Consider the following 72089-nt stretch of genomic DNA (forward strand, 5'->3'; position numbering starts at 1 on the left):
GATGTTTGATGAAGACTCCATAGTCTTCATAATGCTGAAATCTTGATTTTCAGCTTCATAGGCAGCTTTGAACTCCTCTCTCAAATGCAAATAGAGAACAATAATAGAGTGTCATTTTTTTTAAACTAAAAATAATGCTTAATCAAAGAACTCATAACCAAGAAAAACTATACATAAATAATTATCATGACCAAGAGCCCACCCAAGCTCTAATACCATGTTAACAATCCTAAAATGGGATTGATCATGGTGATAGATATAGATTAAGCAACATAATTAAGGTGGATTAAACCACACTAAAAACTCCATAAGAGAGAGAGAGAGAGATTGCACACTCAACACAAGTTCTATTGCCTTATTGCATTCACAATGAACCATACAATGATATAGGCTTTCTAGCCTTATCCCACTTTACACATCATCATCCATGTGGCACTCCCTTTTCCACTCTTTTGGTCAACACTCACACATTATACAATATTACATGTGGCATTCTTATCTTGCCACAATATCTTGCACCTCTAGGGTGCTTTCCCACATACACACAACACGACGATTACATCTCTCAATATCCCATCTTAATCGAGGTGTTCCACTGCATAAAAATCAACTTCAATGGGAATAACACTTTTATTAAAAAAAATCCTTTTATGCATCTATTTATGCATAAAATCAAATTTAATAGGAATAACGCTTTTGAAATAAAAAGAATTTCTTTATGCATCTTCCTGTGCATAAAAATCAAATTTAATAAGAATAACACTTTTATAATAAAAATTTCTTTATGCATCTATTTATGGATAAAAATTAAATTTTATAAGAATAACGCTTTTATAATAAAAAAATTCCTTTTATGCATCTTTCTATGCATAGAAATCAAATTTAATAAGAATAATACTTTTTGTAATTAAAAAATCCTTTATGCATCTTTCTATGCATAAAAATCAATTTTAATAAGAATAGCACTTTTGTAATTTAAACAAATTTCCTTTATGCATCTTTCTATGCATAAAAAGTAAATTTAATAAGAATAACACTTTTTATAATAAAAAAAATTCCTTTATGCATCTTTCTATGCATAAAAATCAAATTTAATAAGAATAACACTTTTGTAATAAAAAAATTCCTTTATGCATCTTTTTATGCATAAAAATCAATTTTAATAAGAATAACACTTTTGTAATTAACAAAATTCCTTTATGCATCTTTCTATGCATTAAAAAAAATTATTGAGAATAACACTTTTATAATAAAAAAATTTTCATTATGCATCTTTCTATGCATAAAAATCAATCTTAATAAGAATAACACTTTTATAATAAAAACATTTCCATTATGCATCTTTCTATGCATAAAAAGCAAATTTAATAATTAATATCAGTGATATCCATGCATATTCATAGGTGAATATGTACATGGAGTAATTATAATATTTCTTTTTAGATGGAAAAATGGTGGGAATCTCTTTTGGAATAACATAAAATCAAACTTTCTTTTCCACAAAATTCTGGAAAATTTTACCATAACCTCCTTTGTATGGCTGACCATTTCTCATTTTTATCATTCTTTATTTAACTTAAATTAACCCAAATTAGATTTATAGAACTCTAATCTACCCAATTTTCTAAATTTAAGAGAGTAAAAAATAAGAAGAGTTTAATTAATCCCTTAGTTAATCTTTCTAGGATTGATAAAGGTTGGAATGTCAAGAAGAGAAGGAGGTGGCCTTTTTATCAAAGGCATAGCATTTGAGTTTAATTCAAACATTTACAAAAAATAAAATTTAAGAAAACCATAGATTTTTCATTAAACAAGTAAGAAAAGTAGCTTACATGGAGCTTGTAAGCTCTCCTTTGGCTTGAGGGATTGAGGGTTTCTACTCTTGTTTGAAGCAAGAGTGGCCACCAATTCACTTTGGAGAGGATTAGGCCAAAAACAATTGAATTATTAAAAAATTTAATGTAGATGGCTCAGGGCAGGAGTGGAGTAACAGTGCATAAACACCATTAAGCTTTTACAAAGGGGGAGGCTGCTATTTATAGGAAAAAGTGAGCCTCTAACCAAGCAAACTAATTCTAGAATTTTCCAGATGAGTTTGGTCAAAGTTTGACCATTTTTGGGTCAGTTCAGCTTACTTTTTGGATCTAGTTTTGAAACAAGAGAGAGGAGAGATAAAAATATCTCATTTTATTGATTAAAAATTTGGGGTAATGATGAGAAAAAGGTGCCTAATTCATGAGGGGAGATCCCCACTCTCAGGTGTCAAAATTCAGTTTTTTAATTGTTTTCTTTGGTCCTTAGTCCACTCTTCATCTTATGTGAGCATTTACTCATTTTTGGGGGGTTTTTCTTTTATTCTTCAATTTATCTCCTCCTTACATTTGGATTAATCTTATTGGTCCATAGGAACCTTAATCCAAAATTTTTAAAAAATCTTGACCCTTAGGCTAAGGTCTTTTGTGCACATTATAATTTATTTCTAATTCACCTTAGGAATTTCTTTTTAAACTTCTATTTCAAGGAAATTTATTTTAATAAGAAGGGATATTTTTCCATCCAAAGATATCTAAAAACTGAATTATCTCTCTCTAGAATATTTTCTCTCTCTAGGCCAAAACAGCAGGTAGAAACAAGATCTTTTATTATTCTGAAAAGGAGATTGATTACAAGGGAAGAAACTGGACATCTTGAGGGGCTGAGGAGGAATCTTACACAGGGAGATTCTTGTTCTATGGGAAAGAATCAACCGCTATGCGCCTCGCTTGAGGGGAAAAAAGCGATGATCTTTATGAACCAAGTGCAAGTCCCTTCCTTGATTCGGCCATGTGAACTACGGGTTTGGTCAGAATAGAAAGGATAGTTAAGGCCCTTGACCTCATTAGATAAAATTCTTGTTAGAAGATTTTCCTAGAGGAATCGCCCGTGCTTTTTGGGCGAGGAAAGGTTTTTTGGTCTCGGTTTCGGAAGAATCGCCGGACTAGTCCCTTTCCCGAACATCCGTGTGTGAGGCCCCGAGTGGGAATCTCTGCCCTGCGCAAAAGGTTGCTACTTCCACTACTAGCACTCCAGAGTTCGGTCGATGCACAGAGAGGGCAGGGGTCTCATAGCTGGGTATCAGAGCTTTGTTGAAAGCTCAAGAATAGAAGATGAACTTTGTCAAAATTTTATAATAAAATCTTAGAAAGGTACATTCATATGTTGTATTTCATTCAGATTAAGCTTCAGATGGACACCCCATACTCATATGGTATCCCCGACCTTATCCAAAACCAGGATATGACTACCAAGTTGCCTTTAAGCATATCCTCTCCTCCGCCAGGACTCGAACGAGAAGAGCGATTCTTGCTAATCATTTCCAAGAGCTGTATTTTCCAAACCCATTGCAGAGACAAGAGCATATGTGGTACTCAGCGTAATATATCCACACCTGTTGCAATTAGCAAGACAGAGGCTGAGTCAGAATGTCTCTTTAGCTATGGTTCTGTTGAGGATAGGGGTAGTTCTTGGTGTTATATTGTATCACCCCTCACCTAGAGATTTTAGAATCACTTGTCATATTTTCAGGCTTCTCAACAGTTTTATTCCGAGGAGTAGGATTGTAGCACCAATGGCAGTAAGGGCACAATTGCATCGCGGTGTCCACATTGCAGTATCGCCACTTCATGCGTATACAATTGAGGCATTGACTTTTTGGAGCCATGTTGCTCTATGTATATATTACAAACCTTATGTAAATAAAGAATGTTTTGCAAAAAATTCTAGCTTTCTAAGTGATTATGAACACCAGATATTGAGTTTAAAGGAATAAGTTCTGTTTTCTCAAGACATATGTTGTGGATCTATAGTATAACGACGATCACCTTGTTGAATGATTTAATTTTTAATTTCTTGTCTTAGAATCTCGAAACGAAGTCGAATAGAAAATTTAATGATGTATCGTTTTAGTAGAATCATGAGACGTGCAAATCGTGGTAGATAGCCAAATCCTCACATGGATGAGGATGAGCTTGACCCTGATGTTCACAAAGCTCTACACAGGTCTCAGCTAGGTTGCTTCAAGGGAAAAGGGAAACAGTTAGGTGAGGCTGTAGAAAAGTGGATCGAAGCTATGGAGGAGTCCTTCAATGTTACTAGTTACAATGAAAAAAGTAAGGTGGCTCTTGCCAGGTTGAAGATCGTAGAAACAGCCAGAGTAGCGTGGAGGAACCACATTAGGAACTCAATGGAGTCTTCTTGGGCCCTTTTATTTGGCAATTTAAGGGAGTCAAACCTTTTCTCTTAAGAAGAAACGTTTTCTAATAAGAAGCTTCAAAACGGCTACTTTATTCGAATTTGAATTTTGGGGGAAAAATGGAATTTAAAATCTAGCGGATAAAACCATATCATGTAACATATCTATGGAAAGCTCTTGATGCGTAGATCACGGATCTATAATCTCCGCTCAAATCGGAGCTTGTATGTAGAAGTTATGGAGGTCCGAAAATTGTAAAATTGCCCCCTCCCCTTTTTGGGGGAAAAAGTGCACCCTTTGACCACTCTTACACCTCTCTTACAAACCATTGGTTTTTGCTTACATGGCGGGCTCCTATTTGTCAAAAAGTTAAACGTTTCCATAACCTCATGGCAAATTAAAGGGCCCAAGAAGACTCCATTGAGTTCCTAATGCTTTGAGACAAACCTCTTAGATCCTAACACCTAGACGTGGGATGATCTCAAAGCATACCTCAGGAAGAGATTCTGTCCTCCTGGCTTCTTGGAAACAAAGATGAATGAGTTCCTGGAGCTAACCCAAGGAAGCCAAACCATGGAGGAATATCACCAGGCATTTGTTGTCCTCCTTAAATACTCTCCCACACCGCTGGATAAAGAACAGTTGATGGCAAGGTTCATTCGGGGAATGAACGAGCCTTTGGATACCCTAGTGAGGATGGCGAAGGATTTTGCCAAGGCCTTTGTTGTCAAGGTCCTTCAAAAGATTCCAAACCCCAGGAAGTACTTCCAACTTTTCACCTCCTAAGAGACAGCAAGGTCCTTGAAAGATCCCTGTCCCCTCCGCGCAACGAATTCGGGGGTGCTAGCAGCAGAAGTAGCACTTCTTACGTAGGGCAGAGCCTCTCACTCCGGGCCTCATCCATGGATATCCGGACAAGAGACTAATCTCTCTCTTCTTCCAAAACCGAACCTGAAAAAACTTCCCTTGCCCAGAAAGCACGGGCGATTCCTCCATGATATTTTTATTCTAAAGGAGTCAAGAGTCTTAAATAACCAAACTGATCCGACTGAACTCGTAAGTCACATCGTGAGATCAAGGAAAAGACTTGCACTTGGATCATAGAGACCAACGCTTTTTTTTATAATCGATAGGCACAGCCCTTGATTCTTTTCCATAGAACACTGTCCGAGATTTACTTCATCTATCGTATCATAACAAAATTAAGTCACATTTTAGGGATCCATCAGTCCAACCTCTAACCCCAATCCCATGGGTTAGCCAACCACCCAACCACTATAGTGATAGGATCCATTTAGGAATTCGGTTATGTTTTGTGCCGGGTACCAGGGAAAAGAGTTCTCAGGTCCCCTAGCCGGTGCTTCATGCAAACTTCAAGAGAGTCACACCACTTACACACCCAATATGAAATTGCCTTTTTCAAAGATTTAGCTGTCTTTAAAACAATCGTTTTATGAAACCATAGTATCACTGATCATAATCCTCCAAAATATCTGGTTGAATTCTAATTTCCAATCATTCCTTCATCGGTGTACCTATGGCATCATTGGCAACTAGAACGCTCATCACCACCTATCCACTCAGGGGCCTTTTCAATAGTTCCTATTTCATAGTCCCCAAAAATATATTCACTTATAAAAATCCAGATGGACTCTCCATTGAAGATCAGCAAGATGAACCAACAGATCCATATAAAAGAGCCATGGACTCATCTGTTGAGGACCAGCAAGGCCAAACAACCAGATCCATGCTCGAGTTCAAAAAACAACTCTATCACCTTGTTCTATTTTCTTCCTCGATGGACGTGTGGGTATCTTCGACGACCCAAAGCCCGAGTACCCTCTAGGATCCTTCACAGGTCACCTAGCGCTTCACTCATAGGCCGCTTCCTTGGTCCCTCATCCACCGTACCAGAAGCTCACCATTTAAATTGAACCGAGGCTGGTCAAGACCTCGGCCGGACCTTGCTATGCCAGACATCCTCCATTGACTCTCTGTCAGCTATTGCAACTTTATCACTTAGGTCTCCACGACCTCATTCACAAGATGGTCAAATTGCTTCCCCAACATTCTTAACATAAAACAGTCATTTAAAAACAGGTCATAAATATAGCTTCTATAACGAACTCTAGTCTTTCCACATTGTTTCACATTAATCTACATTTCTTAATCCACATCCAATCATATGTATTCCCATCGTCCTTCATCCACTCTCATCCAATCACATCATATTCCATTCTCATCCAATCACATCATATTCCATCTCATCACATCTATCCACATTTATCCTTATCACATCTATCCATATTTATCCTTATCACATCTCATCCATTCGCATCTACCCATGTCCACATCTCATCACATTACATTCATTCACATCTCATTCATTCATATCTACCCCGATCCACATCACATCACATCACATCACATCCATTTCACATCACATCTCATCCATTCACATCTATCCTGATTAACATCACATCACATCACATCTCATCCATTCACATCTATCCCGATTCACATCACATCACATCACATCACATCTCCTCCATTCACATCTATCCCTATTCACATCACATCCATTTCACAGCACATCTCATCCATTCACATCTATCCTGATTCACATCACATCCATTTCACATCACATCTCATCCATTCACATCTATCTCGATTCACATCACATCCATTCACATTCATCACATCACATCCATTCACATTCATTTATATCACATCTATCACATCACATCCACATCTATCCACATCATATCTCATTCATACACATCCCATCTCATTCATCCACATCCATCCAGTCATTCACATGCACGACTATTCACATCCATCCATTCATTCACATTCACACCTATCACTTCACATCTCATCACATTCACATCCACATCCCTTTACATCACATCACACCCACATCCCTTTACATCACATCACATGCACATCACATCCATTCACATCCACATCCCCTTTACATCACATCACATCTCATTCCACATCCGCATCCACATCCATTTACATTATATCACATCTTATTGCATCCACATCCACATCCATTTACATCACATCACATCTTATCACATCCACATCCACATCCATTTACATCACATCACATCTTATCACATCCACATCCACATCCATTTACATCACATCTTATCACATCCACATCTTATCACATCCACATCCACATCCATTTACATCACATCCTATCACATCCACAACCACATCCATTTACATCCTATCACATCCACATCCACATCCATTTACATCACATCACCTCCTATCACATCCACATCCACATCCATTTACATCATATCACATCCTTTCTCATAACCTCACATATCATTCTCATCTCATCATTCACATCCACATCCATTTACTTCACACCTCATCCACATTCATTTACATCACACCACATTCTATCACATCCCATTCAGATCTTATCACATCCATTCACATCCTATCGTATCCCATTATCCATTCACATCCATTCACGTCTCATTCACATCTTATCACATCCGTTCTCATCCTATCACATACCATTCACGTCTTATTCCCATTTAGTAGCTTTTCCTACTTCGATACCGATAATGGGACTTTTTCTAAATGTCTGCCAATTACTTGGCCTAGATAAAGGTTCTTTTTCTCGACGGCTATTTCCATATTCTTTCACAATTTCTCAAATGAATTATATTCAATATTCTTCTTTTGAATAAAAAAATTCATGGGATTTACAAAAAACAATTCTACCCATATTTTCCAATAATGCTCAAAATTCTACTTTTAATAAATACTCATAATTTGAATTATGCTAAAAATTTCTCTTTTTTCCATTTAATTTCTTGGATCTCAATTATCATGGGAATTCCTCTTTTTGTGTTTAAATGAAATCTTACATTCAAATGTCATGAGAATTCCTTTTTTATCATAAAATAAATTTATCTAAAATTCCTCTTTTCTTTAATAAAAATATCCATTAATTCAATATGCCAAGAACTCCACTTTAACTATTTAAATTATTGAATTCCAAATGTCATGGGAATTCCTCTTTTATCATTTAAATATTTCTTATGCGTAAAATACATTTATCTAAAATAAAATATCCATTAATTCCAATAATATGCTAAGAATTCCACTTTTCCCATTTAAATGACTGAATTTCAAGTGTCATGGGAATTCCTCTTTTATCATTTAATTAAAATTACCACAATTTTCTCTTTTCTTAATTATTTAATTATGCATAAACCTTAAAAATTAGTTTTCCATTGAATGTGATGAAAATCATTCTTTTAACATAGGATGACCAATCCTAGAATATGGTAGGAAGTCCTCTTTTCACGTTATGCATAAGAATGAATTATGTAGTATCAATTTCTTAAAATTTTTGCCATATTTCCGCTGTTATTACTGATAATTTTTAATATTTTTGAAAAGAATAAACTTAGTAATACAATTATGATAGTATAACTATCTTCTAAACTTAAATTCAATTTATGGATTTAAATCATAAGATTATCATAATTTTAGAAGCATAAAAATATAAAAAATAACTTTTTTAACCTCTAGCTTCACAAGCCTAGAGTTTGATTTGTGAATTGAGAATTTATCAATGAGAAGCATCATTTTAATAGAGAATTGGTCATAGGAATGACCATTCTTTTGGGGACAGAGAGATGAACATAAAAAGCATCCTAATTAAGCATAAATGTAAACTTTTCTTAATTATTCATTACAACTCTTAAGAAAAGCTTTATTTGCATTATAAACACTTAATTTAGAAACTTCTCAAGCTTGAGAGGGGTTGAGAAGTGAAAACATTGAGAATAGTAGAGAAAAATCATAAAATTACACTTTACCTCTTGTTTTTGCTTGCTTCTCTATCTTAGAAGAAGCCCCCAACCAATCAATTGGTTAGTGTGTTGAAAGGAAAGCTCCAAGGATGGTTGAAGACAGAAAGAGGTTCCACTCTCTCCAAAAGTAGAGGATTTGTAAGGGATAATAAAAAATATCATTATTTTAATATAATATTAGAATGGTATAGTTCACAGATTTTTTTACAAAAGACTAAGGATCTATTTATAGGTGAGGGAGGCCTCTAACCAAGTCCAACTAGGGTATAGTTCACAGATTTTTTTACAAAAGACTAAGGATCTATTTATAGGTGAGGGAGGCCTCTAACCAAGTCCAACTAGGTTCTAGAATTTTCCAGGTTCAGTTTGGCTAAATTTGGATAAGATTTGGACCTAGTTTGGCTCCCTTTTGATTTGGTTTAATGATCCAGGAGAGAGGAGAGATAAAAATATCACAATTTTATTGAATTAAAAACTCCACCACATGTGTGAAATAGGCACCTCCTTGAAGTCTCCCCCTCTCCTTACCAAGGTGTCAAAAATGTATCATTATACCAAAATATCTCATTTTTTTAGTAATATCTCATAGTTTTTAACTAATAAACCTTGTACTCAATCAACTCTTCATCTTATGTGGGCATTTACTCATTTCTAGGTATTTTCTTGTATTCACTGGATTTATCTCCTCCCCACACTTGGATTAATCCTATTGGCCCTCCCATAGGAACCTTAATTGGACCATAATCCAAAAATTTCTGAAAATCTAGACCCTTAGGCTAAGGTCCTTTATACACATTTTCAATTAATTCCAATTGCACATTGGAAAGTTCTTTTTGAATTTTTGTTTCAGGGGAAAGCATTTTAAACATTAGGAGGATTTTTATATCAAAAAATATCTCAATTTAGGATTACCTCTCTCTAGACATTTTCTCTCTCCATGCCAAAACAGGATCTTTCTTCTATGCCAAAACAGGGCAAAACATTTTCTCTCTCCATGCCAAAACAGGGCAAAACAGGATCTTTCTTCTATTTCAGAGAAGGAAATAATTACAAGATCAGAAGGGGAGGTTCTTACTCCTTTACACCTCAAAAGTTGGAGGGAGGAATCTTACAGTCCTAATCAAAACCAGGAGACGAGAAGTTTTAGAATGGAAGGAAGGCTTTTTCCTCAGAGCACAGTTTTTAAAACTTCGGCTCTTTCTAGGATGCAGAAAGAAGAGCTTGGAAGTGAAAACAGATGTTTTGGCTGTCAAGGTTTTGGACCCCATCTCAAGGATTTCCCAACTCCTTCTATGTCAATGGGCCAGGGAAGCCAAGGTCCTAGAATGCCAAGACTGACTCCTTCGTATATCAATCTAATCAAGATCCCTCTCACCAAAATCAGGGCAACCCTAGAAGAGTGCCAGCTCAGCAGTCTGCAACCTCAATGCAGAGTAGTCTTAGATCCCCCTCCTAGAATTGGGGAAGCCAGAGAGAGAGAGTTCCACCCTAGACACAGCAACAGCCAGAGTCGTCACAATAGCTGATGTAGTGGAGGAAGAGGATAAATTTATGTCGCCATTGAACATCAAGGGCAGAATCGTCAGCTCTCAGTCCTTCAGACTCCAGCACAGTACAAGGGTAAGCACTTTAAGCTTTTGATTGATTCAGGCAGTACACATTCTTTTATTTCCCCAAGATGCTTGCGTAAGTTAGTCCTAAATTAGAAAATAGGAAAACCTATGCAAGTAGAATTGGCTAGTGGAAAGATTCTTTTCACACACCATGAGACAAACCGTATTCAATTTAATATAGATGGGAATGTAACAGACTGCAACTTCAGAGTCTTACCCTTGGGAATCTATGACGGAATCCTTGGAATGGATTGGCTCCATAAGAATCAGGCTGACATTCACTGTCACAATGGAAACATCTCTTTCCTTGACCTTCATGGGAATCAAGTCATTCAAGGAACTAGAATTTTCGGATCCCTAGTTCTGCAGTTAGTGAAAGCTTCTAAATTGCTGAAGGGACTCAGAAAGAAGCAAGCTATTTATGTCGTTAAAATGAATCCAGTAGACAAGAAATGCAAGGCTAAGAAACCACAGTGGCTAAGTGAGTACGCTGATGTATTCCCTTAAAAGCTGACTGAGATGCCTCCGACTCGTGAAGTAGATCATGAGAAAGAGCTAACTCCTGGAGCTCAGCCGATAGCCCAGCGTGCATATAAGATGCCAGTCCCAAAAGTCATAGAACTTAAAGAGCAGTTAAGACAATTGTTAGAGCAAGGATTTGTAAGACCTAGTGTTTTGCCTTGGGGTGCGCCCATTCTCTTTTAGAAAAGAAAGATGAAACGTTAAGACTCTGTATTGATTACAGAGGATTAAATCAGTTGAAAGTTAAAAATAAATATCCTATCCCTAGGATTGATGAACTTTTGGATCGGTTAAGTGGAACCCAAATGTTCACAAAGATAGATCTCAAATCTGGATATTACCAGATGAAAAGATGCAGGGGGTAAGAGAGCTTGAGCTCTTGCAAGCACACACACACACTCACAAAACCCTAATAGAGAACACACAAGGTGAGAGGCTGAAAATCTTCTTCTTCTTCACTCAACACTCAACACACCATATACAAGAATAAGAGTACACACAATATGAAAGGTACTCAACCAAATACATACACAGGTTCTCTATAGTGTGAACCCGACTAAATGAGCTGGCGCTATAACTATGCCAGTCTCTAGAATGGCTGTCACACAGCCTGTCATCCCACTGGCCACATATCACCCAAGATCTCACCAACCATGCCAGTGGTGTAAGTGTGGGGCCTATCCCCCAGGTGGGTCATCAGTGTCCACCGCCTCACTAGACGAGCTCGATATCTCAACACTCCCCCTCGAGCTCAACTCCATCTCATGTATACCAAGCGAAGCCCTGAATTTGCGGAGCTTCTCTGTACCCAATGCTTTGGTGAAGATGTCAGCTACCTAATCCTCTGTGCTGACATAAACAAGGTCAAGGTCTCTTGCCAAGACCTTCTCTCTGACAAAGTGGTAGTGGACCTCTATGTGCTTCGTACGAGCATGAAAGACTGGGTTCCTGGCCAACTGTATACTGCTGATGTTGTCACAACAAATGACAACTTGTCTATCCACTGATAGACCCAAATCTGCAAGTAGCTTTCTCAACCAAGCTACCTCACATGCTGCCATAGCAGCTCCTCTGTACTCGGCCTCTGTACTCGATAGAGCAACCGTAGGCTGCATCTTGCTGCTCCAAGTCACAGCAGCACTCCCCAAAGAAAACATGAATCCACTAGTAGATCTTCTATCTGAGATACTACCAACCCAATCAGCATCTGTGTACCCATGTACACATATCTCTGTCCCAGTCTCATAGAATAGTCCACAATGCAAAGTAGACTTCACATACCTCAGTATGCGTCTCACTGCATCTAAATGCGGTTTCCGTGGAACCTGCATAAACTGACTCACCAACCCAACAGCATAGCTCAAATCTGGTCTAGTGATCGTCATGTAGATCAAACTTCCTACTATGCTCTTGTACATAGTAGGATCCTCCAAGATCTCTCCTGAATCTGCACTCAACTTGCCATTATGATCCAATGGCACAGAAATAGGCTTACAGCCTGTCATACCATACTTGGACAACATGTCCAAGCCATACTGTCTCTGCAATAATCCAATACCATGTGGTGACCTAATCACCTCAATGCCCAAGAAATATCTGAGCTCCCCCAGATCCTTCATCTCAAACTTCTGTCTAAGCAAGATCTTTACATCAAAGATCTCTGCATCATGGTCCCCCGTAATGATCAAGTCATCTACATAGATGACAAAACAAGCACAACTCCTTTATCACCATGTCTCACATACAGCGAGAAATCTGCATTGGCTACATGAAAGCCAATAGTGACAAGATATTCAGAAATCTTATCAGACCATGCTCTTGGTGCTTGTTTTAAGCCATACAAGGCTTTCTTCAACCTGCAAACATGCTCGGGGTGACTCACATCCTCATAACCAGGTGGCTGCAACATATACACCTCTTCTTGCAAATCCCCATGCAAGAATGCATTCTTTACATCCATCTGATGTAAAGACCATTGTTTTGATGCAGCCACTGCTATCACAACTCTCACTCTTGCCATCTTGGCAACTGGGCTGAAAGTTTCCTCATAATCAATCCCATATGTCTGCGCATATCCTTTGGCTACCAATCTAGCCTTGTACCTGTTTATGCTTTCATCACTATTATGTTTAACTTTGTACACCCACTTGCATCCAATGGCTTTCTTGCCTTCAGGCAATTGCACTAAATCCCAAGTCTCATTTCCATATAGTGCATCCATCTCCTCATCCATAGCTTTCTCCCAACACACATTTCCAACAGCCTCATCAATGCATGTGGGCTCAACAACCTGCACAACCTTTGCCATATATGCATAGTGATGTGCCACATAACCATCATATGTAAATCTCTGCACAGGGTTCTTCACTCTCCCTGATCTTCGTAGCTTTTCATTCATGGCTTCCATAGCCTTCTTTACACCAGGTGTTCTACCATAGATATGGTCTTTGTAGGACCCCATACATCTGAATGCACAACATCTAGTGCATTTCTGCTCACATATCTGTTACGTGGAAACACATGCTTTGTTTGCTTCCCAAATTGGTATGCTTCACATATTTTCTGCATACCTTCCACTTTAAATTTTGGCAGCCCTGTCACAATTCCTTTTGTCTGCATAGACTTCAATCTCTGCACATTTACATGTCCAATCCTTTTATGCCATATGTCTGTGTCTGCAACAATTCCTAAACCATTTGCAAACATCGCAACACTCATTTCAGGCATGTCTACATTCAACGTAAACATTCTGCCCACTCTGTTGCCTTTTGCAACCAACCTGCACTTGTCTTTGAAATCTTCAACATAACACCCATCAGGGTTAAACCGAACCTGCAAACCCTGCTCAATCATCTGGCCAACTGAAACCAGATTCTTTGTTATGTTCGGTACATGAAGTACATCTGCAAGGTACTTCACTTTGCCATCCTGCATAGACAATGGCATATCTCCAACGTGGGCAATTGGATGAGTAGTGTCATCCCCTATTTCCACAAAACCTGGTCTTTCCGGGTTTTTCATCTCCTTGAACCACTCCCCATGACTCGTCATGTGGCTCGAAGCGCCTGAATCCACATACCATACATTATCTTTTTGTGCTGCATCAACATTTTCAGACATGGCATTCACGACATGCTGCATAACAAACAACCTTTCATTATCCTCATTTTTTCTGCTTGAGGATGCATAGTTGTTTTGCTGCACTTTCCCATTTTGCATATCAGCCTGCTTCTTATAACATTCTGCCTACACATGTCCAGGCTTACCACAATAATAGCATTCACGTGCATCATTATATTGCCTTTGCCAATTTCCATGGCCTCTTTGACTCCCCCTGCCTCTATATTTGCCTCTTCCACCTGCGTGTTGTTGTTGTTGTTGTTGATTCTAGGATTGTTGTTGTTGGTGCTGCTGCTGGCCATAATTCTGATTACCTGTTCGGCCACCTCCTTGACCACGTCCACGGCCTCCTCTACCTCGTCCTCTTCCTGAACTCGTGTAGAAGGCCTGTTGCTCTGAACTGTTTTTGCTTTGTGAAGACTGTTGGTCTTCACCCAAGCTCTTCTCTTCGATAATCAGCATAGACACCAAATCTGTAAAGTTGGGAATGTTTTCCCGAGTCTGAATAGACGTCTTGAATGCCTTGTATTGTGGCCCGAGACCACGTAGACAGACTTCCACCTTGTCATCATCATCTACTGACACACCAATAGATGCAAGGGATTCCACAATACCCTTTATCTTCAGCGCATAGTCATTCACAGACATGCTCTTTTTCTCCACAGTATGAAGTTCATTCTTCAACTGTATCTTGTGTGCCTTGGTATTTGTTTCATAAAGCTTTACCAAGGTGTCCCACGCCTCCTTGGGGGACTTGGCATCCTGAATGTGCCCAATCATGGTGTCCTGTATACTAATGGAGAGCCAATACATAACCTTCCTGGCTCCTTGGTTCCAGTCTTTAAACTCTTTCACATCTGCAGCAGTCGGATTTATATCTGGTATCTCTGGTGCCTCTTCATGCTCACCTTCTATGTAGTCCCAATAGCCTTTTCCCATCAGGAAATTCGTCAACCTGAACCTCCAAGCATGGAAGTTATTCTTATCCAGCTTCTCAGCCACAATCTGTGTTATGCCATCATTAGACATCTTTCCAAACACACAATTTTACCAGAAACTACACTCTGGTTTTTCCTGCACAAATGCTGTATTTTCTGCAGCGGTACTATAGTACTCTCAAATGTCACAACCAGTGACTTCAATGTGCATACATACACCCAATGGCAACTGTAGACCTCTTTGCAGCACCCACAGTGTCTGCACAGTCAATCTGTCTTCCTGCAGTTCTTAAAATAGAGTTCTGCAGAGAATCGATGACTTACCCGCAGTGTTCGAAATCGCCTGCTTTCTGAAAAACGGAGGTCCAGACGCGCCCTGTTAGGGGTTAACTTTACCTAAGTTGGAATATCCGAATTCTATGTATGTGAATGATCCTTTTGGGTAGTTGCTTAGGAATTCGTGAGAAGGGAGAGATATGAAGAGATATAGTTAGTTGATCATGGGAAGGCGCATAACGGATATTCAGAATTGTAGAAGATGAGGAAGCGGAAATGTAATCCCTTACATGATTATGATGTCAATGAATTCTGATCATCTGTTCAGGATTACTGTGTGTAGTGGATTTTCTGCATGATGTTTCGTATTCCGCTTTACTGTTATGATTTTCTGCTAAAGGGAATGTCTTTGTGCTAGTGTTTGTTCTTTTATGATATTTTCCATTACCAAGTATCAGGCATTTAGTGCCCAGATACACATTGGCGATCCTGCGGTGTTCGCATACTCAGCATTGTCTTGTTCTGTTGGGTATGGGGTTGTTTTGTGCTGTGCTGTTTGTGTCTCGCCTGAATGTCAGATCGGGAGCGGCAAACTAGTCCCATTCATTTCACGAGGGCACAAGCCAGGAAGCGCAGATATGACAGGTCGGAAGCTTCTAGCAGTGGAAGCGGTGATGCTGCGGAAGGGCCACCTGTGGCGGTTACGTCGGTTTCTGCTGGCGTAATTGGGGGCCAGTTGGCGCAGACCGGCGTGGACGCGGCGGACGCTGTCGAGCATACGACACCACTTCCAGAAGGGCCGGGGCAGAATGTCGCTAGCCCGGAGCAAGCTCGGCGTCATTTGCATCAATTTGTTGGTGCCCTATTTCTGTCCAGACCGCCTGTTCGGAGTCAGAGACGGTTGCAATTTGATCCATTGAAAAATCTGCCACCAGCGAATCCACTACCAGGAGTTGTGAACATGGCTGCACCACCACCCAATCCAACGGTTAAGGCGGCCAAATTTAAGGCAAAGCCTAAGGAAGACCCAGACTGTCACGTGGCTCAATTTGAGACCCGATGGCAAGCCAGTGGGTACCCTGCCCATTTTGGAGATCCGGTGAAATTGCAGCAGTTTGCCGCAACCCTGGAGGGGGTAGCAATGAGTTGGTTTAGCCAATATGGCTTGGCCCACTTTGCAGATTTCAATGCCTTGAAGGATGCGTTTTTGGCCCGGTTCAGGAAGGAGAAAACTCCTACTGATATCGTCAAAAAGATCAAGGCCATGGAACAGAAGCATCTGTTAGTGGAGGATTATGCTCAGAAGTTTCGGGGATTGGCTGCCAGACTGCAGGGTAATGAAAGACCCTCGGATGAAATGCTTGCCAGTTACTTTGTCAAAGGATTGCGGAGGAACTTGAAGAGTGCTGTCGCGAATGTGGATATTGCCGGCGGCTTTGATAACCTCGTGACAGCTGCCTCTCGGGTGGAAAAGCGCCTGGGCATTCAGAAGGACAAACGGAAGGGCAGGAAGCAGGATGGCTCAGAGTCGGATAGTTCGACTGAGTCAGACTCGGATAGTGAGGCCGAGTCGGCATGCTCATCTGATGAATCGGAGGATGAGGGGCAAAGTGAGAAGAAAAAGGCCTCAAGGAAGGTTAAGCTGAAAAAAGATAAAGAGAAACAGGTTAGGGCGGAGAAGGAGAAAAAGCTTCTTCACAAACTTAAAGCCTTGGGGTATGCAGCTGTCTTGCCCAAGGAGAAACAGTACTGCCATATCTGTGAGAAGGACGGCCATCTTACGAGTGCCTGTTGGTACAACCCCAACTACAGAGGCAAGGTGCCACCCAATGTGGTTCAGCGAGCACCACCTCCGCAAGTTGCAGAGGCTAATCCGGTGGTTCCGACCGTTCCGCATGTTCCCTATAATCGGCCTCCAAGACCATATGCTCCAAGACCTAATTGGCAGGGGCAGCCAGGGTTTCAGAGGGGACCTCAGGGTGTGCCACTGTGTGATTACTGTTCAAAAGACGGGCATCGAATTGGTCCGGCCTGTGAATTATGGTGTAAGCATCGGGAGGAAAGAGGGAAACCTGTCATTCGATTCAATGAGGGGAATCGGGGTCAGGACCTCCCCAGGACCAGCAGCAGCAGCGCCCTCCAGCTCAAGCAAATGCCATCCTGATAGAGATGGTGGGAGATCATGCAGGGGGGGCTAGCGGGGGGGTTTCCCATCTTCAGGGTGTGCCGCAGCAGTTCCACGTGCTGAACGCTTCTAGCTCTGTTGATGCGCAGGGGGAGTGCTCCACGGGTATGCCCGTTGGGGATTGTACGGGGCAAGATTTAGTGGACACTTTGGCTGTTACCCGTGCAAAGGGTAAGGGACCTATCAGTTGGGAGGACCAGGAGGTGGTTCGTAGAAAAGTTTCCAGTCAGGTTCAGAAACTCCAGCAGAAGCAGCTCCCGGTGGAACCAATGGAGCCACTGCTAAAGGCACAGTTGTCGGAGGAACCGATTCCAGCCCAGCCACCTTGTGATCCACTTCCAGGAAAGATTGCGGTGGTCCATTCCGATCCCGTTCCTAAGGTAACTGAAACAGTACCAGGTTCTGGGGATCTATTTGATGCACTCATGCATGCGCCTATTCAAATTTCCTTGGATCAGCTGTTGAGCATGGTTCCGGCTTTCCGGGAACAGCTGTTGGGGAAGCTGCAGGAGCCAGTTCCAGCCAAGATGGTGGAGGATCAAGCCCCGTTTGTGGGAGTTTCTCAAGCTGAGTCCGCAGATGTGGATTTTCAAGTCCCAGTGATTAAGGTGGCATTCCACGGGCACAAGTTTGAAGAGGTTTTACTGGACGGGGGTTCAGGAGTCAATATTCTACCGGAGACCGTTTACCTCCGTATGAAGTTGGGGGCGTTAGCACCAGCACCTTTTCAAGTACGGATGGCAGATCAGCGGCGACTTCAACCTTTGGGGATTCTTAAGAATCAATCTATTAAGGTGGGTGGTCTGTCGTTTCTTGTGAATTTTGTGGTGCTCCGGATGCAGGATAGCGGGTCTGCTTATGCCATGTTGCTAGGCCGCCCCTGGTTTAAAATTGCCCGTGTCAAGCAGGATTGGGAGGATAATACTGTGGTGATCAGGCAGGGCAAGAAGACAACTCGCTTGTCCATGTTATCCAAAGTTCTCTTGCCGCAGGGGCAGAAGCCTTTATGTGCTCAGGGCATTCATTTGGCCAGTGATGTAGGTGAAGATGAGGAGGAGGCATATATGCAAGCAAATCCAACGGTTGTACCGGTCTTTGATGTAGATGTGGAAGCTATTGTCACCCGATATCAGAATACTGGACAACCTGTCTCGGCAGTTCCGCAGAGTGTGGAGGGGGAGGCACCATCATCGGATAGTCCGACTGAAGACAGTGTGGTGCCCGAGCAGGAGATCCAGGTGGTTCCAGGCCAGATAATGGAAGGCAATATTTTACAGAGGGCTGTGGAGGAAGCTTTAGCTGCCAAGGCTCAGCAGGTGCATACTGTAACCGAGCAGGAAGCCATTATAGCAGCTGAACAGCAATATGAACGGCGTTTGCAGAAGTCCATCAGGGTGGAGGAAGATGAATTACAGGACATGAATTTGGGTACTGCATCCGATCCTAAGATGGTTCGCGTTAGTGTGCATGTTGAAGGTCAATTTAAGGAGGACTTGCAGAAACTGTTAGTGGAGTTTCGAGATGTGTTTGCTTGGGAGTATTCTGATATGAAGGGCATTGATCCAGCTTTACATCAGCACCGCATCAATTTGAAGAGTGATGCTGTTCCTGTTATCCAACAGCGGTATCGCATGAATCCAAATTTCGCCAAGCAGGTCAAGGAGGAGCTGGATAAGCTATTACGGGTAGGGTTTATCAAGCAGGTCAATGAGGTGACTTGGCTGTCTCCCATTGTGGTCGTGCCCAAGAAGAATGGCAAGATCAGGGTGTGTGTGGACTACAGGAAGTTGAATGCTGCTACAATTACTGACCCGTTTCCGTTACCGTTCTGTGATACCCTCCTTGATGCTGTGGCTGGTCATGAGATGTATAGTTTTTTGGATGGTTTCTTAGGGTATAATCAGATAAGGATGGCACCTGAGGATGTGGATAAGACGGCCTTTATCACTGAGTGGGGAGCATTTGCTTACACGGTGATGAGCTTTGGATTAAAGAATGGCCCACCATCCTTTTCTTTTGTGGCTCAGAAGGCTTTTGAGCCATATCTGTTGGATTTTATGCGAGCCTTTCTTGATGATTTTAGTGTCTTTGGTAAAAAGGCTTTGCACTTACAGCACCTGAGGCTCTGTTTGGAGCGCTGTCGGATGTTCCGCATAGCTCTTAATCCCTTCAAATGTGCTATTGCAGTAAGGCGTGGGATTCTCTTGGGCCATGTGGTGTCCCAGGAAGGCATCTTGATTGATGCAAAGAAGATTGAGGCCATTCAGAAGGCTTCCGCACCACGTAATCTTAAGGAATTAAGCAGGTTTTTGGGGCAGGTTAAGTGGCATAGTAGGTTTTTGCGATATCTTTCCGATGTGTGTGCACCCCTTACTCATTTGACCAAGAAGGGCGTGGATTTTGTGTGGTCTCCAGTTCAGGAAAAGGCATTTCACATTCTGAAGAAGATGTTGGTGGTGGCACCGATCGTGCTACCTCCTGATTGGGGGTTACCATTTCATGTTTTTGTAGATGCTTCGGACATTGCCGTAGGGGCTGTCCTCATGCAGGAGAAGGTTAAGGGTTGGTTTCGACCAGTGTACTATGCTAGCAAGATGTTGACAAGTGCTGAAAGGAATTATGCCGTCACGGAGAGGGAAGCTTTGGGGATGGTGTATTCTCTTCACAAGTTCCGGCATTATCTGTTGAGCAATAAGCTGGTTTTCCATGTAGATCATCAGGCCTTATTGTATCTGGTCCAGAAACCACACTTGACGGGTCGGTTAGCTAGGTGGATGCTTCTACTCCAGGAGTTTGACTTTCTGATCCTACATACCCCGGGAAAGGAGCATGCTGTAGCGGATTATTTGAGTAGGTTGGAGTTTGGGGAAGTAGCTGAGGGGGTGGATGATAATTTACCTGATTCGGTTTTGTTTTCAGCTACTGTGGCGATATTGGATTCTTGGTATGATCAGATGTTGAGTTTCTTGACAGATGGCACCCTGCCAGTGGAATTTTCCACTGATCAACGGAGAAAGCTGGTACTCCGGAGTAAACCTTTTTTGGTGATTGCAGGTGCTCTGTACAAGAGGGGGATAGATCAGATTATCCGTCGCTGTGTCCCAGAATTTGAGCAATCAGCAGTTCTCCAAGAGGCTCATGGTGGCATTGCAGGTGGGCATTTTTCTGGAGACATTACAGGTAAGAAGATTCTTCAATCTAGGCTTTGGTGGCCTACCGTGCTGAAGGATGCACACAATTATGCTCGGAGTTGCTTGGTTTGTCAACAGTTGGGGCAGCCCGGAGCTTCAGACCGCATGGCGGATAATCCGATTCTGCCCTTAGATCCTTTTCAGAAGTGGGGTTTGGATTTTGTTGGGCCAATCAAGCCTAAGTCCAAGCGGACAGGTTGCCGTTATATCTTGGTGGCTACTGATTACTGTACGAAGTGGGTGGAAGCTGTTGCTTTGAAAGATAATACTGCCAACAGTGTGGCTAGGTTTCTCTATCACAACATTATGACCAGGTTTGGGTGCCCAGTGGAATTGGTTAGTGATCGGGGTACTCATTTTCTCAATGCTGTTATTGCTGAGTTGACCAAGACTCATTTGATTATGCATAAGAAGTCTACTGCCTATCATCCTCAAGCCAATGGTCAAGCAGAGAGCTCCAACAAGATCTTGGTGAAGATTCTGAAGAAGATAGTAGCAGAGAATCGGGATGACTGGGATGTGAAGCTTGATTCTGCTCTATGGTCATTCCGTACAGCTTTTAAAGTTACTACAGGTCTGACACCCTTCAAGCTGGTGTATGGTTTGGAGGCGGTGGTTCCGATGGAGTATGTAGTTCCTAGTTTGCGGGTGGCTATTGCTGATCGGTTATCACCGGAAGAATCTGTTCAGTTCCGACAGCAGATGCTGTGTCAGCTCGAAGAGGATAGGATTGTTAGTGGGTATATCACAGAGGTGATTCAGCAAAGGCGGAGGGCTTGGGTAAGTAGACAGATCAAATTCAAAGTTTTTCAGGTTGGGGATTGGGTTTTGCTGTATAATTCAAAGCTTGGTCCTCATCCGGGTAAATTAAAGCTGAGGTACATAGGGCCGTACAAAATCATGGAGGATTGTGGTCAGGGTACTTTCCGACTTGCTGATATGTTTGGGACTCTGGTTGAGAAACCGATTAATGGTTTCCGATTGAAGAAGTTTGTGGGTCAGCCACCAGTGGTCGGAGTAACCGCAGAGGTCGGAGTTTTAGCAGATGGAGGAATATCCGCACTAGTGAGCACATTAGGTGACGGTGTAAGTGGGGATGTGTTAGACAATTTGGGAATGTCCGCTAGTGTACAAGTGGAGGATCTTGATAGGAAGTCGGGCATGTGTGGTAGATTTGGCCGACTGGGTGACGTTGTGTTTTATATCACCACGTGTGGGGGTTTTGTCATGCACATTTCAATTTTGGCATGCTTGGAGGAGACCTTTTGCATGAATAACGCAGAGCGCTTAGCAAAGCTGAATTCCCTGCGTCAAGCGCTGGCTGAGATGGGGCGTTCGATGCCGCTTAAGGTGGTTCCTGTGGAGCGCTCTTCTCCCCGGCGACTGCGTCAACAACCCGCCGCCAGTAAGGAGTTTTCTGTTCGTGCGTCTGTGGAGGCTGATGAAGATTTCGAGCCTGAGGATGTGCTGTCTGCAGAGGTAGGGGGGTTGGAAGCTAATACTTTGCAGGCTTTAATGGATCCTTTCTTGGATTTTTCTGTGCATCTGGATTTGTCAGAGGCGGCGACTACTCAGTGGTTGCAGACCATTGGATTATGGGAGTTTGCATCTTTGCCGTGGGACAGATGGCGGGAGAATGTTTATGCCAAAACGCAGTTGGAGGTGATTCGTAAGAGGAATGGTTACCTCTCTGCGACTGTGGGTTTGACACCTCAATTGATAGCAGAAGTGTTTCATCTCCATTATGAAGAAACTGTGGCTGTGGCAAAGTGTTCGGATGTGGCCATGAGGAAGGAATTTGGGCTTCCACAGGGGTCTCGAGCCTATTACATGGTGAAGCATGTCGCTGAACCCCGTCGTCAGCATTTAAGATGGTACCTGGAACGCATTTGTCAGGAGGTGGAAATCACTGATAAGAGGAAGTCTCAAGTCACTTCTCGCCTGTCGGCGTTCTTAGCAGCTTTGTTTGAGCAGGTTCCTATGATTTCTGCCAGCAAATTGACTCTTTTGCCGACTCAACCAGTGCATGGTGGTCTTGAAGAACCGGGTCAGGATGACGTTGTCCCGGAAGGAGCAGTGGATTCTCCATTAGGATTTGAGCATCAGCCTGACAAGATGAATGTGTTTAAGGATTTGATGGAAGCAGGCTATACTCGTTCCGAAGCCAAGGAGGTGTTGGTCTCTCCTGATGTTCCGAAAGGGTTAGATTTGTTGCATCAGGCCACAGAGTCTGTGGGTACTGATCCATCCTTAGTTTCAGTGGGTAAGAAATTCACTTTTAGCAAGAAGAGAAAATTGGATGTGGATTCATCTGCGATCCAAGATGTGGTAAAGACGATGGATTTTACACCTGTTAAGTCAAATCAGTGGGATTCTGTTATAGTCATACATTAAGTGGAGCTTTCATTTCTGAATCTGAGCAGATATTGTTGGATCAAGTAGCAGGTTTACAGTTGGAAAAGGATGCTTTGATGATGAAATTGTTGGAGTTTGAGAAGCAAGTTCAAGCCATGTGTTTTATGGAGTTGCCTAATGAGGGACAGTTGGATACAGAGCAGGCTACTGTGGGGGATCATGAACAAACTGTGGAGATTATGTCGGATGTTGACAAGGAAGCAGTTGGCCAGGCTGAAGTCATTCAGATGGTGTCACAGGATGTAATGCTTGCAGATCAGATTACTGTTCCAGTCGTCAATTTGGAGCCGGTGGAAGGTTCAAAGACTAAAGATGATCCGCCGAAGCCGATGGAGCCGGTGGTGTTACCGTAGTAATTTATGCTTTTCTAGTGTTTTAGGATTTCTAGTTTAGTAGGACTTTGTTTTCAGTTTGTAGTTGTGTTTTCTTTTTGAAGCAATGTAAAGACAATGGATGGTTTGATCAGGGATTTATGGGTCCGAGTCGGGTTTTCTCGAAAACCCAACCACCGGGCTGTGCCATGTGTTAGGGGTTAACTTTACCTAAGTTGGAATATCCGAATTCTATGTATGTGAATGATCCTTTTGGGTAGTTGCTTAGGAATTCGTGAGAAGGGAGAGATATGAAGAGATATAGTTAGTTGATCATGGGAAGGCGCATAACGGATATTCAGAATTGTAGAAGATGAGGAAGCGGAAATGTAATCCCTTACATGATTATGATGTCAATGAATTCTGATCATCTGTTCAGGATTACTGTGTGTAGTGGATTTTCTGCATGATGTTTCGTATTCCGTTTTACTGTTATGATTTTCTGCTAAAGGGAATGTCTTTGTGCTAGTGTTTGTTCTTTTATGATATTTTCCATTACCAAGTATCAGGCATTTAGTGCCCAGATACACGCCCGAAAAGCGTTTTCGGCCCGAAAAACTTAGTCCAATAGGACTGTATAGTTGCCCTATAGCTTTACTCCCACGAAGAAAGCTCCTCAATCAGAGACCGTTTGCCGGTGCCTCCCGTAGAGCTCCCGACAAGGGTGTAGTCACCAACACAATGGGGAAGAGTAGTTGAAGCTCTTACCCTCGTACCGCTTCCTGTGGTTCTCTTGCTTGCAGCTCAGCCCTTAGCACGAACTAGGCTCTGATACCATGAAAAGATGCAGGGGGTAAGAGAGCTTGAGCTCTTGCAAGCACACACACACACTCACAAAACCCTAATAGAGAACACACAAGGTGAGAGGCTGAAAATCTTCTTCTTCTTCACTCAACACTCAACACACCATATACAAGAATAAGAGTACACACAATATGAAAGGTACTCAACCAAATATATACACGGGTTCTCTATAGTGTGAACCCGACTAAATGAGCTGGCGCTATAACTATGCCAGTCTCTAGAATGGCTGTCACACAGCCTGTCATCCCACTGGCCGCATATCACCCAAGATCTCACCAACCATGCCAGTGGTGTAAGTGTGGGGCCTATCCCCCAGGCGGGTCATCAGTGTCCACTGCCTCACTAGATGAGCTCGATATCTCAACACCAGATCATAATTAAGGATCAAGATATCCCCAAGGCAGCAATCAATACTCGCTATGGGCATTATGAATTTACCGGCATGACTTTCGGACTAACAAATGCCCCAGCAATGTTTAATCGCCTCATGTAGGATATTCTCAGAGAATACTTGGATGAATTTGTTCTTGTCTTCTTCGATGACATCTTGGTATACTCTAAGAATGCACCTAATCATGAAGATCATGTGCGTAATGTTGAGATTCAAGCTCGATGTCAGCTTGTGCCAGCTGCGCTATGTGCTGGCATGTTAGGTAGGAACATGTGTGAGACATAAATGACCACGTCCAGCTGGTCATAGTGTGTGGACATTAGCTAGGGTTAGCTGTGTGTGGACACAACACACATAGTGTGTGTTTGTGTATTATGGATTATGGCTTTATGCATTGTGTGAGAAGGGAGATGGCTTCCCTCTATGGTTAGGGTTTGCAATATACATTAGGGTTTGCTCCTGTGTGTGTGTCTCCTCTCCCTCTACCTATTTTTCATCATGGTATCAGAGCTTGGTGCTCTCTATTAGGGTTTATGAGTGAGTGAGAGAAGAGGGAGAAGAAGCTGTGAAAAGCTGTGAAGCTTGCCATTGATGCTGTGAAGCTTGGAGTACACCGATTTCTATCAAATCTGAGAGCTTGGCCTACTGGCGAGTAGTAAGGACTACTAAACACCCTTGAGCAGAGAGTAAAACATCATTGTTTTAGGCTTACCCTTGGTTTTTGGTTTGATTCTTTAGGGAGATGTGTAGCCCTTAATCTTCTTCCCAACCTTTCTACATGCTTGGGAAGCATTCTAATCCATGGTTTCTTCTTAAAACCATGCCCTTATTGATTTATGTTGTTTAAATGAATTAATGTTAATCTCTTATGCTTAAATGTAATTTTTTTTATTTGTAAATCTCCCTTGTTGAAAGAATACTCCCCTATATGGTTAAATACTTCTTGGAAGGATAGATCTTAGTTCTAATCTCATTTTCTTACCCAAAACTCTAGGCCTAACAAGCTAGAGATGGAGATTAAATAGTTTTATGATTTTTAATCTATTTAAAAATGAGATTAATTAATTTAAACTTGTTTTTATGTTTAGAAAATTCATATTTATTCATTTGAAGATGAAAGAGATCTTAGGATAGCATTCATGAATTTATTTGCATATGGAAGTCATATTGGGTATTATTTTTTTAATCAACAAGATGCTTAAATGCAATTATGCTTTAGTTTATGCGTAAAGAATTTTTATATTAAAAGAGGAAGTCTCACCATATTATTATGTAATTATGTTTATGCATAATTTTAAGAATTCAAAAAGAGGAATTTTCATCATATTCTATGCATAAACATTTTAAATGCAAAAGAAAGATTTTTGTTACATTTTTTGAATATACATTTATAGTATGTATGCATAAATGTCTAAAGGTTAAAAAGAGTAATTTTTGTCATATTTTATATAAGTATATTCATGGTATGTATATACATATGTATTTTTATTTATCAAAGAGAAATTTTCATCGTATCTTTAAATAGGATTATGCATAATTAATTTTGGTATCAAAAAGAGAATGTTTCATCATATTTCTATGTAGATAATTATGGCATGTTGATGCCTAGATTCAAATGGAGAAAAGAATATTTAAGTTTATTTCTATGTGAATATTTTAATAAAATGAAGTATGCATATTTATTAAAGGATCATCTAGAAAAAGAATTATCCTTATTAAATTCCATTATTCATGACTAGAATTATTTATAGTTCTATTATGTCCAAGGAAGAATGAATTTTCATAATTTTGGATATTTACTCTTACGATTAGAAATCACAGTTATTTTATCAGATAAATGGAGAAATAACTTTAGAAAATAAATCTAGGAATAAATTCAAGTAATTATGTGCATGACCATGACCACGTGAGAAAGGTGGGTCAGTAAGATGCATGCCCATCTCTTGAATCGTAAACTAAACCAAGAATTGTGACCATTCCCATTTCTTCAGTGTATGAAGATGGGATAAGCGTCTGATTTAGAGAATTTCTCGTAAGACCTGAAGTCGTCTGGAAATAAACTAGAAATTCATTTGTAATTAATTTATGGATCACCGAGATACAAGATTCGTGATTTTCATTGAGAAAGTCTGGGTTTTGAAAAAAGGGTCTTGTGAAACCAACACTAGAGATGTGTTTTCGTGAAATGGTTTTCGTGAGATAAAAGTAAGCTCAATGGGAAAATCCTACTCGCATGGAAATTCCATTTTATAAAGGACTGTCTTACGCCAAAATGCTGGCATTTGAATTATTGTTAATCTAAGGAGAGTTTACGTTGCAACAGCTGGGGCGGCGGGGAGTCATCAAAGGACGTCTCTCGCAGGGCAAAGCCTACCAAGGTCTTGACCAGCCTCACTATAGTTAAAAATGGTGTGCCTTCGGTACGATGGGCGAGGGCCGACGAAGCGGTCCCTAAGTGAAGTGCTAGGACACCTAAGGAGGATCCTAGAGGGTTCTGACCAGGCGATGCATGGGCTCGCGGGCTGCTAGGAAACCCATGCATATGTCGAGGAATATATTCATGGATTGGCGAGAAATTTATTTAAGTGAACTGAAAACTATGAAATTGGATCTCGTTGGTTGACTAGCAGGTCTTCAATCGAGAGTCTGGATAACACTGGATTGTAAAACATGGAAATGGAATATTGATGATTATGATGGAAACACTGTGGTTTTATTGCAGTTTTGTCTTGAAAATTTTTTGAGTCTGAGAAAAAGGTAAATTTCATATTGGGTGCGTAAGTGGTGTGTCTAATTGATATTTTTGCATGAGTGCCGGCTAGGGGGCCTGGGAACTCTTTTTCTTGGTACCCGAGACAAACACAACCAAATTTTTATAAAGAGGGATCCCACAAATACAGTGGTTGGGCGGTTGGCTAACCCATGGGCCGGTTGGGGTAGGCTGGATCAGTGAATTCCTAGAATAAATTTTAGTTATGTTCAAGTTACTATAGTTAAAGTAAGTCACAGGGAGATTCTTATTCTATGGGAAAGAATCAATGGCTGTGCCTCGCTTGAGGGAAAAAAAGTAATGATCTCTATGAACCAAGTGTAAGTCCCTTCCTTGATTCGGCCATATGACCTACAGGTTCGGTCGGAATAGAAAGGATAGTTAAGGCCCTTGACCCCGTTAGATAAAATTCTCGTTAGAAGATTTTCCTGGAGGAATCGCCCATGCTTTCTAGGCGAGGAAAGTTTTTTCAGTCTTGGTTTCAGAAGAACCGCTGGACTAGTTCCTTGCCCAGACATCCATGGACGAGGCCCCGAGTGGGAAGCTCTGCCCTGCGCAAGAGGTTGCTACGTCTACTAGTGCTAACACTCCAGAGTTCGATGCGCAGAGAGGGCAAGGTTCTCACAAAGGCCATCTTGGTGTAGTGACAAGTCTGACAAATATTAAGAGTCAAAGTCCTTGCATTTGTGACAAGCTCATTGGGTGGGAACTATGTGTGTTTTCCGGCATGTACAAAGATCGACCTTTAATGTTGTGCTTATTTCAAATATAGATGTGGTCCGTGCCCTAATCATGGATAGTCAATACTCGCGCATGTAGGGACACCCTAGGATGTTGTTACCGTAATTAATTTATTGGGTGATCCAATAAGTAAAAAGAATATCTTGGGTGACCCAAGTGTGTTTAATTTGGTTGGGTTTGAATCCAACCAAGTGTGACATGTGTGACGCATGTATTGTGATTAAGTTGGTTGTGACTGACACATGTGAAACGTGTGGTATACTTTTTGAATACATGTGATGCATATAAAAACATTGTGAGTGAATCCAATGTGTGTGAGTTTGATTGTGAGTGAGTTCGATCAACTCTAAGACATGTGTGACACGTGTAAAGGTTCTGTGAATTTGATCGTGAGTGAGTCCAATTAACTCTAAGACATGTATGACGCGTGTAAAGGTTCTGCGAATTTGATCGTGAGTGAGTCCGATTAACTCTTTTGAAATAATTCTTGATGAGGGTGACCCTAGTTGGTTGTGAGTGAGTCCAACTAGCTGTGACACGTGTGAGACGTGTGGTATACTTTTTGAATACGTGTGATGCGTATGAAAACATTGTGAGTGAATCCAATGTACGAGTTTGATTGTGAGTGAATCCAATCAACTCTTTTGAATTAATAAGGGTGACTCTAGTTGGTTAAGAGTGAGTCCAACCAGCTGTGACACGTGTGAGATGTGTGGTATACTTTTTGAATATGTGTGATGCATATGAAAACATTATGAGTGAATCCAATGTAGGAGTTTGATTGTGAGTGAGTCTGATCAACTCTAAGATACGTGTGATGCATGTAAAGGTTTTGTGAATCTGATTGTGAGTGAGTCCGATCAACTCTAAAGCACGTGTGATGCGTGTGAGGATATGTGAGAGTGAATCCACTTAAATACATACTGAAATTGTGAGTGAATCCAATGTGGGAACAATTAATATGCTTGATCACTCGGGTGTGCTGATAGTTACAACCAAGGACGGTTGTTCTTCTTAATCGGGAGCGGGAGTGAGATTTTTTAGAATATTTTATTATGGGAGTGAATCCAATTAATTATGTGTGATGCATGATTCATGTGTGAAGCATGGTTATGAATGATTTCCATTTGTTAGCAAGGTTTATTTTTATGAGATGCTTTAAAAGCTTTGGACTAAGGTTCAATTTTGTAAAAAGCCCAATTTTGGAAAAGCTATGCTATTTATGGCTCCAAGGGCTAAATTTATTAATATGATTTAAATACCGCGTGTGGGAGTGGAGCCACACACGTCGGGCGGGAGATTGCACCCACTCTTGTGTTCTTTGATTCTTATGTTCTTTGATTTATGCTCTTGATTTATGATGATATTATGGTTAATTTTTATTATTATTTAACTTATGGAATAATCTAATCTCCATGTACCATGGTCCTATAATAGATGTCTTATATATGTGGCTTTGGCTAAAGTTCACTACCATAAAAGTTTATCTAAAAACTTAACCTGATGGTTTTGATTTTGAGGTCTAAAAACTTAACCTCATGGTTTTGATTTTGAGGTCTCAAAAAAACCCAAGGGTTTAGTGGTTATTCCAATTACTAGTTTTACCACTAGAGTGATTTTATCCTAGGGTAATTTAACCCATTGTTTCCAATAATGCTTTGTTATAATGCTAACTCTTACACCACCCTTCAAGATCCTATTAACCACAATGGACATTACTCCAGACATGAACTCAAGTATTTTAAATGGCTACTTTGTGCATGAAGAAGGTTAAACTTATACAACAATATTGTAAGCCATGTCATTTGAGGATGTCTAAACAAGCATGCTTGAAAATAAGCTACTCACATCTTGGGTAAATTCACTATTTAAAAGTATAAAAAATATCGTGTCCTCAAATAAAGTGTATAAAATCCCTTTAGATATTAGGATGACCACTTTATATTATAATTTCTTCACATCAAAAGTTATTTATCAACTATTATAAGATTTGTGCCCTCTAAAGCTCCTAATTTTGAATGAGCATATGGTAGATTTACATATCTTAAATAAAACCCCCTAATATTTTACTTTGAGATCTCATAATTAAATATCCTCACTCCTAAAGAACCCCTCACTAAAACAAAGTAATAATCAGTGATGAATATAATTTAATTAAGTCTTATAAACCCATGGGATGTGCATAACCAATGAGATCAATACTTGCTAGAAATTGCATATAGCTATATGAAGATACATGATCTCTTCAACATTAACAAGATCATGCTGGTATCCATTGTCTACTCTCTCTCTCTCTCTCTCTCTCTCTCTCTCTCTCTCTCTCATGTATATGTATGCGTATGCATATGCACAAATGCACTATGCACTATGCACTCATGTATATGCATGACACCCACACACACATAAATATGCATATGTATAAAAACCACAATAAGAATTTCAATACCCATAGCATTATAGTATGTTTTTTTAATTATCAAAAGAATAAAGTAGGAACACAAAACACAAGCTATGAGCATGATAAGGTGGCTTGGTTTTAGTTCTATATAGCATAACTCACCATAGTTCTATTAAAGCATTTTTGATGCTATTTTAAAAAGATAAAGGTACTTGTCATGCTCATGAAAGTACATGAAGTTTTAAAACTACTTTTTTTAATTTTTTTTCATATTCACTTGTTATTTTTATATCATGAAAAAGCACATTATTTGGGACATTGTTTTTGTCTCACCTTACCATGTTTTATACCCCCCAATGGTTCATTATATAACCTATATGATTTTTTTAAAACTCAACATGGCAAATAAATTTAAACATTATTCCTTGAATTCGTTTTTTATAGAAGTGATTTTGAGCTCCCAACCATGTTACCCTTATATTTGGATGCTTTCTAAAGACTTCATACATCTCGATTCATATTAGGAATTAAGATATAAAATTTTAAAGGCTATTTGTGTGCTTGTAATTTTCTTTGAAAATGTCATAGCATTTGCATGATGATGATGGTGATGAGGAGTGATTAGTAATTTCATACTTTGTAAATGTTATTCTACATAAAAGGGATGATGTTTGTGAAAGCTCATTAATGAAAAGGTATCTAGAGATATTTAGGAGAAACAAAGTAGGGGTGTTTTTGCCCGATGGTTGTTTTATGGCTTCCTCCAAAAAGGCGTTGGAATAATTTAAATGGAAAGTTTCTTTCCAAAAAGATTTTAAATTTCTCAAAATATGTATCTTGAGCCGACATATATGAGAGAAAATTTGAGAGATTTGTCGAGGTCAATGATTTTATATTCACGTGATCACAATTTTTTTTTGTTAATAACATGTGTTAACATGTTCCCAAAAAAGCCGGTGGGAGGTTCCCTGGTAACCGGCTAAAATCCCGTCGGGATTTTTGCATTGCCCGGCGGTCCCGTCGGGAATAGTTAAATCCCTAGCCCGGCGGGCTACATTTTTGTATATATATGGGCCCGGGGGGCCCTTTGGGAGTTCATTGCTGACAATATACACAGGTAATGACAGTTGTGGGTGTGTGTGTTTGTGTGGGTGTGTGTGTGGGTGTGTGTTCGTGCGGGCAGCTGCCCATAGTCGCAATGCGCGGTAGGATGTGGGTGGTCTGCCACACGAGGGGTGTGTGTGTAAGGCCATTCTTCGGAATGGTGCTTATCGTGGGGCACATAGTCGGTAACATGGCTGGTTTGTGTCCTATGGTAAGTATGGCACGCCGTAGCGGTACTAGTCGGTAACGCGGCAAGCATAGTATCGTTATGGCGATGTCACCTTCCCTTCCCTTCCCTTTGTCAAATGCGGGCATATGGTCGGTAACGCGGCCAGTGTATGTCCGTATCCTATTCGTATTCCCATAGATTCGGGCAGCGACAAGTTGGTGTCGTCCACTAGTGCATATATTGTTTTTTGCATATTGCGGCATTTGATCGTTAACGTGGTCGGAAAAATGTCGTAAATTTGCTTGATGCGGCTTGTATTGTTTTTATTGTGTGTGATCCATGCGATACTTGGTTGGTAACACGGCATGAGTATTTCATGGATCAAAGTTTACATCATATTGTCTTTAAGTTTAATTTCATGATATCATGACTCGTAAAAATGAATATCTCTCTCTCTCTCTCTTCCTCCCTCCTCTCTCTCTCTCATGACACACTTCACAACTCTCTCTCTCTCTCGATACACTTCACAACTCTCTCTCTCTCTCTCTCTCTCTTCCTCCCCCCCTCTCTCTCTCTCATGATACACTTCACAACTCTCTCTCTCTCTCTCTCTCTCTCTCTCTCTCTCTCTCTCTCTCTCTCTCTGTCCTCACGATAGGTGTGTAGATGAGGAGTTCTTTTTTTCTCTCTTAAAATATACATAATCCCTAATAAATTTTCTTTTCTCCCTCTATTTTCTTAAAATATAAAACAATACTAAACATTATTTTCCTCTCTTTAGGAACTCACAAAACTATTGAAAATGTCATCTAATGTTTCCTCTCTCTCTATCTGTACTCTCTCTTCCTCCCCCCCTCTCTCTCTCTTCCTCCCCCCTCTCTCTCTCTCTCTCATGATACACTTCACAACTCTCTCTCTCTCTCTCTCGATACATTTCACAACTCTCTCTCTCTCTCTCTCTCTCATGATACACTTCACAACTCTCTCTCTCTCTCTCTCTCTCTCTCTCTCACGATAGGTGTGTAGATGAGGAGTGCTTTTTTTCTCTTAAAATATACATAATCTCTAATAAATTACCTTTTCTCCCTCTATTTTCTTAAAATATGAAACAATACTAAACATTATTTTCCTCTCTTTAAGAACTCACAAAACTATTAAAAATGTCATCTAATGTTCCCTCTCTCTCTATCTGTCACGCCTCTCTCTCTTCCTCCCCCCCTCTCTCTCTCTCTCATGATACACTTCACAACTCTCTCTCTCTCTCTCTCTCTCTCTCTCTCTCTCTCTCTCTATCATGGTAGGTGTGTAGATGAGGAGTGCAACATGTATGCACTTGATAAGTAATGATAAGTAATGATGCACTTGTTGCGGTTGTCTCACGTTTGATAATGTATTGCATGATGTTGAGTTCAGTAATATTGTTTGATATTCTGTTTTTGTTTGATCATTGATAGTAATGATACACTTGTTGCGGTTGTCTCACGTTTGATGATGTATTGGATGATGTTGATTTCAGTAATATCATTTGATATTCTATTTTTGTTTGATCATTGATAAGTAATGATCCACTTGTTGCTGTTCTCTCATGTTTGATGATGTATTGCTTGATATTGATTTCAATAATGTTGTTTAATATTCCGTTTTTGTTGTGTTTAGTGATATTTGCTAGATTTGCGAAGACGACCACCATGCTTTCCCTTGAAGAGCGTAAAATCGTTCTACGAGCAATTCGCGTTGAAGCAGTCATCGCAGTGTCACAATGTTCAGAAGACATCGTCAAAAAGATCAATGAGCCTGAGATACTCATGCGAGATCTATTAGAGCAGATATGGGAAAATGCACAGCATCGACTTCGAAGCGGAGGCAACGCTGAGTTGCTTGATAGACAAAAGATAGCAGACTTCAACCATCAACATATAACACAAACTATTTTGGGGAGCATGCATGTAGCATGCAATGATCTTAGAGATGCTGCCCCGCCTGAAGCTAATATGCATCGTCTACAGTTATGGGACGTTGTATGGAGCGAGCAAAGAGCCAAGAGCAAGCGCATGAAGACGCTGGATGCAGAGTCACTCCCCAAAAGAGTGCGAATTGCCCAGGACATCGCTGCAACGTCTAGCCAGCCAGATGCAAGTGGGACGGGTGCCATTAATCGCACAATCTACAATTCTATGTGCACACACCTCATTGGCGTCCCGCACGAGGCTCTACTCGAAGGGCGAACAATAGGCTCTGGTGTTTTTGGCACAGTAAAAGAGTATACAGTAAGAGGTATATCATTTTTGCCAGAGCACATTACTTTTTGCAGAAAGCACTATAAAGGAGAAGGCAGCGCCAAGTTTGAGAGATTCCAGGCAGAGCAGGGCATGTAGGTTCTACACCAGGTGTATTGCCTTCACAAAAGAATCTCCTTGGATCACTATTTTCCCATACTATAATGGCGGCTCAATTGGTGATACTCTTTTGAAGGTCCCCTTCAGATTTAGTGAGTTCACCAGAGCAATTTTCCGTTTGGATCGAGGATGGAGAAAACCCGCACCCGATAATATTCCTTTAAGTCATCTAGAACTTTCTAAAATAAAACAAATAGTAATAACCATGCCACATATTATGCATGCCCTGGTGGAAGGCCTAGCGGTAGCGCATTTGGTAGGAATTGTACATACCGACCTACATCCATTCAATGTAGTGTTGGATTTTACAAAAGAGTTGAAGCCACGTGTAGGTATTATCGATTGGGGGTTACTGCTGAGAGTGCCCAAAAAATGGATGTCTCTCAATTTTGTATTTGAAGCAGACAAGAACCCTGAGAAGGTGGCACAGGCGGTCTCCTACGCAGACAGAGAGCGAAATAAACGGCCGTGGATAGCCCCAAAAATTTATGATCCGTTTTTGGTAGATGCATACACTCCTGCATATGATGTTTTTGCTTTAGGGTATTTATTACAAATTTTATATGACTTTTGGCAGAAAGTACAAGAGTTGTGGATGGACAATAGTTCCTACGACAAAGTTACCATGGATACTATTATTTATAGAGTCAAAAATTGGATGTGTCTACCTAATCGCGATGAGTGAAAATTTGTTTTGCAAGTAGTGGAATTTTTTAGATCACTAAATACTGACCCAACGAGGGCACAACGTCCTCTTGTAGAGCTATCGGTGTCATTCACCCCAATTTTGTAATTTAACAGTATCAGGAGATTTAGTTTCAAGAATGGCTCTTTGTTTGTCTCTCTTCAAAATTTGATATGTGCGCACTGTTTGAAATATTTTCTCATTGAGTCTTTGCAATATCTCTCTCCTCTTGTGGTGTTTAAGTTTATGTTTTCTCTTCAAAATTTGATGTGCGCGCATTGTTTGAAATATTCTTTGAGTCAAGTGGATATTTCTCATTGAGTCTTTGCAATTCATATCTCATCTCGTGGTGTTAAACTTTAAGTTTTTGAGGGTAATGGTCAATTTATCTTACGTCGATCTTTATAGTTCATTAAAATCCTAAAGTCATTTACGTTCATGCAGATATGGCAGAAGCACAAGCAAACGAGCATGAAGAGTTAGCCAAGAAGGCATATGAGCGAATGAAGGCCCTTGCACATGGACTGACAACCCGCGAAGCTATGAGAACAGCATGCAGGTTGTCGAAATGGACAAATCCTACTTATGCCCAATGGAAAGACATAAATAAACGCATAACCACAGAGATGATCAAGGAAATATGGCCATGTCCAGATGGCGAGATTAAGAAGGGAAGATGGAAGGTTTCGCGTTGCACTCATAATGATATCAAAATTAATGCCGAGCGCATTTTCTTGGAGGTGTACGGTCGTCCTCTCCATAATGCCGACGCTCCACTCTATTTTACTAAGATGCTATATGCACAATTTATCCTAGAAACTCCAGTGGACTTCGCCTCCAGAGAGGCCACTGTCAGCACCCATGACATACGTGAAGAGACAGTGACATTCACAAGGGAGGAACTTGCTCTCATGGTGGAGGGTGCTGGATTGGAGTTAAACAAGGTCAAAGAAAGCTTAGGGGTACAGCTAGCAGAGAAGGAGAAAGAAGCTGTACGATTATCTCAAGCGTCAACTTCTCCCCCGGCCAATAGAGGGATTCAAGAGCAGCTCACAAAGATCAGCCAAGATGTACAGACCATCTCTTCACGTATAGCTCCTGTGTGCCAAGGGAACCACATCTCTCATTTTTTGATACATCTTGATCTTGTGGGAGTTTCTACTGAGGCTACTAGTTCCTCCACCCCCCAATGTCTTGTATGTTACAACGTATTCGATGGGTAGAGCGGCCAGTATATACTGCCCTGTGGACACTACTACCACTTAATATGTTTAGTGAGGCAAATGCAAAGTATTTTCACATGTGCATTGTGCAGTGTCCCAATAAATCAAGGTATTTATATAGTGTTCGGCATGGCTAGCGAATATAAACCACCAGGACCTTTAGCCTTGCAACTCCTAGTGCAATTTGCAATTTATTTCAAGATGAAATCTAAGAAAGACATAAATCCTACTTTTGTATTGATAATTTCTCCAAATACAATCATTTGTACAAGTATTTTTTATGAAATTAATGAAATGGCTTCTTCCTCTATGTCAGTATCTTGCTCCAAAATTCTTTCACCGTTTACCCTCTCGTCTTCTGCTAAATTAAGCTCATCTAAGTCAATGTCCAAATTGTCTTCTATCTCACGGCTAGTGCACGATGTACGTCCAACATCAAAGTTCTCGTCTACTACATCATCACAATCGTACATTCATCTGGGCATATCTTCTTCATACTCTTCGCTTTCAATGTCTCGCAAGATCTTTTCATTGCAATACATGTAAACAAGTTTATCTGCTCGATCTGCAAGAAGTCGATTGCGAATAGTACTGTGAATATATTTGTACATGCTCTAGTTTCTTTCTCACCACCATTCATCATCCACCACTTCCATGCAGGCTGCTCTTTAGCCATTTGTTGAACAAGGGAGTTGAAAAATAAACCCTCTTTCAATCGAAATGAGGTCATCTCCTTTATGCACTTTACACGATCATCAACATTATTATAAAAAGTGTTTACCACTTTATAAAAATCTTGAAACACCTCAACGTTGGACATCAAATCCATATTCCAGTATTCAGGATCTAGCATGTAAGCAGCACTGTGTAGTGGTAAATGCGCTCCAATCCATCTAGCATGGAAGTACTTCAATAGGACTTTTCTTTGTCTATTGGAGAATGGTACATGCCATTGCTTTTCCACCACTGAATGCTCTAATTTCTCAGGACACTCCAAACTCCGCTGGACAGTCCACCATTGCATCCATGCTTTCCCGAGAATAGGCGCTCTTTGATCAAGACTTCGTACGACATACATAACAGGCATCATTACATGATATGCATCCACATCACACTGTTCCACCAACTTCTTCTCGTAAGCACTGCCTTCAAGACTTTGATTTTCTCTTTCACTTTTTCAGGTTGAGTGCTCTCCCAGTCATGAAATGTCATGCATGTAAATGTTTTGCAAACTGCATCTTTATTTCGAAGAAGAGACTCAAAAGTGTCAAAGTGAGTGCAAAACCTAGTCTCCGCTGGAAGCTTTAACATAACTGACATGCGAGGTCGAAAAATATCTAACACTCTCTGTCTCTTGAGCATGAATCTCACAAGCTGGCAAGCAGTGTCGACGATTGAGGCAAACCATTTGGTATCATCACTTTTATACCAATATTTTAATACAAGATTCAAACTATGAGTATTACAGCCTACCGGAAAAACATGTGGATAGTGCCGCTTTAGGATTTTGGATGCATTCTTGTAATTCTTTGCATTGTCCATGATAATTTGGACTACATTTTTGGCACCCACTTCCTCTACACAGAGCCAATGACTTGAGCAATGTAAGCCCCAGTTTTGATTGAACCAGTAGAATCCACGACACGGATGAAAGTCTCACCTCTAGGTGAAATAACCATTATACTAATTAATTGTTTTCTTTGTACATTGGACCATCCATCACTTACTATACTACATCCAGAAAGCTCTATATTGCTAAGAATTATTCTTTGTACACGTTCTTTTACTTGCGCATAACATTTCTCTAATAGATCATTTCGCATAGCATGGTACGTAGGCGGTGAAAACCCTGGTCCAAACTCACCAATTTTCTTCCATGCTCACTATCCACCATCATCATAGCACTCCCAGAAAAGTAAATCGCTTCAGCAAGGGCGAGTTGTGCATCATCGAGCCGACCTTGACGTAGGCTTTCTTGCAATGAAGTTTGACACATGGGTATATTTCCTACATCAAAGTTTCGCTTGCAGGAAGATGCACTGGGTAGATTACTTTCTGGTTGCACATTGACGTTGGGAGTACAAGCAGGCAATGTAGCCGGAGTTTGATGATTAGAATAACAGTGTTCTTGCTGCCTTGATACATTAACGGTAGGAGTGTAATGTTTTCTTGAATCCTTCTTTTGAATTTCTTCTCTTATGCGTTTGGCCACTGCAGGTGCAGAGGGGTGGGTACATGACTTTTTCTTCGCTCCACCTAAAAAGTGTTCTCTTAGTCGAGGCGCCCCACCTGATTTTACTGCATGGCATAGCTTACACTCCCAATCTATGAATCGATCACCGACGTTAATTGCATATTGCCACTCTATCCCAGGTGCCTTTTTTTTCCTACTATTTGGAATTTGGACTCTATTGGAGGTATCACTGGATCCAACATTGTCCTTCATCTCAAATAACCTATTCAAGCAAGCATATAACAATGAATACACAAATGAAAAAACAACAAAGTCACTCACGTATTACAAAACATACCTCAGACAAACTACTTTGAAACTATCTTGACAAACACAAAAGATCATCACATAACACAAAACTACTTCGAAACTATCTTGCAAGGTCTAACTACAAAACTACTTCGAAACTATCATACACATTGCACCCCCAATGAAGGATGCCTTTTATACCCAATTAAGGATACTTTACACAATCAAAGATCTATGCTTGCCCAATACTCTAGTATAGGACAATAGACCTTCTCTAACATTCACAAAGAAAATCAAAGATCTATGCTTGTCCAATACTCTAGTATAGGACAATAGACCCTTGTCTACTCTAAACTATATCAAGTATCAAGAACCAATACAAGCCCCTAACCAGGACTCTTGGCTCCATCAAATCATTCATAAAGCAGAATGAGGTAGATTACCTACGTAGCTCAAATGCAAAGTTGAATGACTCCAACTTTGTCCCTAAATCTCCGCAAGTATTAGCTACGAACCACACCCTGCCCCCAATTCAAAGAACTAAGGACGAGTGGCTCAAGAGTCAATAGCCTTAGGAGTGCCTGCAAGGAAAGACGACAGTCCCTAAGATAAGGACGTTCTTTCCAAGAGGACACTTCTAGCAACTCGAGAGCTCTACAAGTACTTTGAGGAGAGATATCACGCCCCCAAAACAAGGACTATCTCCCCAAAAGTTGCATGATGGGTGTCGGGCATTGTTTATAAACATGACAGAACCCCGACGGGGTTACGGGACTAGTAGGTTTTGGCAGGTCATTGCTCAGGTCATGTGAATATACAATGTGATCACAAGTTTTAATATGTTAATAACAGGTTTTGTTAACGTGATCACGAAATTGTGAAGACGTTAATGAAATCCCTGGTCGAGGTTTCTATATGTTCATATTTATGGAAGAGATTAATTGGCTAGCCTTTTTTGGAGAGCCGTAAATTTACAACATCATTATCAATACTCATTATGAGTACTCAATGTTTGACTTCAATGAAAGGTTTGGGCAATGAGATGTATTACGTGCTAGTAGGAGAAGAGTGCCCGTGCATCAAAAACCGACCACTTACTCATTTGGAAGCCATTTTCAAGAGTTCATTGTGTGCATATTGTAGGAAAGTAGCATAGAAAAAGGGTAGCGTAAACAAATGTCACATATAAAGTGTCAATTTCACCTCCTGCAAGTTATTGTAGCAAAGGAGCATGGAAAAGGATAAAGTAAAAACATGGCACATAAGCATGAATTTCACCTCCTTGTACAAGTCATAAAATCTCTCTAGTGTTTTTTTAAAAAAGGCCAAAGGGAAGAGAGAACATGGAAATGAAGGGTACAATAATAAGTACCGTTATTAGTGTACTCCAATACGATTAAAGTAAGTATGTCCCAAGAAGGGAGCTTAAAGTCAAGGTGGTCTCACAACCCAAAATGCGAGCAAGAAAATAAAGGCAAGTGGGAGGGGTAAAAAATATAAGCATAAAAATGTGCTTTACTCAACATAAGCACAAAAATGTGCTTTACTTGAATAAGGCTTCAAGAGAAGTGCTTTCCTTGAGGAAGAAGAGGAGGTTAATAGTAGGTTGTAAAGTGGGCTTGGATTAATTCATACGGGAAGGAATATATATATATATATATATATATATATATATATGTTGCTTCCTTTTACTTCTCCTTTTAAGGGCCAACTTCTCTTGCAGATCACACGCGCTTGTGGTGTTGTGCTAGCCTGGCATTGGTGGAGGTGCTCTTCTCTTCTTGTACTACCTCCCTCCCTCCCACATATCTTCTTCTTCTAATTTACGATATTCATCGCCATAGCCTGAACAACCAATGTCTCAACCACCCCATCAATACACATATCCTAATGCCTCTCGTCCTCATCCCATGCAGGCAACAAACCTGGCACTGATTTTGGTGAATTTGGCCACCTTCTTGCTGGCCATACCTGTGCTAGTGGTGGGCATATGGCTCGCCGCCAGGCACCATGCAGACTGCCTCAGCTTCCTAGACTGGCCACTCATCGTGATTGGCATTCTCATGCTGCTGGTGTCGGCCATAGGCTTCTTGGGCGCTTGGAGAAGGAGCGCCTTCCTACTGTGGATCTACCTTGGCCTACTCACTTTGCTCATACTGCTGCTTCTAGCTTTCACCATTTTTGCCTTTGTGGTGACAAGGGGAAGCAAGGGGCACAAGGTGGCGGGGGCAAAGTTCAGAGAGTATCAATTGAATGATTACTCGCATTGGATGAGGCATCGGGTGAGCAACATGAAGAACTGGGAGAAGATCAAGCGCTGCCTCCGCAAGGACCAAGTGTGCGACCACATGGACGACAAATACCCCACTCAGAACCAGATGTATCAGAGCAAACTGTCTTACGTTGAGGTAATTACGCCTTGCAAACTCGTCCCATTACACGTTAATTATGCTTGCGATTGGAGGATTGTTAATTGTCGTGCCTTAATTAAGGTTAGTAGGCTTGAGCCATGCGTGCAGTCGAGGGGATTAATTAAGGAGGATTAGCGTGCCTTAATGAAGCGTTTTGTGTGTGTGTGTGTGTGTGTGTGGACGCTGAGGTAATAACGCTTTGGAAACTCAACCCATTACACTTTAATTATGCTTGCGATTGGAGGATTGTTAGGCTCGCAGTCGAGGGGACTAATTAAGGAGGATTATCGTGCCTTAATGAAGGGTTGTGTGTTTGTGTGTGCAGTCGGGATGCTGCAAGCCTCCAACCGCATGCTGCTTCGCGTTTGTGAACGCGACCAACTGGGACAACCCAGCCGCACCGGGTGCTGACTGGGATTGCCATCGCTGGAGCAACGACCCCCACCAGCTCTGCTACGACTGCGACTCCTGCCGCGCCGCTGTCATCCGCAACGTCAAGAAGGACTGGCACAAAGCGGGCAAGGTGGCCATCGCAGTCCTCGTCGTCCTCGCTCTCGTCTACCTCCTTGCATGGATCGCCTTCCTCAGAGCACTCGCCAACAAGACCTTATACCCTAGCTCCCACTCCATGACCGGCCGCCTTTATACGTAGACGCCCCCCACCAACGATGATTACTGTGACCACACAGCATTTGCTCTTTACTTGCATGCCCTTCTAGGGCCAGCTCAGCTTGTGTGATTGATTGCTATAAGGCCACATTGTTTTGCTGTATGATTTGATTGCACACGATTGCTTTCCTTGGAACGCTCTTAGGGGACTCTAGATCCTCTATGAACCCTTCCCATTTAGCACATTTTTTTTTAGGGGACTCTAGATCCTCTATGAACCCTCACACCCATTTAGCACATTTTTTTTTATATACAGTGTATAAATTGGTATTCTTTATTTTAACAAATAATTCACTCCTTTTGATTTCTAATAAAGGAGCATTATTTATCTATCTAGTTCTCTTTAGAGTGTGACCTCCTAATCAACGCTCCTCCACAAGATTGGGTGATCCTCCCAATCGCTTGGATTAAAGAGATGAATACAATAAGGCTTCCAGTTTTCTAAATAAAAGATATAAATAAACCAATTGAAGCCAAAGTGTATCAAAACATAAGAAAATTTAGAGACAACAAGCACAAAATAAACACATAGGTAGGGGGTTCAAAGGGAAGTTTATAATTGTAAATTGACATATAAATTGTAAAGAAGCTTTGATTTTCTGTTTACAAGAGTTAAAATATTCATGTTGATTCTAATTTCTTTATTTTAACAAATGATTCACTCCTTTTTGTTTCCAGTAAAAGAGCATTATTTATCTACCTACTAGTGAGTCACACATCATACAATGAAACTAATGTGTATCCTTTTGTTAGTGATTTGATCCAATGACTTTTGTGTGAATATACACTAATAAAGAGACGAATACAATATGACTTCCAGTTTTCTAATAAGTGAAAGATATAAATGAACCAATTGAAGCCAAAGCGTATCAAAACATAAGGAAATTTAGAGACAAAGAGCATGGGGCAAATACATAGATAGTGGAAAGATAAGTTTATGATTGACATATAAATTCTAAAGAAGCTTTGATTTTATGTTTACAAGTGTTGAAGTATTCATGTCGATTCTAATAAACCTTTGAATATAAATGTTCTAGAATGCTTCAGAATTTTCTTTTCCTTTCAAGGACACACATGGGTACCATAAGGTGATACCATTTATGTTATTATTTTATAGCCAAGGTAGTAAGCAAACCACGTGATGAGCCCACAATGACCCTTAATTGAACATCATGTGCGATTGTAATGAGAATCATGTGTATGAGTGGATCGTGATCTTATTATCAAAGTGAATATTCCCACGTTATGATATTTTTCTTGTCACATAAACATCATGAATGAAGGTGGAGACAACTAGCAAATCATTGATAATATCTATGCATAGGTGTACCAACCATCTGCTCATAATGTGCATAATATAATACACTTCAACCTCATCTAGTAAGAATGTATGTGTAACCACACTGGTTAATATTATTTTTAAGCGTGGTTACGCTTCTTGTAACTCATTATTATATAACCACACTAAGCGCTTCATGAAAATATATATGGAATGACCGAGCTTACAACTTGTGTAATGTTGGTCACACAAGAATAAGCCTAGGTGTACATAGAGCTAGGAAATCAGTTTTGGGCCCCCAATTGTTAAATCAGCGATCGGCCATAATTGTAAAATGGGTAGCCAACCATTGTAAAAAGTGAGGTCATGTATATAATTGACTTATGAAATATGAAAAGGGACAATCCCATTATCACAATTGAGTTTTACCTTTTTTCTCTCACTCATTCTCTTGTGGCTATAGTGATAAGCTTGTGTTTGTCGATGCTTGCTTGCTTGATTGTGGTTTTGTGGATGGTTCTTGTCTTGCTTCCTCTTCTCCCTCTCCGTGTCTTCTTCTTGAGATATCTCTTGTGCACACCAAGGCATGGAGTAGAGGTTGAGCTCTCCATAGCTCCCTTCCTCTTTGCTCTATACCTAGCTTGTGGAAGCTCTATTTGAGTGGTGACACAAGTGGAGATGGAGAGAGTCCCTAGCTCCCGGGGAGTTAACCCTCATTAGGGTTGGTTATTTGCTAGTTCCCAAACCAACCCTTGCATGGTCTTCCTTCTCTTCTTCTCTCCCTTTCTTGTGCAAGGTAGCATGGGCATAGAGGTAGCGAGATCACCTCATGGCATTTTGCTATTGCAGAGGTAGTATGACTTGGACATGTTGTCCAAGTATGATATGACAGGCTGTAAGCCTATTTGAGTGCCATTGGAGCAGCAGAACACAAAGCTTTTCGCAAATACAGGTGAGATTTTGGAGGACCCCACTACATACAGGCGCATAGTGGGTAGTTTAATCTACATGACCATTACAAGGCCAGACTTGAGCTATGCTGTTGGACTTGTGAGTTAGTTTATGCACGTCCCTAGGAAGCCACACTTGGATGCAGCTAGATGGATCCTCAGGTACATAAATTTCACAGTTAATTATGGACTTTTCTATGAGGCTGGTACAGAGATACAGTTGCATGGGTACATTGATGCTGATTGGGCTAGTAGTACTGCAGAGACAGGAGATCTACCAGTGGTTTTATGTTCTCATTTGGGAGTGCTACTGTGAGTTGTTGCAAAAGTAAGAAGCAACCAAAAGTTGCCTTGTCCGAGTACAAAGGCAGAGTACAGGGGTGTTGCTATGGCAACTTGTGAGAGGTAGCTTAGCTTCAAAAGCTACTTGGTGACATGGGACAATCCGTGGATCCCTAGGGTAGTTGTCATATATTGTGACAACATGAGCAGCATACAATTGGCCAGTAACCCAGTATATCATGCTAGAACGAAGCACATTGAGGTGCATTATGACTTTGTGAGGGAGAAGGTTCTAGCAGGAGATGTAGATCTGGTATATGTCAGCATAGAGGATCAGGTAGCTGACATCTTCACGAATGCATTGAGCACAAAGAAGCTCCACAGGTTTAGGAGCTTACTTGGAGTGCAGTGTGTGGAGTTGAGCTCGAGGGGGAGTGTTGAGATATCGAGCTCAACTAGTGCTATGGTGGACATTAATGACCCATGGGTATCTCCCTCTCCCCCACATTCTCTTTGCCTCAGTCTACCCAGTGGTACCTAGAATGCTTAACAAAAGCTATTTATCGTAGTCTATTAATTAAGGGATTGAGTTACTTATGCAAGTTTGAACAAATGTCAAAGGAAACAAAAATTCATGAACTTCAAGAGCAAAATTAGGCTTGTGTCTCCTGATTTCGATGAAGACTCCTAAGCTCCTCATGCTCCATTGAACTCCATTGTTGAGGAGGACAAGATCAACAAACAAACAAGCATACCAAAACATGAAACTACCGATGGATTTGCATTTCAAACGAGATATCCAATGACTCTAGTAAGTGATAGAGTGTGGAGGTCCCTAAGCTAAATGCCCATCCCCGGTAGCGGTGCCAAAGATCACCCAAATCATTCATCTCAAACTTCTACTTCAAAATCATCCTGACATCATGTATGCTATCACCAGTCATAAATAACTAATAGCATGATCCCTCTATTTGTATTTTTCACATATAGTGAAAAATCTGCATTGGATATCTGAAATCCAATGGTAACAAGATACTCCTCGATCTTGTAAGATTCCTCCCTCCAGCTTTTGAGGTGTAACGGTGTAAGAACCTCCCCTTTTGTTCTTGTAGTTATTCCCCTCTCTGAAATAGAAGAAAGATCTTTTTTAACCCTGTTTTGGCCTAGAGAGAGAAAAAGTCTAGAGAGAGATAATCCTAAATTAAGATATCTTTGGAGATAAAAATCCTCCTAGTGTCTAAAATGGATTCCCCTAAAACAGAAATTCAAAAAGAACTTTCCAATGTGCATTTCGATTTAATTGAAAATGTGTATAAAGGACCTTAGCTTAAGGGTCTACATTTTCAGAAATTTTTGGATTATGGTCCAATTAAGGTTCCAATGGGCCAACTGGATTAATCCAAGTGTTGGGATGAGATAAATCTAAAGAATAAAAGAAAATACCCAAAAATGAGTAAATGCTCACATAAGATGAAGACTTGACTGAGTACAAGGTTTATTAGTTAAAAACTATGAGATATTACTAAAAAAATGAGATATTTTGGAATAATGATGCATTTTTGACACCTTGGTAAGGAGAGGGGGACTCTTGAGCTAGGCGCCTAACTCACACATGTGGATGACTTTTTAATTCAAAAAAATTATGATATTTTTATCTCTCCTCTCTCTTGGATCAAACCAAATCAAAAAGGGAGTCAAACTGGTCCAAATCTTGTCCAAATTGAGTCAAACTGAACCTGGAAAATTCTAGAATCCAGTTGGACTTGGTTAGTGGCCTCCCTTACCTATAAATAAATCCTTAGTCTTTTGTAAAAAAATTCGTGAACTATACCATGCCAGTATTACATTAAAATAATGATATTTTCTATTATCCCTTAAAAATTCTCTACTTTTGGAGAGATTGGAGCTTCTCTCTCTCTTCAACAATCTTTGGAGCTTTCTTCTCAACATACTAAACCAATTGATTGGTTGGGGGCTTCCTTCTAAGATAAAGAAGCAAGCCAAATCTAGAGGTAAGAAGTAATTTCATGGTTTTCATTAATATTCTCAATGATTTCACTTCTCAACCCCTCTCAAGCTTGAGAAGTTTCAAATTAATTATTTTCAATGCAAATCAAGCTTTCTATAAGAATTCTAATGATTGATCACAAAAAAGTTAATCTTTATGCTTAATTAGAATGCTTTTTATGTATATCTCTCTCTCTCCCAAAAGAATAGTCATTCCTATGACTAATTCTTTAGCAAATGAATGCTTCTCATTGATAAACTCTTAATTCAAAATCAATCTCTAAGCTTGTTAAGCTAGAGGTTAAGAAAATGGCTTTTTATACTTTTATGTTAATAAAATTATGGTAAATTTATGATTTAATTCCATAATTTGGATTTAAGATTAAGGATGGTTCTTATATCTTAATTGCATTAAAAAGTATTAATCTTTTTAGAAAAAATTAAAATTATCAGTAATAGCAGCGAAGCTATGGTAAATTTTTTAGAAAATAATACATATCTTATTTTTATGCATAATGCTAAAAGAGGACTTCCTACCATATTCTAGGATTAGTCATCATATGCTAAAATAATGATTTTTATCACATTCATGGAAAACTAATTTTTAGTGTTTATGCATAAATAATTAATTAAAGAAAAGAGAAATTTTTGGTAATTTTATTTTTATGCAAAAAGAGGAATTCCCATGATAATGGAGATCCATGTAATTAAATGGAAAGAGAGAAATTTTAGTATATTAAAATAATGAATATTTTTATTTAAAGAAAAATTTTAGATAAATTTATTTTATGAGATAAAAGAGGAATTCCCATGACATTTGGAATTCAATCAATTAAATGCAAAAAGAGGAATTCCCATGACATTTGGAATTCAATCAATTAAATGCAAAAAGAGAAATTCCCATGATATTTGAGATCCAAGAAATTAAATGGAAAAGGAGAAATTTTTATCATAATTCAAATTATGAGTATTTTCAAAAGTGGAATTTTGAGCATTATTAATTTTATTGGAAAATATGGGTAGAATTGATTTTTGTAAATCCCATGAATCTTTTACTGTAAAGAAGAATATTGAATATATTTCACTTGAGAAATTTGAGAAAGAATATGAAAATATCCATCGAAAAAAAGTACCTTTAACTAAGCCAAGCAATTGGTAGAAATTTAGAAAAGTCCCATCGATATCGAAAATAAAAAATGTTACAAAAAAATGAATAGATGTGAATGCGATCTGAATGCGATGTGAATGCGATGTGAATTCGATGTGAATAGATGTGAATGCGATCTGAATAAGATGTGAATGCGATCTGAATAAGATGTGAATGCGATGTGAATTCGATGTGATAAGATGTGATAAGATGTGGTGTGATGTAAATGAATGTGGAAAGGATGTGATGTGATGTAAATGGATGTGGATGTGAATGATGAGATGAGAATGAGATGTGAGGATATGTGAAAGGATGTGATGTGATGTAAATGGATGTGGATGCGAATGAAGAGATGAGAATGAGATGTGAGGATATGTTAAAGGATGTGATGTGATGTAAATGGATGTGGATGTGGATGGGATAAGATGTGATGTGATGTAATTGGATATGGATGTGGATGTGGATGAGATGTGATGTGATGTAAAGGGATGTGAATGTGATGAGATGTGGATGAAATGTGATGTGATGTAAATATATGTAGATGTGAATGTGAAGAGATGTGATGATATGTGAATGGGTGTGAGGTGATATAATGTGGATGGAATGAATGAGATGTGATGGATGTGATGAGATGTGAATGGATGTGAATGTGACGTGATGTAAATAGATGTGAATGGATGTGAATGTGACGTGATATAAATAGATGTAAATGGATGAGATGTGATGTGATGTGAATCGAGATAGATGTGAATGGATGAGATGTGATGTGAATGGATGTGATGTGATGTGATGTGAATCGGGATAGATGTGAATGGATGTGATGTGATGTGATGTGAATCGAGATAGATGTGAATGGATGAGATGTGAATGTGAATGGATGTGATGTGATGTGATGTGAATCGAGATAGATGTGAATGGATGAGATGTGATGTGAATGGATGTGACGTGATGTGATGTGGATCGGGATAGATATGAATGGATGAGATGTGATGTGAATGGATGTGATGTGAATGGATGTGATGTGATGTGGATTAGGGTAGATGTGAATGGATGAGATGAGATGTGAATCGATGTGATGTGATGTGATGTTGATATGGGTAGATGAGAATGGATGAGATGTGATGAGGATAGATGTGGATAGATGTGATGAGATGTAATATGATGTGATTGGATGAGAATGGATGAAGGACGATGGGAATACATATGATTGGATGTGGATTAAGCAAAGTGAATTGATTTAGAAGAATGTGGAATAACGAGAAATGAGGTGGAACGATGTGGAACGATGAGAGTTCATTAGAAACTGTATTTATGAAACCTGTTTTTAGAAGAATGTGGAATAACGAGAAATGAGGTGGAACGATGTGGAAAGATGAGAGTTCATTAGAAACTGTATTTATGAAACTTGTTTTTAAATGAATGTTTTATGTCAAGAATGCTGGGAAAGCATTTTGACCATCTTGTGAAGGTCATGGAGACCTAAGTGATAAAGTTGCAATAGCTGACGGAGAGTCAATGGAGGATGTCTCGCGTAGTAAGGTCGGCCGAGGTCTTAACCAGCCTCGGTTCGATTTAAATGGTGAGCTTCCAGTACGGTGGATGAGGGACCAAGGAAGCGGCCTATGAGTGAAGCGCTAGGTGACCTGCGAAGGATCCTAGAGGGTGCTGACCATACAGTGCTTGGGCTCTGGGTCGCCAAAGATACCCACGCGTGCGTCGGCGAGGAAGAAAATGGAACAAGGTGTTAGAGTTGTTTTCTGAACTCGGGCATGGATCTGGTTGATTGACCTTGCTGGTCCTCAACGGATGAGTCCATGGCTCTTTTATATGGATCTGTTGGTTGATCTTGTTGATCTTCAAAACGGAGAGTCCATCTGGATTTTTATAAGTGAATATATTTTCGGGTACTATGAGCTAGGAACTATTGAAAAGGCCCCTGAGTGAACAGGTGCTAAGCGTTCTGGTTGCCAATGATGCCATAGGTACACTGATGAAGAAATGATTGGAAATTAGAATTCAATCGGATATTTTGGAGGATTATGATCAGTGATACTATGGTTTCATTAAAAGATTGTTTTAAAGATAGCTGAATCTGTGAAACAGGAAATTTCATATTGTGGTGTGACTTTCTCCAAGTTTGCTTGAAGCGCCGGCTAGGGGACCTAGGAACTCTTTTCCCTGGTACCCGGGACAAAACATAACCAAGTTCCTAAATGGATCCTATCACTACAGTGGTGGGCGGTTGGCTAACCCATGGGATTGATGGATCCCTAAAATGAGACTCAATTTTGTTATGGTATGATACATGAAGTAAATCCCAGATAGTCTTTGTTCTATGGAAAAGAATCAATGGCTGTGCCTCTCGTCGACGATGAGGAAAAAAGCGTTGGTCTCTATGATCCAAGTGCAAGTCTTTTCCTTGATCTGATCATGTGACTTATGTGTTCGGTCGGATCAGTTTGGTTAGTTAAGGCTCTTGACTATGTTAGAATAAAAATATCCTGAAGGAATCGCCTGTGCGCTTTCTGGGCGAGGGAAGTTTTTTCGGGTTCGATTTTGGAAGAACCGAGGGATTAGTCTCTTGACCAGATATTCATGGGCGAGGTCCCAAGTGAGAGGCTCTGCCCTGCGCAAGAAGTGCTACTTCCGCTGCTAGCACCGCCGATTTCGTTGCGCGGAGAGGGCAGGGATCTTTCAAATCTTGCATTAGGATATTTTGGAGGTCCTTCGTAGGGCCTTGTAAGAAAATGGTCGATTCTTATTTTCTCTCTCTAGAAAAAATCTTGAAATATTAAAATAAAGAGAATGTAAAAGTCATAAAAGTGTAGTCTCTGAGCTAGAGAGGTAAATTTTCTCCCAGACGGCCGTCTTAAAGTTCGTTGGAACCTTCTTTTTGAAATGATACATTCGAAACTGCAAGAATAAGGTTAGTTCTGGAGGATATTATTGCACAAAAGACAGTTTTTAGAGGGAATTAGAACCTTTATATCCAATTTCAAAAGACAAATACAAGCCTTCTCTCACCATAACCAGTCCTATTCTTTCACTCTACATCATATAGTATACTTACTCATTCCTAGAACACTCTAATGGCTCGGGGGGGTCACTCACAAAAAAATGTGAATATCACGTGCGTTCAACAGAAGCATAATTTTAATTTATGAAACTTACAGAAATATATTTACATAAGGGTATGATTTAAAATTTTTTCAAAAAAATTTACAGATTCATAAAGAAAAGGGGATATTATATAGATTAAAAACCTCACAAATAAGGGATTTAAAATATAGGCCTTGAACGCACGCGATAGGGATATTTTACATATAGTGAGCCCCCCGAGTCTAATGGAGAACAACCATGTACACACTCATTCTATTGAAGAGTCCAATCATGAAAGCATTAAGAGAAAGTACCAGGGGTGTAACTCCCACAATTTGTTTCATTAAGTCCGTGCCATATCGTCGAAAGTAAGAGCGGCATAGCCAACAAATGTGTGAAGCTTCTCCTAATACGAGTCGTGTACACTCTTGACAATGTGGAAATGGGTGATGCTGTTGATAGAATAAAGTGACAAAGTGATGTCCACAGAAATTTTCACCTAAGGGAGCATAAAAGTACCTAGAATGAGTTTGAAAAGGAGGAGCACTATAAGCCCCACGATGTTCAGGTTGAGTACTATTAGGATCAATGCATGGTGGACATGTATCTCGCCAAGTATCCATCAGGAGGTATCTGGGCGTAGAACAATGAAATTTAGAAACTTCAAACTTTATACACTCATATCCATCATTACAATCCCTATCAAAAACATTGTAGATAAGATCATCTCAAAAAGAACACAATCCTCTAAAGGCATAAGGAACCACATTAGTAAATATGAGACTATTCAAACATTGATCTACCAAAGAGCTTCAATTGTAGTGTTAATGTCTTACCTTTGGTTTTGGGTATGTCCTTCTTAAGAGGTGGGAAGGTTAGCAATTGTCGAGGGATTTGAGCAAGATAAGAGGATTTAGGCATTGAAGTGCTAGAATCTATGCTCAAAGGAGACTCATGTGAAGTTGGACTTGTCTTAGGTACACAAGTTGATGGTGGAATTGTGTAACAAGGAGAAATTGGGACCACTGGTGTTTCAATACTTGTTTTGGGAAGGTCAACACAAGGAGATTTGTAGGTCCTATCACAACCACCTATCCTATCTTGAAGAGGCTGTGTTGATTTCCGTTGCACCCACTCATATGGAAAACCAAGGGTGGCTTTTGGAATCTTACTGATACACCCTTTTACCTCTAGCAAACCATGGCATTTGGGAAGCCAAAGTGCTGTTGCACCCTCATAATAGCCTTGTGCTTTAAGAACATGCTTTGGGACCCAACGAGTAACAATCTGAGGTTTCGGCTTGGAAAAGATGTGCTTTTTAGGAGGCTTAGCAACTAGGCTAGATGGTACAAGTTTGTATACATCTTTGGGTAGCCAAATTGATAATTTCTTCTTGCCAAAACTCAAGTCTAAAACCAATTCAAAAGAGAATGTCGGAAGTGCAAAGATAACGGTTGAACAAAAAAATCTGATGCAAGATTGCAGAGGAGAGCTCAAAACCGCATGGTCTTCAATGAGTGACGACTCAAGTGGACAAGAACAAGGTCTCAATGTTCCCCCTAACTTCACACAGTACACTCTTCAAGATCGGAAGATTGTTCTTCAACAGCCCATGCGACAAAAGCCAAGCATGCCAGGGGTTTCATATGATGGTCCAAAAGATGCAAAAAAATTTTGATATCGCTAAGCCAGGAGAAGAGCCTCGCTATGTGTGGATTGCCACAGACTTGTCCTTAGATGAGGAGAAGTTATTAATTCAAACAATAAAGGAGTATCGCGATGTTTTTGCTTGGAGTTATAAAGACCTCAAAGGAGTTGATCCAAGCATATGTCAGTATACAATTCCATTGCGAGAGGATGCAAAGCCTTCCAAGCAACGTCCTTATACCTACAATGAGAATTTTGCACGAAAGATAAAAGAAGAAATAGACAAGCTCTTAGAGACAGAATTTATCTATGAGATTGAACACACTGAATGGGTCTCCCCTATTGTAGTGGTGCCCAAGAAAAATGGAAAACTTCGAGTATGTGTAAACCTCAAGAAGGTAAATGCAGCTACTGTACGTGATCATTACCCACTTCCAATCACGGATCATGTTTTGGAACGAGTTGCAGGGAAAAAGGCATATAGTTTCTTGGATGGATTCTCCGATTACAATCAAGTGTCAATTGATCCAAAGGATCAACACAAGACAGCCTTTGCTACTGAAGATGGCATCTTTGCCTATCGTGTTATGCCATTTGGTCTAACAAATGCACCAGCAACCTTTCAGCGGCGGTTAATGAGTCATGTATTCAAGGAGTACCTTAGGCAATTTCTTGAGATCTTCATGGATGATTTATGTGTTCACTCACAAGAGTGTGATGATCATATAGAACACCTCAGACTTGTGTTTCAAAAGTGTCAAGTTTATCGTATATGCTTGAATCCTGACAAGTGCAAATTCATGGTAAGACAAGGGAAAATTTTGGGCCATATTGTTTCTCGCAATGGGATTTCAACAGATATGGATAAAATTGATGTCATTGTCTCATTACCTCGGCCTATCAATCCTAAAGGGGTACAAATATTCATGGGACATTGTGGCTATTATCGTCGATTCATCTACATGTACGCTGTCCTAGCCAGACCATTATATGCTCTTCTTGTAAAGTTTAATTGGACTGATGAGTGTGAGGAATCCTTTGAAAAGTTGAAGCAAGCATTAGTGATTGCACCCATCTTACGGGCACCAGATTGGAACCAAATCTTTCATGTCCATATTGATGCTTCAAACTTTGCAATTGGATGTATTTTGGCTCAATCGGGAGAACATAATAAGGATTTCCCAATCTCATATGCTAGTCGACAGTTGAACAATGCTGAGAAGAATTATACCACAACAGAAAGAGAAGGTTTGTCCATGATATATGTAGTGAAAAAGTTTTGCCATTATGGCAAAAAAAAATCATATTTTTTGTGGACCATCAAGTATTGCTATATTTGGTGAATAAGCCGTGTGCAACTGGAAGGATTGTGAGGTGGTTTGTCATCCTTCTTGAGTTTGATTTTGAAGTGGCAGTCCGAAAAGGAACAACTCATCTTAGGGCAAATCATTTGTCTCGAATCACCTCTAGCGAAGCTCCTGTGGGTGTGGATGATGATATGTTAGATTCAACACTTTTCCTTGTAGAGACAGCTCCTAAATGGTCTGAATCCATCTTAGAAATTTTGACAAGTGGGCAGATACAACTAGCGGGTCCTAATGTGGACCTATGGCAACCATTCAAGTTAATCTCAGGGAGATTATATCATTAGGGTAATGATGGAGTGTTGCGGCTTATACCTAACCCTGACCAATATGAGGAGATCTTGGAATGGGCACATGTGGGTATCGGTGGAATCCATGCATCAGCAGCTACTTGTGTGCGACGTATATCTCAGGATGGGCAATGGTGGCCTACCATGCATGCGGATGCTGAAAAATTTGTTCGTAACTGTGCTTCATGTCAAATTCAACAGCCAATTCATAATGTCACATTATTCCAAATTTCAACTACACCAAGTTGGAGTAAGTATATTGTGGACTATCTTCAGCATGTTCATACTGATCAAAAAATTGCTAAACATCAAAAGCGTGCTATTGAAGTTGAAGCGGCAAACTATATGCTGATAGAGGGTCAACTCTACAAGAGGGGCAAGGATGGCAACTTACGCATGTGTGTATGTGAAGCTGACTAGTTGAAAATCTTGACTCATGCACATGCAGGTGTTGGGGGTGGACACTTTTCGGGCAATACCACAGCTAAGTTGATTAGGTGGTCTAGGCTTTGGTGGCCAACCTTACAAATGGATGCCGAAGAATATGTAAAACGTTGTGACGATTGTCAAAGGACCAAACCTCCCATCACAAAGGACAATATGCCATTGCACCCTATGTTAAGCACACATGCTTTTGCAAAATGGGATATTGATTTTGTCGGTCCCATTAAACCTCCAGCTCATCATCACACACATGCTGAATATATTATAGTTGCAACTGACTATTTGACCAAATGGGTAGAGGCAAAGGCTACAGTTAAAAATGATGCCAGAACCACAGCCAAGTTCTTGTATGAGTACGTGTTTACACGCTATGGCTTACCTATTGAAATCCTTAGTGATCAAGGTGTGCACTTTGTGAATGAGGTCATAGAGTTTTTGCTTCAAGAATTTATGGTAATTCACAAGCGTTCTGCACCCTATCATCCCCAGACCAATGGACAAGCTAAGAGTACTAACAAGATTCTCTACACAGCACTCACAAAGATTGTTGAGGGACATAGGACTGATTGGGAGCAAAAGTTGCACTCAGTTCTTTGGGCATATAGGACAGCCTATAAAACATCTGTGGGCACAACCCCATTTGAGCTTGCTTTTGGGCTAGATGCAATTCTTCCCATTGAATTTCTTGTACCTACTCTACGAGTTGCTAAACAATTGGACTAGACTGGTCATGAGCTTTCACAATGCATTGATGAATTGGAAAAGCTTGATGAGACCTGCTTATTGGCAGTAATGGGGATGTATGCCGAGAAGAGGAGACAAAAGCAATGGTATGATAGAAATGTAACAACTGGCCGATTCAAAAAAGGGGACCTTGTGCTCTTGTACACACTTAAGAAGCATAAGAGAAAGCTCAAGAAACATGGCCTAGGACCGTTTGTGATTAATGAGCTTACTCCAAGTGGTGCAGTGCGTTTAGAGACACTAGAAGGTGATGCCTAACTTCATTAATGGAAGCCGTCTCAAGAAATACAATGAACCATTAACTTAAGCCATGCTTCAACAAATGCATGCTGCACACACACGGAAAGAAGCACATGACCTACTTAAACGTCAGGCTCAAGAAGAGGCTAAAGCTAGAGTTGCAAAAGCCAAGGAGCGTCGCAAGGCTTCTATGTTGGCCTTACAGTTGGCTACTGATGAACAATATGTCGATCCTTTCAATATTCAAGTGTGTCTTCATCTTCATGAGACTACCTACTTTGTCTCTGCCTTAATTGACTCTGGTACAGATTATAATGTTCTCTCGTTTGACACATGGATAGCCTTGGGACAACCAACACTTGTGCACATTCCTATTGACTTACGAAGCTTCTCAGGTGAAGATAACCCTATAGAGGAAAAATGTGTCATTATGATGTCCATTCAGGATGACCAGATGTCAGTTCCCTTTTATGTGGCAAGTAAGTCCAAGGCAGTGGTAGAGGCTGTTCTCGGTCGATCATGGTTAAGTGCTACCAATTGTTCATTAGATTGGAAGAATAGACAATACAAATTGCAAATTGATTCTGATTGCATCTTGCGATCTGCTACTCCACGAGCTTTATCATGTCAAAAGGGTGGTGTTTCTACCTTACACAACCCACTTTCAAAATCTGCTCTTGAAGCTCCAACACAAATGATGTGGATAATCGATGAGTCCTCAAGTGAGGGCCATGGGCTGGCATGTTCCAACTACTCTAGTCACTGTTCAAAGAAGGCCAGGTTTTTGTTTCTTCGTTTTTTTACGGTTTTTGCTAACAGTTTTTAGCTTTTCTCCTGGTTGGAATACATCTGATCGTTTTACTTGGTCTTTAATACTATCTTGTGCTTGGACATAGTATAGATATCCGTTCTTTCCTGAGAAGTGAGGTGGTGGTTGAGAGTGTTCATTCTTAAACTCCTCCTTTTCTTTTTGTAGTCTCTCACGTCGTTCCCTCTCATCTTGTTTACGGATTCTCTTATGGCTCTTACAGCATTTACGTTTAGGTCGGCTTCGAGGGATCTCTACTTGAACCTCCCTTCCTCTCAAGAGCAGGCATGCCTTTCCTAACTCTTCCTCAAGGATTATCACATCATTATCAAAATCAGAGTCCCATCCATCTTCCTTATCAGCATCATTAGCATATTTGAGTGTTAAATCCTCCACTGAGACTTCCTCTACATGCAGTGCTGTTGTGGACGCATCCCCATAGTACAAAACATCTAGAAGGTCACATGGTTGTACCATTTATATAGGAATAATGTCATATCCATCTGAGTCACAAAATTGAATTGGCTTAGGTAAAGCACATGTCGATAATGTTGCAAGGACATGACTCCATTCTAGTGGATCAATTAAGTGCTTAGGGAAGGGTTATGGAACGTATGCCTCATCTGATACACTTCGATTACCCTTAAGTCTCTTAGTGTTGAAATCCCTACATGAGGCTCCACACATCCACAGATCTTCTCGCCCATCTGACAATGTGACTCTTGATCCCTCAGATGAAGCAGAATCAAACTCATCTATTGGAGACCTTGTTACATCACGATATGAGTGATTCTTTAGGTTGACCCTTGTGATGACAGAATCATGTCAGAGGTACAAATAATTATATCCCCAATCTTGAATCATTTAAAATTGTTGCATGAATGGTCTACCCAATATCACTTCATAGTTTGGATGTTTTTCAAAAGCCACTACTGCAAAGATGTGCTCATATTCAATCCCACATGTGGTGACCAATATGTTCTCAAGCAGCCCAAGGGGATGTTCTAAGCTTCCATCTGCTAGGCTGCAAGCACATCCTGGTACTCCTAATAGCTGGTTTGCCCCACTTTTCCCAAATGGACCTTGTCACAATGCCCACTCCTGCACCACTATCAAGTATTGCAGTTGAAGCTACTTTTCGCACTTCTAATGGGAGGGTAGCATTTCCCTGATCGTCCTCACAAAATTTTCCTACTTTGTTGATAGGAACTAGCATAACATGCTTTGTCTCAAGGTGTATAGTACAATGATGGTGACCCTTTTGTAGCAATACCTGCTCTGACAAACATGTGGCAATATCATTCCACAACTCAGGTCGAAGCTTTATCAAATCAAGCAAAGGTGACAAAATAGGTTGCACGATACCCATATCCATCTCCTTTGTCAACCTTCTATGCATGGAGGGTATCCTCAAGGTTTGAGAACAGTTCTCATATTCTCCCAAATATGATGGTAAGGTTTTCATTATATGCTTACTTCTAGGAGAAACAATTGTTTGAACTTCCTCCTGGATGCTTGGGCGTCTAAAGTTGTTTTCTGTGCCCCTGGTAAAATCCACCTCAGAGAATGGAGGTGAAATAATAGAGGACATATTTTCAGTAATTTTCTTATGAACTGCTACCCACATCTCATTTGCCATGTCCTCGTTAGCATCAATAACTTCATCATTGCATGGGAAGGCAAGGCTAGGTGGTGGCAGAATACCTTCTTTCAATGGGGTGGCAATTGGTGCAGACTTCTCGCTATGAGATTGTGAGATGAGCTCACTTTTCATTTCCCAACTTGATGACACTTCTGGTATGGTTTCTAATGTTGGCTTAAGAGAGGTTGGGCCTCGAGGGATAGGTGGAGGTGGGCCCTCAAGTGTTGATTGAGCTTCCCTAATGAGTTTGTTGATGTACAGCTAGATTGATCTTCTCCTCACGAGGGTTTGGTATACTTGAAGCTTCTTGGGTAGCTCAGATAAAGCTGCAATGCGACTTGATCTATGAGCATCAATGATGGCATCTAGAGTCTCGTTCACCTTATCCACAAAAACACAACCCCCAGAACTATCCTCGGTCGTACTATCCTCATCTTGTTTAGCACTAGGCCCAAGTTGAGGTTGATGCTCCTCATGCACTTCTTGGGATGTAAAGGCTTGATCCCTCATGTTTTGTTTAGAGACTTCTTGAGAACTAGTGGATGCACTTTTAGTTCGCTTGTTCCGGTTCTTTTTCCTCCTAGTGGTCCTTTTTCTATTGGAATGTAGGGTCTTGTCCACTAGATTTGCCTTTGCATCCCTAGTTCGAGGTGTCTCATCAGTTTGCATTTCGGAATTTCGTGTCTGTGATCTAGTCACGACTCTAAGTGGCACGACATCCTCATTCTCTGATGAAGGTGGCAATGAAACTGCCCCTACAAGGTTGAGTGAGACCTTTGGTTGTGAGAGGTGGTCTCCTCATGTGGTTTCAGCAAACAATCCTTTCGGAAGTGTTCTACACAACACCCTAGACAATATCTTTCAATTGGTGGAAACTGTGGTACTGTTGAGCGATGTGGACAATCACGAGCCCAATGGGGTTCTCCGCACTCATAACAGGGGCCCATTAGTTTGGCTTCTACTTTCCTTTGCTGCCATTTGACCTGAGGGGCCTGGAGTCCTAGGTTGGTAGCCGCCTAGCAACATCAAAGAATTTTGTTCCCCTGGTTGAGCCAGTGCTTGGCTTGGATATGCGGGACTTTCTCAAAGAGATTTTCCTTGGATGAATATGATGCATATTCCTCCTCCACATAGCCTGGGTTTACCAAGTCTCTACACATATTTGAATTGTCATAGTTAACAACCCTCACAGGAGCAGTCCCAGGAGCAGGAGGTTGAGCTCCAAGAACAGGTCGTGCTTGCTCTTGTGCCATCGATGGCTTACGTTCAAAATTAGTATACTGTTGATGCATTTGTGGAGTCACTCCACCCCTTTGCTGCTCACGCTCCTGTCTCATTCTGGCAATGCGAGTACATTCCTATGTGGTGTGGGTAAAGTTCCAAGCACAGGCTTGGCACCACTTCTTTATGGGTTGGTTTGACTAGAGGAGAAAAGGTATTACATTCTTCGGTTTTATGGTTACCGCCACATGCTCCACAAAGATGAAGACCTGTAGGCAGTACACTCCTCATTCGGCTGCTATTGTTGTGGCTGCATGGGTGGGCGATAGGTTTGTCCCAATCTCCTTAGGACTAGGTTAGCTATCTGGTCTGGATTTACTAGCGCACTAGACCCTAAACTTTGGTCATCACCCCACTGATCTCTAGGTTACACCTCAGGGCCAGAACCATCTTGGAATTTGAAGTTATCGGTGAAATCCATAGCATCATGGCAACACTCATTGAAATTTGTATGCTTCTTTGCATAGAGATGTGTATGCAGTGTTGAATTTTTGAGTCCTTTTAAGAAGAGAGAAATTAATCGACTCTGGGTGGGCTTCTCATCTTCTGGGCAACGATTAATGTACTGCTTCATTCTATTTACACAGTCTCTAACACTCTCAGTCTCGCCTTGCTTGAAAGAGTAGATGTTTGCTACCGTATCATGTTGAATCCCCATCAAGGAAAAAGCAGCAATGAATCTCTCTTCCAGAACTCGTAAAGAAGATTTGTCTCAAGCCTCTAGTGCCTGAAACCAAGCAAGGGCCTTTCCCTCAAGAGTGAGCCCAAATCCTTTAATTTGCGTATGCTTGTCAGTCACTTGCTCAGCTCGAACTGCTTGCCTAAATGCTGCTACTACATGGTCATATGGATCTCCCGATCCTTCGTACTTCTTTACTAGTTTCTAAAGAGTTGATGGCCTTATTGTCTTGAATACTCATCATAGGGCCTACGGCCTCTCACTCTCAGTGTGGGAATTGTTCCTCTCTTTGGTAAGATGGTCCACATGCATCCCAAATTGGTGTGGGTCCCCTATTACCTGCCTCACCAACCCCCTCCAAAGATCTTGTTACCTGCATTTCAGGAGGTGCATTTATGGGAGGCCGAGTTGGCTCCCCTACCCTCCGATTGTCATAATGAGAAAAACGTTGTTGTGGTGTGATCTGTGGTCGCACTTTTGGTGTAGGACAATAACTTGGTGCTAGAGTTGGGCTACTTGCAGTGGTCCACTTTGATGTTGAGGGTCCCTCTCTAATGAACTCTCGTAGGGGAGGAGCAGCAGTTTCTCCATGAAAGGCTGTCTCTCCTGGTTTAGCTATATTTGTTGAGAACACTTCCATGAATAATGGTTGTCCTTTCCACGTGAGCTCCCGAATCTCCTTCCAATCTAAGGTTCAGTATTCATTGGCCCATTTATCAACGATTTGGTTCTTGTATTCTGCAAGCTTCTCGACTACCACCACAAGTGCTAGAGGAAGATCTAGCTCTGGCAATCTAGTTGTGGCATAATATCCTTCTAAAGAGTCCTTATAGACCTCTTGAAGTGGGTCATCCTATATGACCTTTGTCACTGGAATTTGTCGTACAAACTCCCATTGGTTCTCAGTCCCCTGATCCATTTTGCTCTTGCCTTTCCTATCCCTTTCCAAATTTAGATCTACAAGAAGTAAATCATCTATGGATGGCTTTGAGGACTGGGCATTGGATGGTTCAGGCATGTCCGGCTTAATGAGCCAATCATCTCTAGACTCCCTTGCTCTGGAAAGCTTTGATAAGTCTAAGAACTCGCTTTTAGAGAGCTCCCCTAATTTGTCTACATTCTCTGGATGATAGGTGACTTCGTATAGCGAACACCATCTCCACCCATGTACATGTTACCCTGGTCATTGACTAGAGGTGCTCTATCAAGTTCTGAGAAGAAGTCTGCGATCTTAACAAGATACCGTTGTTGTGGATCCCTAAAGATCTCAGCTCCTTGAGCATTCGTGTAGACATATTGAAGTCTCACATTGAGTGGTAACCCCATGGTGTCGGCTTCAAATGGATTAAAAGATCTTGTGGGTGTCCTATTTGGGGCTAAGGGATGACTATTTGACGGCCCTAGATTGTCCATGGACAATGAGCTAGTTGTTCTGGAAAGGGTATCAGATTGGGATTCGGAAAAGGTTTCAGCAATATCTGCCAAATTTCCTACCAATTGGGTCCCACTTTCCTGCGTAGGTACTCTAGAAGGTGCCCTAGGCCCTATGGCAGTGTCTATATGACGTCCCGACCGCAAGTGCATAAGGTCAAATTTTAAGGTTTTTTTGTTTGTTTTTTTTAAATATATATATATATATATATATATATTTAAACCCTACCTAACCACTAAATGCAACTAACATGAATATGTGTGTAAATACCTATCTTATTTTTTTATTTTTTTTATTTATTATTATTTTTTTTATCTTTTTTTACTAATTACACAAAATTACTAATTATGCACAAAATTACAAAAATTTAAAAAGATGCAAGTTACACTAATTATGCAAAAAATTATAGAAATTTTAAAAATAAAAAATTACAGAATATGCAAAAAATGTGGACTCCTAAAAAAACACATGAATTTTTTTTTCTCTTTCTTTTCTTTTCTTTTCTTTTCTTTTTCTTTTCTTCTCTTTTTTTATTTTATTTTTCTTTTTTTTCTTTTCTCTTTTTTATTTATTTATTATTTTTTTCAAAAAATGTAAAAAACATGAAAATTAACAAAAAAAAATAAAAAATAAAAAATAAAAAAATAAGAAAAATACTAACCTTTTTGTTTTTTTTCCTTATTGCATCCGGATTCTTCTCCTTCACCTTCGCTTTCGCCAGCTGCAGATGCTGTCACCTTCAATGCTTTGCACGCTCTTTCCATGCGGCCTCAGATGCAACCGGCCACTCTATCGCTTACACAGCAACAACAAGCAGCCGCCTTGCTTACTTGCGACCACCCCCTTTGCTTCGCAGGCCTTCACTGCTTTTGTCTGAACAGCCACCGCCTACAGCGAGGCGCCCTCCTTCACAGCTGCTGACGCCTTCGCCTGCAGCCCCTCTGGCCTTCGCCGCCCCGCCTCGGCTTCTTCTTCTACACAGCCCACTCGCTTCCCTCTTGCTACAGCCACCGCCGGCAGCAGCTGACTTCACCTCCCCGCGGCCAGTCTACCACAGCTTCGCCGCCAGCTTATCTTCGCCGTCGCCAGCCACCTGAGACCCGTGCCCATCTCTCTCCACGCGGCTGCCTTCCACAGCTGCAGCAGCCGGCCAGTCGGCTCCACTGCTGATGACCAGCCTTCACACCGGCCAATCAACTTCACCCCGGCCTTCGCCTCACGTCAGCCACAACAACCACCTTCCCTCCTCTTAGCCGCCAACTGAAGTCGCCTCCACTGCAGTCGTTCAGCGGTGGCCAGTTGGCTTCTTTTTTTGTTTTTCACCTCCTTGCGCGGCCACTTCACACTCGCCTCTCCTTCACGCCCCTTAGCTGCAGCGGGTAGTGCATTATGCATTATGGAATATTACCTTAAGCACAAGTTTAATGCACAATAAATAAGCTCACACAAAATGCATTGAGCTTAATGTATTATTCAGATTTTCGTTTCTAATCTATGAACAAAAAATGAACACAATGATGAAAACAACCATGGACATTGGACAGCATATACATGAATGAGAAAACATTAGCGGGAGTAGATCTCAACCGCACAAGTAAGTACTAATCTATTTTTTTCTCTTCTAATCACTAGCTCCGAGATTCCACACTCATGCTAACCCTAAACCTAAAAACAAGAAGAAATAGTGGTAGTAATGCAAGCTTCTCAACCGGTTTTGAGTTTTCTCCCCGGGGCAGCGGCGCCAATGGAGAGACGGAAAACTCTCTCACTTGTAGCAAGAGTAGCATGATCCACGTGTAGCTCAATCCAATGGGATTTGCATCCCTTTCGGAGCTAGGGATTCAACCCGTACCGGTGCACAAAAGCTTATCCACAAATGGAGAGAATGCTTATGGTTACCATCACATGACACTAGACTAAGCACACACACAAGCTCAACTTGCCCTCATTCCTACACACCCATTCATTCACAAATACAAGCAAGAGGAACACAATCACTATGCACACAAGCAAAGAGAAAGACCTCACTCCACTCCTATCTTCCTACAAGCATGCACACACTCAAGCATCAAGCTTCCATGAAAGCTTCAAATCAGCCCACATACACAAAAATGAAATACTAAAAGCATGCATAAGAGTAAAATGATTAGAGAAGAGGATGAGAAAGACTCATGACATTGCTATTCATTCAATGAAGAGATTTATCTCATACAAAGATGTAGATGGGGTGAGAGAAGAGTCTTCACCTCTATGGAGAAGAGGGAGAGTAGCCCTCTCAAAGGAGCTCTTGCATGAACTTAGCCCAAAGTGTACATAAGCTCTCAAATGAGCCACTTTTTATACAAAAACTCTAAAACTCCCAAAACTTCCCATGTGATGAAGAGATTTATCTCATACAAAGATGTAGATGGGGTGAGAGAAGAGTCTTCACCTCTATGGAGAAGAGGGAGAGTAGCCCTCTCAAAGGAGCTCTTGCATGAACTTAGCCCAAAGTGTACATAAGCTCTCAAATGAGCCACTTTTTATACAAAAACTCTAAAACTCCCAAAACTTCCCATGTGTGATTATTCTTAAGCCCACTCCCACACTCATCTACAACTTGAAACTCTTTACAAGAGCCCTAAATAAGAATGTCACTTGTTTTCCTGCTTGCATCTTTGTGTTGCATCCTTGCATTGATCATGCAATAGTACCAGCTACACATTGATCTAGATAGTGCGTATGCACCCACTCAAAAATGCAGAAGTGGACAACTATAGCTCTCATCAGATGTTAAAGATCATGTGAGGTTGTCGGGGAAGCAACATATAGACCTTTGGTGTGATGGCTCCATCTATCCTATTGACCCATGTACTGCTTCACATCCTCCCTTTTCAAATCCCACAACTCTCTTAGGTTTTGCAGGTGATGGCACCATAGGCTTATTAGGATATTGCAAGTCAATTTCTTACATACAAGAAAGAGAAAGGCATTATTCACAACACTTAGCAAATGAGCTTCTTGGCTTGTTTGGGTGAATGCAAGACACAAAAAGTTAGATTGGAAGAACAAGAATGTCAAATCAATAAACTAAGAAGTGACCTCCGTAACAAATATACAGAAAAAGACACAATCATTGGACGGTGCATACGGAAAAGAAAGCTCAAAAACGTCGAGAACTTGAGGCTCGGTTCAGGAGGCCTAAAGAAGAGAATCCAAGCCATAAGGTAAGATTGCACTTAATGCATTCCCATTCACATGTCTTTTGTGTTAGCAATTAATATTATTTTATTTGCTTGGCTTCTTTGGGATTTACATGTTCTCTACGTTAGTAATGAGTAGTGCTATATTTGTAGGGTTGTCATACATCCTGATAAAGAGAATATTAATCCCAATCTCAATCCAACAAAGCAACTAAAACCATTCATGACATCAAGAATGGAAAGAGAAAGGATAAAAGAGAAGAAGTTCAAGGTGGTTCAACGAGATATAGTTGATGAATTTGTAACCAACAATACAGTTTCAGTTGTTGCGGATATTCAATACGCCATGGATTTAAGTGGAGTCAGTCGAAAGGATTATAGTGCCATCCAGAAGTCAGTGTCATCCCTCCTTGAGGCCAAAGGAATTAAAGCAAAGATAATTCCAACACCTACAAAAGTTTGGAGACATAGGGAGGAATTAAACACAGAACAGCTTCACTATGTTGGTCACTCATACCACATTGTAGGAGAGTTTAAGGGAGAAGGTGGCAGCATATTCTACAATGAACACAACAATATATTCATGGACTTGGAGCTCTTGCAAAAGAGAATGGTGGATTTCTATGATATTATATTTGAGGAGGTAGGAGGTGTACTTCAGTTTGTCATCAAGCTTGATGAGTGCGAGATCATCAAGGAGAAAAAGATGGAAAGGGTCACAATAACACTTATGAATAGGGCTCTTTGTAATTGCAGTAGGGATGATTCAAAGTATTTTAGTGTGCAGTCCGAGACGAACATCTGGTGGCTAGGTTCAGGTCAAGAAAGAGGACCATGAATCCTTGTTTTGGGTATTTCATCAGACACATATCCCCAATCTCATCAAAGAACAAATGAATGCAAATAGGATGCTCCATGTAGGGAAAAGGGTTTCACGTCCAATGGCATCTTGCGGGTGATTTGAAGACTCTCAAGTGATTATTTCATTGCAGAAAAGGGGCCAATTCAAAGTCTCCATGCCTTTACTGCATGGACTCCGCAAGGATGATGGACTCTAAGTGGTGGGGAGACGACCACCCAACAGACAAATTTTGGATGAGAACTTTAAACTAGTGTTTGAGATTCCTCTTTCCAATGTACATATATGCACGCTTCATGCTTTGTGTCGTATCATACAGAAACTGGTATATCTCCACATTGGTTTTGCTTGGAAGATCAAGAATGTAGCAGAGAGGAAAGAAGCCATCAATGCATTGGAGAAGGTGCTATCAGAAATTGGACTACATGGAGGTAATGTTCAGATTCTAAAGGACACTAAAAAGTCATCAAATGAAAAGGAAATTCCAATGAAGCCCTCCATTGGAAGTGTTAAGGCAAGAAGATTTCTTTCCATGCCAATGTTAGGAAAGCAATACACAACAACCTACACAAGTCGAATCAAATACCAACAGTGGAAAAAGCTTCATAATGCAGTGAAAGACCATGAAGGTGCTTCAAGGAATGTCAAAGCAGATGTTTGGCATTCAATTGATACTCTGTTCCAAATGTCTGAGAAAGTCAACTACTCCTAGCAAGACAAAAAGTACTTTCAAGACAACTTACAAGCGTTCAAAAAAGCATTTAGAGCTACTTGGACTGACACCAACATTACACACTACATGGTATGTTTCTAGCTTACTCTTGTTTCCTAGCCATCGATACTAACTTGCATTGTATGTTTTGTTATGAGCATATTTTGTACAACCACATGCCTTACTTTATAATATTGAAAGGAAAAGATTGAAGCGTTCCGAAGCATTTAAAAACTTAGATGCCATAGAAGCACAAAACAAATGGAGAGAACAAAAGATTTTTATTAATCATCATTGGACAGATAGATGTAACACATGTCTTTTACAATGTATCTTTCCATTCTAATGACTGGCAATTCCAGTGAATTCGGCTTTCGTTGATACCTTAGTAAACGATGTTTGCCATACTCTTCTATTTCCTTTGGGTTCTCTATGCCTAGAGACAATGCTACTGCAGCATATGTATGAAAGTAACCCCTTCGGTTGTTGCCGGCATAACCAGGGTAGCATCCAAAAATTTCAAAGGCAATAGACTTCTCTATCAAAATAATCTTCTCAAAACTCTTAGGAATAATCATTGCACCTAGGAACAGGGACAATGTCTTAAATACAAAATTTGCAACTTTCCCTTCCTGGCTCATGGCATTGTGGTAGACTATAATCTTTGCCTTAGACAATCTGCTTAGATAGTGAGAGAGAGCTGCGTCTCGGCCACAATACTCCCTTTTATGCCACTGTAAGAATTTGTATTTGACTTTAAATGTACTCTGCAAAACAAAATAATTAAGGAAACATTAGTCTACATATCAAATTCACACACACACACACAACACACACACACACACACACAACACACACATGCATAAAGAGAGAGAGAGAGAGAGAGAGAGAGAGAGAGAGAGAGAGAGAGAACTTGAGTCTCATCTATCACAAATAGTTGGTCTTGCCACCAAAGGTAAATATAACTTTTAATATCTTCTCCTACTTTGTTCAGAAACTCCTTTGTGGAGTCATTAAACTTATCAAAGCCATATTTGGCTTGCAGCTCCATGAAGGTTTTATCATCTGGCAAAAATCCATCATCTTTGAATTTTTGTGCTTTGCCCAAACAAATACTGAGACACTCTTTACTATTATAATTTTCATCTGGCGGCACAAATCCATCATCTTTGAATTTCTGTGCTTTGCCCAAACAAATACTGAGACACTCTTTACTATTATAATTTTCCTCCAATGCTAAGTCATCTGCATAATCTTCCGACACAAAACCACTACCTCTTCCAGAAAATTGGCAATAGCAGATAAAGCAAAATCTTCCCTCAAGCTGAATCTGAATGTCAGCCAACAGTACATAATGATTGTTATCAATAATGAATTCTGGCAGCACTGGCAATACTAGACCACACTGCTCCACTTTAAAGAGATCTACATCTAGTGGTCTTTGTATTGTTTCAGACGTCTTTAGAGCAACAATATCCATTGACTTCAAATCCTCTTCCTCCTATACTAACTTAATATCTTCCTCAAGTTCTACCTCCTCAGAGGGTAATCTATCTTCTGGGGGAATTTCATCTTGGATGGTACCTTCATACAGTAGTTCTTCACCCATTTCAGGAAGGTCTTTATAGAGGCACTACAGGTAGCAGAGGAATCCAAATGGCTCATATGACAGCCTGCAACAACTTAAGTGCAAGGTACACCAAGAAGGCTTGTAGGAAGATGGTAGTTCCTGGTACTTCTTGTATAGAAAACTGTTTGCCTTCCTACTTAGTGCACAATCCAGCAATTTCACGTAAGCCTGATTGTTTACCAACAGCCTTCCTTTGGATACTAATTTTTTGAAATCTTCCCTGTGTTTCGAGACAGGTACTCTACATGCTGATGCAAAATGGACTCCACTTGCAAAGGCTTATTAAACATCTCTGCAATAATGTGAAAGTCTTCAGTAGCTCTCGCGTTACAGAAAAAATCAAAGAGTTTCTCATCAATCAGAGCTAGATCATTGCTCTCAAAAAGTTCTTCCTTCTCTTCCTTCACGTCAGTGCTAAGACGTTGCTCCTTCTTCTTCTGCTTTTCTTCCTTGTCGGCATCTCTTCAATAGCCTCTGTTGAGAAATCGAAATCCCTCTTATTAGAGAGACTCTGGCGAGCAGGTCGCTTAGAAAGGGACACTAGACTAAGAACACCTGGCATGTTTGACACAGGTGGACTGCAATGGATCTGGTAGTTGTTGAGTCCTTTGTGAAGGAAACGTTTAACACAGGTGAACTGCAATGGATCTGGTAGTTGTTACTAAGTCCTCTACAAAGGGCATGTTTGACACAGATGGACTGTAGTGGATTTGATAGTTATTAATAAGTCCTCAAAGGTCTGCTACTCATGGGATTATCTTCCATGTACATAGGTTGATCTTAATTATCTGATCTTTCCTTCGAATGTAGATATGGTTGGTATCCTATTCGTGGATTACTTTAGTTTCCGAAAGGTTTCCCAAGAATGCAGTTATATGAAACTGGTTGTTGACGGCCAAAGTTCGTCACAAAGGTGTGGCAGAAGGTGGGTCCCAAGATCTTTATTATTAAATCCTTCAATAGATCAATGGGTCTAGCGGTGGCTTTGTTGTCAGCAAGTTTTACCAGCAATGTTGTGTCATCCATGGTGGGTGCTCCTCATTTTTCCCAACATTATTTGGTAACAATGCTCACTCTTGCCCCCCCATATAGGATTGCAAATGACCTGGAGGTCAGGTTATTGGAAATGCAGCATTGAGTTCATCACCTTCAAGATATTGTCCAAGCTTATTGACTTGAACTGTGGGGGTGCCAGTGATTTTGTCGGGTTCAATGAGTACTTCTTCTGTCTCATTAGAGCTGTCTAGCTCTATGGATTTTTGCATGCCTGCCTCAAGGCGTCCCTGTCTCCATCCAATCTTTGAGATCCTTCCACCATAAGCTTAGGATACCTTGAAGCACGGTGCCAATGGGGATCTGGATCTGAGAAGAGAGGAAGGAAGAGAGACCTGCAATGTCTTTAGGGACAGAGGGTGTTCCTTGAGCAAGGTACATTGGCTTATACTCAGGATCTTATTTGTAAAAGGTATTTGGATGGGGACCTCTGTGTCTTTTCTTTTGAGATGGTCATCCCCTAGGTTTTTAAGATATTCAACTACTCAATTTCCCTAGTGGGGGTAACTGCAGTGGGTGTTGTTGCTTGTGTTGGCTTATGTGGGGTACCTACAATAGAAGAAAGTAGCCACAAGCTCAAGAGAGTGTGAGAGAAAGAGAAAAACTCAATTGAGACAAATGGGATTGTCCCTTTTCATATTCCATAAAATGTCATATACATGAGCTCACTTTTTACAATGGCTAGACACCCATTTACAATTGGGGGCCCAAAATTAGGTTTCTAGCTCTATGTACATCTTATTTCTATGATCGACATTACACAGTCATCATCCCATATCTCTTTTATCAACATGAGCGCTTTGGGCGGTTACAAAAAGACAAGTTACAAGAAGCGTGACCACGCATGAAAAATGATGTTAACCAAAGTGGTTAACACCAGATGTCTTGGGTCACTCAACCTTAAAGAAAAGCCTTGTAACTATGTTACAAGCGTCTCAAGTCACTCATTCCCAGGTGGCCTAGTGGGAAAAGGCTTGGAACTATATGAGCCAACTTCTCTTGTTGTAATACATATTCTCCCATTTATGTAATAGAAGTGGAGTGTTCTCTCTCCCTCTCTCTTGGCAACTCTAATCTAGCATGTGTGGTATGCTTAGGGTTAGGGTTTGGATGTGACTAATGCTAATCACTCATTCTCTCATGCTTCCCTCTCGCTTATTCTCTCCCTCTTACTTGAGTGATTAGGCTATCACTGAGATCGACTTCCGTAGAGATCCCACATGATCTTTGTGAGAGTGGTTGCACCACCCGGCAGGATTAGAAACCGCCTCGGTGTGACACCAAGTGCGGGAGCATTGCGGGGCGAGCGTCTCTCCACACGTGATGGTGGAGCTCTTGAGCATAGCTCGAGCTCGACAGATTAGTACCTTCCCACAACACGTTAGGGTTAGATTAATATCTTTGCCGTTGCTACTGGGGAGCGCCAATCTTCTTCTTGTCGAAGCCTTCCTTGTTCAAATTCGAAGGAGTCTCCATTGCTCACCGGTGTAAAAGTAATTATGACATTCGATTTTAGGTTGTTTGATTTGTTTTGTTGATTATTTTGGTTGCTTTTGTTTTGATTTTTTACATAGCTTATGGTTTAGAGTATAATTAGCAAGTGGCAAAAAACTAGAGATTTGAGTTTAAGGTAAAAAAACTAAAAACTAGCAAGTGTTTAAGGTAAAAACTAAAAATTAGCAAGTGTTTAAGGTAAAAAAGAGAGGGTCTTTGTTTAAACCTAGATTGTTTTTTGCTAATTTTTAGCTTTTAATCATGTTTTTTGTTAAATTTGTGTACATAGGCATAGGTTAGGAATGTACGATAGAACCCTAATCAATTAAAAAACATAAAAAATCATAAACAATCTCTTAATTTTCACTAATCACCACTAATCTATTGGTTAATGTGATTAGTAAGCTTAAAGAGTGTAAAAAACCAAAATATTAAGCTTAATTGCTTGCAATTAGAGTGGAATTAGTGTTCCAAACACTTGACTTGACCTAAATCCATCCTTATTAGACCACTCTCATTAGGTCGCCAACTAGTGAGAATTAGCACTAATTGGGTCTCATATGCCTAATTTTCCCTCTTTTGAGTGAGTTAATTGGGGATGATCACATCATTAAATTAGCCTTGACATTGCTAATCCACCTATTAGATCCCCATCTCAAAACTCCTTACCATTAAGGAGTAATTAGAGACCAAATAAAGAGGTTAAAGGGTGATTAACAATGAGATTAGGGTGGATTAATTTTTAGTTAAGTTAGAGAGTCTCTAGATTAGTTGAAAACCACTAATTTGGAGTTTACCTCTTACTTTAGCCTCTTCCCACCTACTTGTCGTTAAGAGGGAATGTTAGTTGTCCCCCCACTCAAAAATTCAAATCTCCACCCACCCCAAAGTCAAAATCATGTGGCGTACAGACGTACATACGTAAAAAATAAAAAAATCCATAGACTTGGAAAGCCACGGTTGTTCACACATAAACCCACAGTTGTTCATGTATAAACCCACGGCCGTTCACACATAAATCAACGACTGTTCACTTATAAGACCACGATCATTTACTCCTAAGCATACAAACATACGCTTCCCAAAAAACACTTAAAATAACATACATGCATAAGGCCATGGTCGTTCACTCATACGGCCATGGCCGTTAACTCATAAGACCACGTCCGTTCAGTCCTAAGCGTATCGACGTACACTCCAAGGAAAAAAAATAAAAAAAATGTACACTTATAAAGCCACATCCATTCACTCCTAAGCGTATGAATGTATACTTTTGAAAAAAAAACCATTCACACATAAAGCCACGGTCGTTCACTCCTAAGCATATGGATGTACACTTCAAAAACAAAAAAACAAAAAAACCATACACTTATAAAGCCATGGTTGTTCATACATAAAGCCCACGGCCGCTCACTCATAAGGCCATGGTCGTTTATAAAGAAAGCCATGGTTGTTTACTCATAAGGCCATGGCCGTTCACTCTTAAGCGTATGGACGTATGGTTTTAAAAAAAAGCGTACACTCATAAGCCATGGCCACACATAAACCCATGGCCGTTCAATCCTAGGCGTACGGACATACACTTCTGGGAAAAAAATTCTTTAAAAATATATTTTTTTTTAGAGGTGCTTAAGGTTTACTTCCTCGACTCACTACTATAGTGGTTTTTACACACACGAAATACTTCAAAAGACCTTATTTCACCTTAAGGGTGCGTTCATGCACAAGAAAAATGAGAGCCAAAACTTATATTTTGGATCCATGCGCACACCGTCGAAGCTTTCCTAAGCCTCAATGCACACCATGGACACCTTTCGGTCATGGTTGCATCCCCCAAGTTCCCCCATTCCATTGGGCGGCACCCCG

The 72089-nt window shown here is 40.5% G+C and overlaps 1 protein-coding gene across 1 annotated transcript; it reads left to right on the forward strand.

The window, feature by feature from the left end:
- Positions 1–40597: 40597 nt before the first annotated feature.
- LOC147621569 (tetraspanin-2-like) lies at positions 40598–42202 on the forward strand. Its single transcript, XM_086824587.1, has 2 exons — positions 40598–41286; positions 41615–42202. The coding sequence occupies exons 1-2, from the start codon at positions 40735–40737 to the stop codon at positions 41939–41941; spliced, it is 879 nt and encodes a 292-aa protein (XP_086680713.1). The 5' UTR covers positions 40598–40734; the 3' UTR covers positions 41942–42202.
- Positions 42203–72089: the final 29887 nt, after the last annotated feature.

The sequence above is a fragment of the Cibotium barometz genome, chromosome 30 (genome assembly GCF_041138505.1).
Source record: "Cibotium barometz isolate CiBa-2024 chromosome 30, ASM4113850v1, whole genome shotgun sequence".
In the NCBI taxonomy this organism is placed as follows: domain Eukaryota; kingdom Viridiplantae; phylum Streptophyta; class Polypodiopsida; order Cyatheales; family Cibotiaceae; genus Cibotium; species Cibotium barometz.

Coding starts and splice junctions, on each gene's coding strand:
- LOC147621569 (XM_086824587.1), top strand. CDS start 40,735: ATGTCTCAACCACCCCATCAATACACATATCCTAATGCCTCTCGTCCT. Junction 41,287..41,614: donor GCAAACTGTCTTACGTTGAG/GTAATTACGCCT, acceptor TTGTGTGTGCAG/TCGGGATGCTGCAAGCCTCC.